Genomic DNA, 72,089 nt, shown 5'->3' with positions numbered 1-72,089 from the left:
CTACTAAGTTGTATTCTTTAGATTTTCTGTAAACTAAACCAACATTAGTAGTACCTTTCAGATACCTTAGAATCCTCTTAACAGCAGTTAAATGAGATTCTCTAGGATCCGATTGGAATCTAGCACACAAACAAACACTGAACAGAATGTCAGGTCTAGAAGCAGTCAGATATAGAAGAGATCCAATCATACCTCTGTATAGCTTCTGATCTACCTTCTTACTTACCTCATCCTTACCTAGGATGCATGTTGGATGCATAGGAGTTTTGGCTTCTTTGCAGTCTAGAAGATTGAACTTCTTCAGAAGTTCCTTCACATACTTGGTTTGGTGAACATACGTTCCTTCTGATGTTTGATTTATTTGTATTCCAAGGAAATACTTGAGTTCTCCCATCATGCTCATTTCAAACTCAGCCTGCATAGACTTAGCAAACTCCTTTCCAAGTGTAGCATTAGATGTTCCAAAAATAATATCATCTACATATATTTGACAAATTAAAATATCCTTTTCAAAGGTTTTACAAAAGAGAGTGGTGTCCACTTTTCCTCTAGTGAAACCATTATCTAGAAGGAAAGAACTTAAGCGTTCATACCAAGCTCTGGGAGCCTGTTTCAATCCATACAATGATTTCTTAAGTTTAAAAACATGATTGGGAGACATAGAGTCTTCAAAACCAGGAGGTTGATGGACATAAACTTCTTCATCTATATAACCATTTAAGAAGGCACTCTTAACATCCATCTGATAGAGAATGATGTTATGTTGAGTGGCAAAAGAAATTAATAGACGAATAGACTCTAACCTGGCCACTGGTGCAAAGGTTTCTGTGTAGTCAATCCCTTCTTGCTGACTATAACCCTGAGCCACCAGTCTGGCTTTGTTCCTTACCACTTCACCTTTCTCACTAAGCTTGTTTCTGAAGACCCATTTTGTACCGATTATATTGAATCCATCTGGTCTAGGAACAAGATCCCAAACATCATTCCTTGTAAACTGATTTAGTTCTTCTTGCATAGCAATTATCCAGTCTGGATCTTCTAGAGCATGATCAACAGAAGTTGGCTCGATCAAAGATACAAGACCTAATTGACAGTCTGCATTGTTCCTAAGGAATGCTCTTGTTCTGATTGGATCATCCTTCTTTCCAAGAATGACATCTTCTGAATGACCAGAGATGAGTCTGGATGATCTTCTGACAGATGGTTCTTCAGAAATACTTAGATCCTCCAGAGAAGCTGTTACTTGATCTTCAGATTCTTTGCTTCTGAGGAGCTCTGCTTCTGATGCGTTGCTTCTTGGCTCAACAACTTCTGATATGTCAATATCACAACCTGCAAAATTATCAACTTGCTTTGGTTTTTCAGAACCAAGCTTATCATCAAACCTGATATTGATTGATTCTTCTACAACCAATGTTTCAGTATTGTATACCCTGTAGCCTTTTGAGCGTTCAGAATATCCAAGAAGGAAACACTTTTGAGCTTTGGAATCAAACTTACCAAGATGATCTTTAGTGTTCAGAATAAAGCATACACATCCAAAAGGATGGAAATATGAAATGTTGGGCTTTCTATTCTTCCACAATTCATAGGGAGTCTTATTTAGAATAGGTCTGATAGAGATTCTATTCTGAATATAACATGCAGTGTTTATTGCTTCTGCCCAGAAATGCTTAGCCATATTGGTTTCATTGATCATGGTTCTGGCCATTTCTTGAAGAGTCCTATTCTTTCGTTCTACAACCCCATTTTGCTGTGGAGTTCTAGGACAAGAGAAATCATGGGCAATACCATTTTCTTTGAAGAATTCTTCAAAGGATTTGTTCTCAAATTCACCACCATGATCACTTCTGACCTTTATGATTTTACACTCTTTTTCAGATTGAATCTGAATGCAGAAGTCAAAGAACACTGAATGAGTCTCATCCTTGTGTTTTAAGAATTTTACCCATGTCCAGCGGCTATAATCATCTACGATGACTAATCCATATTTCTTTCCTCTGACAGATGCTGTTTTGACTGGTCCAAACAGATCAATGTGCAAGAGTTCTAATGGCCTTGAGGTAGAAACAACATTCTTAGACTTGAATGCAGGTTTGGAGAACTTGCCTTTCTGACATGCTTCACAAAGAGCATCTGATTGGAATTTCAGATTAGGGAGTCCTCTGACAAGATTCAGTTTGTTAATTTGAGAGATCTTTCTCAAACTAGCATGACCTAATCTCCTGTGCCAGACCCACTGCTCTTCAGAAACAGACATAAGACAAGTCACCTTCTGACTCATAAGATCTTGCAGATCTGTCTTATAAATGTTGTTCTTCCTCTTGCCTGTAAATAGGATTGAGCCATCCTTCTGATTTACAGCCTTGCAAGACTCTTGATTAAAGATTATATCATAACCATTGTCACTTAATTGACTGATAGATAAAAGGTTATGTGTTAATCCTTCTACAAGAAGTACATTAGAGATGGAAGGAGAGTTACCAGATTTTATAGTTCTAGAGCCAATTATCTTGCCCTTCTGATCTCCTCCGAACTTGACTTCTCCTCCAGACTTAAGCACCAGGTCTTGGAACATAGACCTTCTTCCTGTCATGTGTCGTGAGCATCCAGAGTCCAGGTACCATGACATGTTGTGCTTTGTCCTTCTTGCAGCCAAGGATATCTGCAATAGGAATAATCTTATCCTTAGGTACCCACATCTTTTTGGGTCCTTTCTTGTTAGATTTTCTCAAGTTCTGATTGAACTTGGGTTTAACATTGTAAGCAATAGGAGGAACAGCATGATAATTCTTAATGTGAGTTTCATGATATTTCCTAGGTTGTGTCACATGCTTCTTAGTGTGTGTACTGTGAAAACTTTGTGCATGTGAAGTGTGCCTAATATCATGTGAGTGGCCATACTTGAACTGATCATACAATGGCTTGTATGTAATTTTCATTTCATCAACAGGTTCAAGTTTGTATGGGGTTTCACCCTCATAACCAATGCCAACTCTTTTGTTTCCAGACACAGCATATATCATAGAAGCTAGCTGACTTCTGCCAATACTTCTAGATAGGAACTTCCTGAAACTTAAATCATATTCTTTCAGAATATGGTTCAGACTGGGAGTGGATTTTTCTGAATCCGAAGGAGATCCAACATTATTGGATAATTTTAAAAGTTTTTCCTTTAATTCAGAATTCTCCAACTCAAGCTTCTTTGTTTCAAATTCAAATTGCTTTTTCAGCTTTTTGTATTTGAGACTGATCTGAGACTTGAGTTCCAGAAGTTCAGTTAGACCGGAAACTAACTCATCTCTAGTAAGTTCAGAAAATACCTCTTCAGAATCTGATTCTGATGTAGATTCTGATCCGTCATCTTCTGTCGCCATCAGCGCACAGTTGGCCTGCTCATCTTCTGAATCATCTTCTGACTCATCCCAGGTTGCCATAAGACCTTTCTTCTTATGAAACTTTTTCTTGGGACTTTCCTTCTGAAGATTTGGACATTCATTCTTGTAGTGTCCAGGCTCATTGCATTCATAGCACATGACCTTCTTCTTGTCAAATCTTCTTTCATCAGAAGATTCTCCACGTTCAAATTTCCTTGAACTTCTGAAGCCTCTGAACTTCCTTTGCTTGGTCTTCCAGAGTTGATTTAGCCTTCTGGAAATCATGGACAGTTCATCTTCTTCTTCAGATTCTGATTCTTCAGGATCTTCTTCTCTAGCCTGAAAAGCGTTAGTGCATTTCTTGATATTAGATTTTAATGCAATAGACTTACCTTTCTTTTGAGGCTCATTTGCGTCCAGCTCAATCTCATGGCTTCTCAAGGCACTGATAAGCTCTTCCAGAGAAACTTCATTCAGATTCTTCGCAATCTTGAATGCAGTCACCATCGGACCCCATCTTCTGGGTAAGCTTCTGATAATCTTCTTTACATGATCAGCCTTGGTGTATCCTTTGTCAAGAACTCTCAATCCAGCAGTCAGAGTTTGAAATCTCGAAAACATCTTTTCAATGTCTTCATCATCCTCCATCTTGAAGGCTTCATACTTCTGGATTAAGGCAAGAGCTTTTGTCTCCTTGACTTGAGCATTTCCTTCATGAGTCATTTTCAAGGACTCATATATGTCATAGGCCGTTTCCCTGTTAGATATCTTCTCATACTCAGCATGAGAGATAGCATTCAGCAAAACAGTTCTACATTTATGATGATTCCTGAAAAGCTTCTTTTGGTCATCATTCATTTCTTGCCTTGACAGCTTCACGCCTCTGGCATTTACTGGATGTTTGTAACCATCCATCAGAAGATCCCATAGATCACCATCTAGACCCAGAAAGTAACTCTCCAGTTTATCTTTCCAGTATTCAAAGTTTTCACCATCAAATACCGGCGGTCTAGTATAACCATTGTTACCGTTGTATTGCTCAGCAGAGCCAGATGTAGATGCAGGTGTAGGTATAGTCCTTTCACTTTCATCAACCATCTTTTAAATGAAGCGTTTTTCTCTTCCTGAATCTTTTCTAAACACGGTTAAGTGCTTGCACCTTAGAACCGGCGCTCTGATGCCAATTGAAGGATAGAAAAACACTTAGAAAGGGGGGGATTGAATAAGTGTGACTTAAAATCTTGAGCGATAAAAATAAAATGCACAATTATTTTTATCCTGGTTCGCTGTTAACGAAGCTACTCCAGTCCACCCCCGCAGAGATGATTTACCTCAACTGAGGATTTAATCCACTAATCGCACGGATTACAATGGTTTTCCACTTAGCCGCAACTAAGTCTTCCAGAGTCTTCTGATCACAACCTGATCACTCCAGGAACAACTGCTTAGTTCACTCCTAAGACTTTTCTAGAGTCTACTGATCAACACGATCACTCTAGGCTTAGTTCACTCCTAAGACTTTCTGCTCAGCCAACTGCCAAGACTTCCTGCTCAGCCAACTGCCAAGACTTCCTGCTCAGCTAACTGCTAAGACTTCCTGCTCAGCTAACTGCTAAGACTTCCTAGAGTATACTGATCAACTGATCACTCTAGTTCCTTACAACTTAATGTAATCTATTCAAGAGTTTACAAATGCTTCTTAAAAGCGATAATCACAACTGTGATATTTCTCTTACAATTTAAGCTTAATCTCACTAAGATATTACAACAGCAATGTAGTGAGCTTTGATGAAGATGAAGATTCTGAGTTTTGATTTGAACAGAGTTTCAGCAAGTTAATTTGAATTGTATTGGTGCGAAAATCGTTAACCTTGCTTCTCATCAGAACTTCATATTTATAGGCGTTGAGAAGATGACCGTTGAATGCATTTAATGCTTTGCGTGTTCCGTACAGCTTTGCATTTAATGTTATACGCTTTTGTCAACTACCTCGAGCCTTGTTCACGCTGTGTCTACTGACGTAGCCTTTAGTAGCTTTAATGTTCCTTTTGTCAGTCAGCGTAGTCTGCCACGTGTACTTCCTTCTGATCTGATGTTTGTGAATACGACGTTTGAATATCATCAGAGTCAAACAGCTTGGTGCACAGCATCTTCTGATCTTCTGACCTTGAAGTGCTTCTGAGCGTGATACCATCTTCTGATCTTCAGTGCTTCTGATCTCATGTTCTTCTGATGCTTCCATAGACCCATGTTCTGATTCTGCTTCGACCATCTTCTGATGTCTTGCCAGACCATGTTCTGATGTTGCATGCTGAACCATTTGAGACACATCTTCTGAGCGCTGAATTATGCGTACTCTTTATATATATTTCCTGAAAGGGAAATTGCATTGGATTAGAGTACCATATTATCTTAAGCAAAATTCATATTATTGTTATCATCAAAACTAAGATAATTGATAAGAACAAATCTTGTTCTAACAGGAATTTCTTCTCAAAATTAGAACTCATAATTTTAAGAGCAAAGTTTTCATCCTTAAGAAAAAAATTCTTAATTCAAGATGGAGAATTTTTCCTTAAGCTTACTATGATCCTCGGAAATAGATTTATGGACATTTCTCAGTTCCTTGAATTTGATCTGAAGTTCCTGATGTTTTTCTAGAATCTCAAATAAAAAATAAGTTAAATCATAACGAGATATGTCAAAAAATACATCTTTTACATATGAGTCAGATTCTGATTCAGCCTTTGATTGGATCTTCTCATCAGATCCTCTAATGATGGCCATCAGCGTCACATTAGCTTGCTCTTCTTTAAAGTCATCTTCTGACAAGTCGGAATCATCTCAGGTTTCCATAAGCCTTTTCTTCCTGCCTTTGAAAGCTCTCTTCTTGGGCTTGTCCTTCTTGAGGTTATGACACTCATTCTTGTAGTGACTTGGCTCTTTGCACTCTGATAAGTGCCAAAATGTTGTTATTTTGTGTATGTAAATTGTAGCACTTATCGATACTTTTTATTAATATCGTTTTAATGATTCCCCGTTTTGTGTGTAAATATGTATACTTTATGTATTGTCACTTTTTTCGAGTAATGGTGTATCATTTGATAGTTTTAATGTCTTTTGTAGGTATTGTTGTGTATTTAGAGCATGAGCAATAAAGTGTCGAAGACACAGCTTCAAACGCGTGTTTTTGGATGAAAATAAATTCTGGTGTGAGCGCGTCGCACACACAGCGCGCGTCGCGCGTCCTGGGAGCAAAAGAAAATTTTTTGGCACTCCAGAGGGTGTGTCGCCTGGTCTAGAGGATGCATCACGCGCTATGGCAGTTTGGTACATAAGTGAGAGGGCGCATTGCGCGCTCTGTGTTTTCACATTTTGTATAAATAGCTTAGAATAGATGTTTTTTCTCATCCCTTCTTGGACAAAGTTGAGCTCTGATCCATTCTTTGTAGTTTAGAGGTTCAAGCAACATCATTAGGTGGCTCGTCATGTCGATTGGTTGTGGGTTGTCTCTGATTGCTTCGACTATGTGAGAAGTTTCCGCTTGTTTTCCTTCTTCCCTGTGACCCATTCCAATGGTGGATGTTGTATGTATATTTTTCTCCTCTTGTATGCACATTTGTCGATCTTGGGATTGTATATATATTTTCTTTACAAATTATTATTGATGTTGTTCTTGATCTTTTTGCTTAAATGTGTCAGATTTGTGTTGTTGTAGAAATAGACATCATAAATCTTGATTATGGATGATATCTATTAGTTTCTAAACTCTATACATAGATTTAGAGCTGATAATCTTTATGGGTATCGGAGCTCAATGCCTCCGTGTTGTTTGTTTCGGTTGGGAAATCGCTGACGTAAGTGATATGGTTGTCTGCAACTTTGTGTTAGACATAACCTCTATTGTGGTACGTCTCGGGCGATGCTTGGTAATTTTGATGTGTATCGTAGGTGTAGTGCGATAAATCTTCATATTTAAGTATTTGACGGGTTGAATGAAATACGATTATAGAATGAATTCTCTTGAGCTGCAATAGATTGTTTATTTGCATTTTATTTACTTTTCCCGCACTTTACTTTCTGCACCCAAAACCAAACTTAGAAGGATTGAAACTATTGAACGGTAATTTTTCCCTCTCACTAATCCCTGTGGAGACGATACGATATAACCTATATCACCCGGTAATAATATACCTATTACTTTTTTGCTTACCGCTTCAACACACTCATAGCAAGTGACATCTGTGTTGCTACCCGACTTATTTAGTCTAGAAGTAGACTCGAAGAGACCACGTGTCCTTCTTGCTCCTCTAAACTTGTTGCCTTGCTTCCTCTTCCAGAGTTAGTTGACTTTTCTGGAAATAAGCGACAACTCTTCTTCTTCGTCATCAAAATCTTCTTCTTATTCTTCCTCTTCTTTAGCTTGAAGAGTTTTAGTCTTTTCATACTTTCTGGCACACTTTAGAGCAACTAATTTTCCTCTCTTTTAAGGTTCATCTTGTTCAAGCATTATTTCATGATTTCTCAAAGAACTAACAAGTTCCTCAAGAGAAGTGTTGTTCAAATATTTGGTAAGCTTGAGTGCAGTTACCATTGGCCATCATCTTGTTGGAAAGCTTATGATAATCTTCTTCACGTGATCTAAAGTCAAATACCCTTTGTTTAGAACCTTTAGTCATGCAACAAGAGTCTAGAATCTTGAGAACATGTTCTTAATAGTTTCATCTTCTTCCATCTTGAAGGCTTCGTATTTTTGAAAACAAGTGCCTTGGTCTCCTTTACTTGAGTGTTACCCTCGTTAGTCATTCTCAAATAATCAAATATAGACTTAGAAGAGTCTCTATTTGATATATTTTCATACTCAGTATAAGAAATCTCATTCAAGAGAATGGTTCTAGCTTCATGACGATTCTTATACTCTTTCTTTTGTTGATTGTTCATACTTCTTCTTTCGATCTTGTTTCCACTAGCATCCACAGGATGTTTGTAGCCATCTACTACCATATCCCATAGATCAACATCGTGACCAAAAAGAAACTTTCTATTTTTTCCTTCCAGTAATCATATATTTCTCCATCAAAGATTGGAGGTTTGGCGTTATAATGATCTCTTTCATTGATAATTAGTGGCGGTGGTGGTGGAATGGCCATTGTGTTTCACAGAAAATTCTAGATCTTTATTTGACATGGTTAAGTGTTTGATAAATAATCAATACCAAAACCGGAGCTTTGATGTCAATTAAAGGTGCGAGAAACACAAGAAATAGGAGGTTTGAATTGGGTTTCAAGGTTTAAAATAATTTTTTTCCCAAGTCAAAAGCCTAGAACACATGAACAAAAATAAATGACACAATTATTTTTATCATGGTTCACTGTTAACGATGTTAATCCAGTCCATCCGCCAAGGTGATTTTTCCTTCTCAAACAATGACTTAATCCACTATAACCGAACTGATTACAAAACCACAACAAATACCAATTGTCAGTGTTGCAAACCACTAAGAGTACCCGTCAATGTCTTCTTGAGAAATTATGACTATACCCTAGTCTCTCAAGGAACTATCAACTTACAAGTTAAAATACAATGAATTGTGTTTACAAGGTTGTTTCTTGAAAGAAGATTACACAAGTTTAAATACAATCAAATAACATAACAGTGTTAGTGACAAGTATATGAACAAATGCTCACTTGCTGCAAGTTTATGAACAAAAGTTCATTTGCTTTTACAAAACTTTACAAAGAATATATTAGAGATAATTAAGCAGCGTTTTAGCATAAGTTTTGTAGAGATTCGTTCACAGGAATTCTTCTTATCTTCAATCTTTAAATTCTTCCTTTTATAGCCAAAAAAAGTTCGTTGGAGGGTAGAATAGGAATACTTAATTCTAGTTGCTTTGTCCACAACGCTCAGTGAGGGAGTGGTCGATAGCATAATATCTATCGTCCATGCGACACCCTATCAGGGTAGTGGAAACATATGTACCTCGTATAATTTCCTCATTCAAACCAATTTTGATGTTATCTTCTAATCTTTAGAGGATTTTGATAGTTTTGATGAAGCATGCTTAGAAGGGCCAAAACTTGAATCTTCAAATCCTAAGTCATCAGAGTCTTCATAACTTGTTCGTCAAGAACCTTGTCTTCAGAGTCTTCACCACTTGTTCTTCAGAATCTTTGTCTTCAAAATCTTTAGAACATGGACAACAGAGTCACTGAGCTAAAGAAGTCTTCAGAAGCTCTTTTCAGAAGAGTCACGATTAGAAGCTCTATCATTAAAGTTCATCAAAACTGTTGTTATAGAAGCATTTTGGAACTTGACTGGGTATTTGTAAACACTACTGGTTTCTTCCAAAGTCAGAGTGTGTTGAGTCTAGAACCTGATGACGTCACATGCCTTATCTTCAGAGTGAGAACCAGTTAGCAAAAGCTACACATTAGACAGAAATCGTTAGTGTACTAAATTATTCTCAAAGATATCATGTAATGTTATCATTAAAACATAAGACTAGATACATAACCAAATATTGTTCTTACAACACCTTTCCCATTCATCGTGCTATAGTTCAGCCTGTAGAGGAGATAATAAAGAAAGAGAGATTGGTTGGTTCTGAAGAAGTTTCTTGTGTTATGGAACACGAAACAATTGTCTTGAAAGGGCATCTCCGAGGTGGGAGGAATTGAGACATTGGAATGAAGGGTATTCTTATCCCTAAATGCAATTCAACAATGAATCCACTAGGACGGTTAGCAAAAAATCTAATAAGAAAAGGACGGACAAAAGTACCTTTATGGATGGACCACCCTAAAGAAGTTCAGAGATGAGGGACATAACTGGGAGAGGATGAATCTTGGAGGGAATGGACACATTAATCCTTCTTATGCACTTTAGCCTTTCTTCTCCATTCCTTTTTCTTCATGAGGAATGTACTTTGTCTTTTAGATTTTCGGGGGGGGGGGGGGGGTGGGGGGGTGGTGGTAGGGGGATCTTTATATCCCTTATAATCATCCTTCCTTACGTTGTACTTATCGTATTTGTCTAGTCTCTCCTTTTTAATCAAATCCTCAATCGCACCCTTTAGATGGAGGAACTTGTTAGTATTGTGTCTGTGCCTTTCTTGGAATATGTAGAATTTTAGCTTATCTGTCATAATTCTTTCATGGGGTTAAGATACTTTAGTACATCCTCCTTGAACTCGATATTTGTGCAACCTTGCAGCATTATTTCTCTTAATTTTTCAATGCAGTGTGTTCATAAATCATGCAAGTGCGAATGTGTATATTACTTGGGCATGACTCTGAGTCACCCTTATATATGGATGGAAATTAAAACCTCACAGGTTAATCTGATGTGTAATGCGGAGGTTCGTTGAATAAGCATCAACAATTGAGATGAATACAAGATCTTGATTCTATAATTTTATGCATTGTTTCTGTTTCGACTCTTGGTAACAAATTTATTAGTTTTTTTATTACATTAATTTTTATATTTTAAGTAGAATTGTTTATAATGTTATTGTATATCTGTCGCACGCTCGCGAAAAATGAACAGAGTCGCCACCAATATATTTATCCCATAAGGGAAAGGAATATCAGAAAACCTAACAAAGGAAAGAATAGGGTCTTGCGACCAGAGAATCAAGGTACGGGAGTCGGTTACGCAAGGGGAAGGTATTAGCACCCCTCGCGCCCATCGTACTCGATGGTATCCACCTATGTTTGTTTCTATCTAAAGGGTGTGTATTATGTCTATGTCTATATATGAATGAATGCAAAAGAAATACGGGGAAAAGAAGGAAATATTTACAAGTGTGCTCGTTCAAGCCCCGCGACTTGATGCCTACGTATCCTTTTCAGGAATCAGAGCGCCGTAGTTCGGCTCCATAGTTTTGTTTGTTTTTGTGTTTTTTAGTTGGGCGGCGTTAACGTTCGCGCTCTTGCACAAGGGGACAGCCTAGGATGCAATGGAGCGGAAATAACGGTGCCCTTAAGAAAGCGAGAGAAGAGAGAGAGAGTTTGAGCGTTTCGAGGAAATCCCTTAAGCAAGGGAAACTCGAGTTACTCTTCGGTTTGTGTTTTTTAAAGATTGGGAACTCACGCCTGAATGGAACCCTTAAGCAAGGGAGCCACAAGCACTCGAACATCCCTTAAGCAAGAGAAGTTACAAGCTTCCATTCCCTTTTTGTTGGTCAAAGTATTTATTAGTCATTTTTTTATGCGTTTTCTTGGTATTTTTTAATGGGAGTTTATTCAAGTATTTTTAGATGTTTTATGTTGTAAAAGAAAAAGAATGAGAAAGAGGGGGACTAGCCTAATTTCTAAGCCTAATGTTGATCATAGTTTCTACCTAAGGTTAAGGTTTAAAAGAAGCATGAAATTAAAGCACTAAGTAGAATATTGAAAATAGCATGAAAAAGAACAAGTCAAAATATAGCACAAAAGTGAATTAAAAGTACTATTATTTTTATGAGTTTTTATGTCAAAAATATGAGTCAAAATGTTTGTACCAAAGTCTAAAATGACTAGTGAAAATTAGTTTCCAATCAACTAAAAGAAAATGGTAAAAACTAATATTTTTATGCCCATTTTTATATGTCAAAAAATTATGGATTGAAGTCTAACAATTAGTAGAAAATTAGTTTAGTTACTAATAGGAAAATAGTAAAAACAAATTAAAACTAGAGTTAAAAAAGAAGGGGGTGCAAGCTGAATATGGATGGTGCAAAATGGAATTGGCGCAGGCCCAGCCCTTGGGGCGTTTTTATTATCATTCAGATTGCCAAAAAAGGGGATTTCGTGGGTCACAGGGGGGTGTATGGGCCGTGTTGGGGTATGATAAGAAGATTGGCCCAAGGTGTTTGTTTTCGTTTTGATCCATTTATTATATTCAGATTTTGTTAACAAAATTAATTGAAAAGAAATAGTAAAAAAACAAAAACAAGGCTAGGGTTGCTTCAATCCCAAATTCCTCTTCCAGACTCTCTCGTCTCACTCCCTTCTCTAAACCTACAACGGCGGCGGCGCCGGAGGAAACCGTTCCTCCTGGCAATCACCTCCACCGGATAACCTCTTTCCTTCTCTTACTCGGATCGAACCCAAAAGCCAGAGAAAACCAAATACGAAACCTAACATTTTCAATCGCGAATTAATGATGTACAACGAGAAATGAGGCGCACGACCTCAGGGGAAACATCTACGGAATCCTACTTTACACAACCATGGCGAGAACAAGCTAAGAACAGAGATAGAGGCCAAGGACTCAGGGAACTCACTTGTGGTGCTGAACGAAGTGGAGATCGCAAAATAAGCGTGCGTGACTGAGAGGAGATATAGGACCAGGTAACTTCGAATCCTTGTTTGCTGCTTCTTCTTCTTTGTTTTCTACTTTCTTCTTTTTCTTTGTGATTTCTATGCTGTGAGTGATCGAGAGCTGAGAGATGATGATTGTTGTTGCCGTTGTTGACGTGAGAGTGAGAGTGGAGAGGGGCTGAGCACAAGCTTGCCAAAGCTCTAGTGATGAGCTTTAACAGCCTTATGAATGTGCGTATGGTGGTGGTGAGGGTGGTGGTGAGAGCGTTTGAACTGAGGTTTCACAATCTTTCCTTCAAAGTCTACAAGCGAGACAATGGAGAGGACTGATAGTGCTTATGTGTCAGCTTATGGGTGGGTGGAGTTGGTTTTATAGGACAATGATTGGGTAATCATTAGGGATTTTCAGATGTGGGACTTTGCTTGGAATTGCAATGCCTTTTTTCTGATTTTTGAATGTGGGACTAACATGTTTGCAGCTTTTTTGATTTCTCGGATGTGGGACTTGGAAATATGTTGGTAATTGTTTCTTCCTGATTTTCTGTGTTTGGACTGATATGAACTTTGGCTCTGCAGGTTTCTTGTGTTTGATGCAGGGTGTTTTGGTTACGTGAGCCGACACTTGAAGCGTGTGGTAGAAACCTTTGCACTCAGTCTCACTCTCGGTATTGATTTAGCTCTGAATTTTGAATTCACCTTTGTAGAAATAGGCTGCTTTGTGCTTTATTTTTCTGAATTTGGCTTGGACTGGTTATGTTTGAATGTATGTGATGAATTGTTGTATGGTAGTTCTGAAATGCGAAGGCATGGTGGGCTGACTCATGTATGTGTATGTGATTGTTTTGAATTGTTAGCTGCAGTGAATGTAAACTTATTTGGTTTTATTTTGGTATTGAATGTGTATGGGGATTAGTCAATAGAGTTAGTTTGTAGCTGATTTTAGAAGGTAGCAAGAAACTGTTAGGAGGGTTATGTTGGTTAACAGTCAGTTGTGGCTGTTAGTATGGGATTAGGAGGAGATTAGAAGTTGGCTGTGAGTTGGTTAAAAGGGATGAACTGCATTTGGATTGGGTTGAAAACTGTCGGGAAGAGTTTAGTTAGGGGCTGAGGTATTAATTTCGCATTGTACAGGCTGCTGTTGTTTTTTGTTTTGATTGATTATTGACTTGGTTTGAACGGGACTGGTTTTTATAAATGTGTTTGGTTATTGTATGTGCAGGCTGATTGATAACAAACTTCTTCTTGTAGACATTGACTTGCTCGAAATCAAGCTACACTTTTCCTTAAGAAATCTTCCCGAAGCAAAGGCTGCTCTCACAGCCGCAAGAACTGCTGCAAATGCTATTTATATTCCACCAGCTCAACAAAGTGCCATAGATTTGCAGAGTGGAATTCTTCATGCTGAAGAGAAGGATTACAAAATTGCATATAGTTATTTCTTTGAAGCTTTTGAGTCTTTCAATGCTCTTGAAGATCCCAAAGCTGTCTTTAGCCTGCAATACATGTTGCTGTGTAAGATCATGGTTAGTCAAGCTGATGATGTGGCTGGAATCATATCTTCTAAAGTAGGCCTACGATATGTTGGGCCTGACTTGGATGCAATGAAAGCTGTTACAGATGCTCATTCCAGAAGATCCTGAAATTATTTGAAACTGCTTTAAGAGACTTCAAGGCGCAGTTGGAGGGAGGTCCAAATGTTCATAGGCACTTGTCATCCTTGTATGACACCCTTTTTGTACAGGATTTGTAAAGAATGATAGTATTTCTTTTTGTAACTTCTCTTTCCATTTTTGTGATGGATATTTGTACTTGTAGAATTCTGACTTGGTTTTTGTATAATTGTTGGATGCATTTTTTTTAAAAAAGGAAATTTTGAACATGACCACACTTGAATAGCGCTTGAACCATGAATGCTCGAATAGTCCTTGAATCGTGGGTGAGTTTTCCTTTAGAACTTTAATCTCTTTTGCAAACCAAAGACTCATGAAATGAGTGGAACTTGATTTAATGGTGAATACTTGCGAGCGCATTATGATGAACTCAAATCTTGTAACTTTAAGCATCAAGGAATCTCATACAAAGGCTTGAGAACTTCGTTTCACCTTGATTACCAGTTAAATCCGCCTCAAGTATAATGAACAAATTCCAATAACTCACATCTTCAACGACACCCCTTTTTTATTCAATTCATCAATCCAAACCAAACTCATATATTATTAGCACAAATAATGCCCCAAGTACAATGCAATCCTCTTGCGCCATGGTTCAATGATCTTAGAGTCAAACCACAATTCCTCTGGTCACCCATAGGGAAACAAACCCTTAAACCCTGATTTCACACTTCGCTGCTGGAGACATCCGAAGAATTAGACTCTAATTTCAATACAAGCCTCAATCTCAATATGATGCCCTTGGCTTTTAAAATCCTTAATCCCAGTGTCAGGTTATTGATTAATGAATGAATGCATTATGTGTTAGATGCCCTAAATGGAGGTATGCAGATGACATGAGAATTATAAGCCAGTTAGAAGATAAGGGTAGGACAAATTTGGGGTATGACAATATCTAAGAGCAATTTAAGATGGGTGTTGTTCACTACACCTAATGTAGTAAATCACATACCCTATAGAAACCCCAAAATGCCATTTGAGTACTTTAGATTTCAAAATTCAGACGCACCCATTCTACAACAAATTCACTTTATGAACGGGGACCCCATATTTGACAAAATTTTCTCCGGATTCCAATCTCTGGATTAACATTTCATGCGTATTTTCTGTGTTTACTTGAAATTACGATTTTGATTTCAATCTCTGGAATAAACCCATGACAATATTTTATACCCTTTGATAGTAAGTTAGATGGAATTTGACTTTTTTTAATTAAATTTTATTATAAGTCATTTATAAATCAATATCACACTAAATTATACGCATTTTTCATTCAATAATTAGATAAAAATAGAGTAACTACTACATATATATGAAGGTCATAAATGTCAAATACAAAATGTCAAATGTCATCACCAATCCAAGTACAAACCATACTACAAAATGCCAAAATACAATAAATAAAACCTCACTATTGTGCATATTTGACGCTTATGTTCCTCCTTTGCTAAGATGGCCACATGAAGAGTGTCTTCCTCAAATTCGACCCTAGCTATGGCATCTCTCCCAATACCCACAATGTGGTAGCATATCAGTAACATATCAGCAACATGGTCCGCCCTTGCATTCTCCTCCTCTAAGATCTCCTGATGAGTTGGCCACGGGGGATCTCCCTCTACTTCTATTGTGGGACTTACTCAGGTAGATATAGCTACATAAGTCAAGACTTATATGCCATCCATGTAGAATACAATGCTATCTCCTCCAAGGGTCGTGTCTCACGATGATCAGCGTACGATATCCAATTATATCATCTGGCACGATGTGCTCACGAGCAACTTGGAACAGATTGATCGCCTGATTCCCTCTAAGTAGGATGATTGAGTACACATGTGGCAAAACCTCATAGTAGTCATCTACATATGCCCAACCATATAGACATGAAAAATATGAGTGGAATCATGGATGAAAATGGTTCTAATGTCATATTAGTAACATAATAATGTAGTATATGTATTATGATGTTAATACCAGTAAAGGTGCAAAAACATTATCGTAAATAGACAGTTGTTTCCAATAAACTGTTGAGTCTTCCATATACTATCCTTAGATTATTTGGAGTAGAGGTACACAAAATAAGAAACCCCTAGTTATACTCTTGAAGTTTGTCCAAGTCAATGAAATATTTGAGGTAGTTAACGTCGACATAGGTCATACTTATGTCCATAAATTGAACGTTCCAACCAAAACCAATGGGTATGACCTCAATGCACATGATTTGTGGTATGCAACCTTTGCATCATCACTATCACCATCCACATTTGTAACTAGGTGGTGCCCAAACATAAGGGGACTTCTAGGGTAGCAACGTACACGTGAATTCAGAAAGACAAGGTTAGAGACACATGAACCTGTGAAGATGATCCCTCAGCGATAAAAGAAGTGTGTTGGGACATTTTACCATGTCTCAATCTTTCTTTGTTGTTCGGCATTTTTTCCACAATCAAATAAGTACATCAGAGAGATGTCATAACATAAAAACATAAATAAGTCAAACCAAAAATCAAATAACATGTTATTTCGGATTCTAATCTTCGGACTGCATCGAGACAGAAATACAAACCAGATATAGAGCATGCAAACCATAAGCTCTTGTGCCCAAAAAATCAATGCAAGGAAGTTCAAGACAAACACTAATGACATATCTATTGCACTTAAGCCTAAATTATCAGACCTATAAACTATTTAGCTAATGCATGCATGTGATATAAAAAAAAAAGAGCAACTGACCAATGCAATTGAGAAGAACTTCATATATGTGCAATATAGTGGAGTAAATACGTGATAAGCTTCAATGCAATGGATAAAAACTCTAAGAAGACTTGAAAAATGATGTGACAAGTTCTGTAAACACAAATGAGGACTTAGCTCTTTGTTTCTCTATTTTTTCTCTTTTACATAAATGAAAATTGGAAGGGAGAGGGAAAGGCGCAAGTTTAAATTATGGCCCCGATGTTGGCCATGGATGTAATGTGTTAGACGTGTCCGGTGTTTAATCTCCGTAAGTAACTATACGGACTCCAATGTCCATAATTTTTTTTTTAAATTTTGGCTCTAGCGTGTTTCAGAAATGGTTTAATGTGTATTATGTGCGTCACAATTTTAAAATCCCTTTTGAGGATTATTTTTTAAATTTTGTCAGCGGATGTATTGAACGTCCCTCTTTAAAATCATAAATCATTTTTAATTTATAGAGTATGTTTTTAAAATAATTATAAGAACGTTGTTTTGCTTAAAGACTTTCAAATAGGAAGTTTTAATGCTTCCCACCTATTGGGAATCTATTATCTCACCTCTACTACACTTATTTTACTCTCATGTTGATTCTTAAGCGCCCAACGTTTTATGCCGTACAATATTGCATGTCTTACCACAGTCCGATAAATTTTTCTCTTCAGCTTAAGCGGTACCTTTGTGTCACATAGAACCCTGAAGTCCTCCTCCATTTCACCACTAAGCTTGAATTTGATGGTTTACATCCCTTTTATACTATAACTTTACTCTTAATACTTTTATTCCACCACCACGATTCTTTATCCTTAAGTCTAAAATATCTTGATTCTCTCATCATCTCTTTAGTCATTTTTCTAATCTCTTAGGTCATCTTATTCGACGTATCATTTGCACTTTCTTGTGGTTGTCCAAACTCTCCCTCCAAAATTTTGTGTTGGAAACTTTTTTATTTTTCTCTCTTCAAATGTCATCACCGGATTTGTGGCGCTCTCATGTGACTTTTTTTTCAATATTAAATAAAAATAATATTATTAATCAATTCATAGCCTCGGTCATCTAAAATACTAGAACAAAGAAAATGTAAAGTGAACTATAATATAAATGTACAAATTTCCAAAACAGAACTTGCGGAAACATAACAAAACTAGTCAACACATATGAACCTTTAAACAATTGCTCAACCACAATTTCGAAGCAACTAAATTTCTGGAGGAAGTAAATGAAAGAATCAAAACCCTGCCATCAATAACAACAAAAACTCATGGGATAATTTTTAGGTGGAAAAAGTTGAGGATACAAAATTGACTAGCCAAGAAAATGGAATAGGGGGCATGATTTAGACGTCTAAATCATGATTCAAAATGTGAGAAATTGATTGAGCCACAATCGACGTTGAAGTTTACCCATGACATAGTTTTTTAATACTTTTTTATAAACTCCTTTGACGTTTGTATAACTTTTCGATAGAGCCACATATCGTTTGATCCAATATTTGTATAACTAATTCTCCTTATATATGGGAATGAAAATTATGAATGAAATTAGAACCAACACATTTCGCAGGATGTTTTGAGTATAGATTTATCTTTTTTGTTCTAACTATGTCGTTTACTTTATGCTTCAGTGTGTAATGCTCCTTTGAGAGATGCTACTTTTGTTAATGGTTTTTGCCAATACCACCTTTGATATTCATCAATGTCTATGAACATAATCGTCATCGTTTTATGTTATTTTATAAATACTAGAAGGAGAACATGATAATCGTTGCTGTAACCACAATTCCAACTACAGCTCCTGCAGATATGATTCCAGCTGCAGAATCTGCTTGATTATTAACAAGAGTTTTAAATATCAGATCATAATAACATGGAACAAGATAAGATTAGGAGCGTTTAAAGTATAACTCACCAGATGATTCCACTGATATAGCTGATATAAGAGGACCGTATACTGATTTATTTGGGAGAGACTGTGTACCTTTTCCAGCCCAATACAAACGGATCTCCAAAGTATTACTAGTAACAACAACATCGTTGAACTGTTTTATGATTTTCTTACCAACTCCTCCTGCTTCTTTGGCAATATTGAAGTCCTTTTGCACTGCATTTCCCTGCAACATATCAATCACACCATTTATGCTTTGTGATATGATTACAATATACAAATATTTTAACTGTCATAATTTCTTTTTTACGAAACACTAAGTGACAATTGAAAGAAAAGTGGTAAACCATGTACCTGAAGGTATATATCAAATATACGCCTTCCATTACTTCCGTAAGTTTGATCGCCTGGGATCATTATTTCAGCAAAATGTAGATTTACCGTGTAGCTTCCATTTGCCAGGCAAAATCCATAATAAGTCAAAGAAATAGGAGAAACACGTGCATTGGTGTACAATTCAGCATCTTCCATTGTAAGTTTAGAGATGTTTTGTGAGGAATAAGTTTCTCCAAGATCACCACTTTCAATGAATATACCAGTGGTGCTAAATGCCCAGTTTCCTGTTGGACTGGCATGAAATCTAGCTGGTCCAGGTGAATCTGAATCACCGTCATAACTTTTTCCATTGACTCTTGTTTGATTTCCACCACAATTTATATAGAGTGAGTTTGAGGCTGGGTTGAATATTAGAACAAACTCATTAGACAAGTACTTTAAGAATATTAGAACATGCTTTTGCTAATAATTTTGGTTCACTTTGGTCCCCTCTCCTCTTGTATCAGTTTTTAAAAGAAAGGAAAAAATGAAAAACATTAGTTGGATCTTAGTTGTCGTAAATTCACCATAAAGAAACTTACGTTTGGGACATTGAAAGCTCAAACATGAAGTTGTTCCTCTGAGAAAATTATGGAAGAAATAGAATACGTTAGCATGATTAGTAAAATAGGATAAGATTCATCACATCATAAGAGGGAAATGGAAAGGCTGTGTATATACATGCATGTTTTAGTATTTATAATACCAAACTTACGTGCCATTTCGTGCCCATGAGGTCGAAAACAAGTTCCTGAGATATATAGAGAAGGTGGTGTCTTAGGAAGATTTTAAAGTTTGCAAACAAATGCACACAAGTGCAAGGATTCTTACACATTTTCATCTTGACATATCTGACTCCCTTGGCTGATGCTGAAGTTATTGTATGAAAGATCTCTATATATATAAGTCATAAAATTTGATTCAGAGTATGATAATAATGTGAAAGTCAGAAACAATCATATGTGTCGGTGTCGGACACTACATGTTCAGACACTGGACACACCTTTGTTTAGAGGAGACTATACTTAAGTACAAGTAGTATTAGAAAGATAACTCACACGCTGACATTCTTTTTCCAAGCCGGCACTGATCCGGTCAGAAGGTTTCCAGTTAAAAATCTGTCATAAAAGAATATCGATATTAATAATTATTATACAAAGCTTAATATTTACCCCCAAAACAAATTTCCCTAAGAAAATATGATGAATTTCATACATATATTTCACACTGTTCATGTCAGCATAGGTCCTCGGAATTGTTCCACTTAAGTTGTTAAAGCTAAGGTCTCTGAAAGAGATATCATGTTGAAAAGGAGTTAAAAAAGACAGAAAAATTGTCTTAGAAAAATATTCCTATAACATAATATAGCAAGCAAGCATTACAAGATTTTTAATGATTTCATAGTCTTAAGATTTTCAGGTAGAGTTCCACTGATGTTGCAATTCCTCAGAATCCTGTGAAACAATAAGATAGACAAAGATATATCATGAGTGTCTTTCTTGCTGCTGTGTTTCTTATCTATTTCTGAAAGAGGCAGAGGAATCAACTCACAGGTTGTTTAACAGTGTCAGATTACTAAGTTGAGGCAAAGGTGCATATTCAGATCCATTCAGATCACTGATTCTCCTGAATATCATATTGAAATTAGAGCTAAGCAAATAAACATAATTAAAATGAAAGTTAAATTGCAACCCTTGCTTTATCATACATACAACTTACAAATCTGTTAAGTTTCTCAAACGTGAAATTCCAGAAGGAATAGGCCCACTTAATCCACTTCCTTGAATCAGTCTTTCAAAAGTAAAGTAAACATTGATCATTCTTTTAAAAAGCCAAGCAATACAAAAACATCTAAGATTGAGGAAAATATTATAATAAAATTAAGTGCGTACATCTTATTAATACTTGTCCAGTTCTGAATATAATTGGGTATCTTTCCAGAGAATTGGTTGTCCTCAATTCGGCTGCATTGAGAGAGGATATGATAATTTGAAGTGTTGTGAAAAAGAATTTAGTAATCAATAAACACCCACTACAAAAATTTGAAGCTTACAATTCTGTCAATGTAGTGAGCTTGGCGAATGTCACAGGTAGTTCTCCAGTAAAATTGTTAGAGGAAAGTCGCCTGTAAGTAAGGGTAAAACAAAACAGTAAATTATGATTCAATGCAATGGTAATCAAAGTGGATTTTAAACATTGAGCTTTCATATTTCAGGGGGAACATCAATTAAGGGAATATAAATGAAATGCTTACAATGTTCGAATTTGGGTTAGATGCCCAAGTCCAGGAGGAAGATTTCCAGAAAATTGATTGTTGTATAACTCCCTATCCATTTCAAGTTAATGTTAAGGTCTACTAAACTCTTTGAGTTGAACACATACATGTTTATGTACTTATAAATGGCTTTTTTCCCTGATAAGTTGGGTAATGAGAAACTCACAATTCTTGGAGATGAGATATGTTAGCAATCTCCACTGGTATTGAACCGGTTAATCGATTTGAGAGGAGACCCCTATATGATGATCATGAAACATATTTTTATTAGCTTATTGTTGCACGTAGTTACTACAAGAAAATGAATGTGAAGTCCTATAAGGAATGTAAAATAAGACCATTTGTTGAGATCTCCTAATATATCAAACAATCAATGAAGAGACAAATCGTACATTTTACGAATATTCGTCAAGGAGCCCCATTCTTTAGGAATTGTACCATTCAAGTTATTGCGAGCAAGGTCACTGCAATAGGGGGAGAGAAAGAGTTTGTCATGAAAAATAATAAATAGATACAAGTGACTGAAAATATAAAACAAGTACAATATTGTTATTTTGAATGTGAAGGAACTTTAGGAATTACATACATCATTTGGAGGTGACGCAACCTCTTCAGTTCCGGTGAGAGAGTACCTTGGAGATTTTGCCCTTTTAAACTTCTGTGAGTTCATTTTTCCATAAAAAAGTTAAACATAAATAATAAGCAAAACAAAGTAAAAATTCTAATGTATTTCTTTGCTCATAGGTTTGAGAGGAAAAGTTGCAGCACGCGGCTGAATAACATGATGAAAGTAATTGTGACGCGGAGCCAAAACCACCATTGCACAAAACCAGCTCCAGACTCAAACTATAATAGCAGACCCGAAGAATACAAGCAGCTCTAAACCAATTCCCAAAGGACACATTATAGTCCCTGGTAATACCATTTTAACAGACAACAGTAACATTCATTCATATGATACCTGAACACTCGAGAGGAATCGAAACCCACCGACTAATGGAATGCCTATAACCACTTTGATTTGTTTTAAGCCAATTCCAATACAGAATTTTAGATTGATTAATGATAGCCTCCTTTGAAATTTCTTTGCTTTGAAAAATGCTGACGTTTCTTGCTTTCTATAAATGACCAAATGCATGCAAACTAAAGTGTACAGAATTTCAATTCCATGACTCTCCCACCGTGAATTAAACTAGAAAAGGAATAAAGATGTCGGCTTCCACAGTTTTTAAAGACCACAGACAACCCCAACCACTTTGTTATTTTATGACGCAACTTTTGAAAATACTGGACATTCAAAAAATACACAACTCACAGACTCAGCATGAATGCACCCAACTATACATAATATGTCATTACTTCCAATGATCCCACGATGCAGCAAATGATCCAGTAAATACCTTGGCCTTGAGTGGAACTAGTTTATGTCAAACTTAAATGTTGAAAGCATCCTCTCCCTCATTACGCGCCATCATCAATCAACTTCTCATTACACCAATCTCATTGAGTACACCTCCAAAACTATCCTCCTTCCACACAACTCTATCACTAACTCCTACTCTGACCCCAACGGGCTCGATTTCTACCATTAATTGAGAAGACAAATCCTCTTTCCACTGAAACATAGTCAACCTCCATCTAAACTCTCACTCCCACCTACTATCAACGACCTCTCTCGAATCTATTATCTTTACTCATAAATAAATAAAAAAGTTTAACAAACCTCATTTTAAGCTCGACTCCACCCACTAAACAATCATCCCAAAAACAAGACTCTCCCCCATCCCCAATATGATGAGCCATTGACTAAAAGCACCAACCTACAAGTTTTTTCTTGTCTAATCCATCAACCTCTCTTGCATGGTAGTAACTAGTAAGTAACCCATCTCACTCACGTATGTATACACACATAAACGATGTCAATTCCTAAATCTGTATCAATATGAATACCTGACTACCACTGTAAACAAAATTAAAGATTAAAAACGAAATAGATAGCAAAAGGACTTACATCCAAATAACATGGCAGAAGTTATCACCGCCAATAGAGCAATCACAGGTGACATTATTCTCAAAAACATGGGGTATAGGAGGCGTAACCCAATTAGGTTTGTTGCTGCAGGGATCGATATCAAAGTTCCAATCCTTCTTATCAAGTGATTTACCTATATCTTCAAGAGCTTTCTCTATATATACAATTCAGAGAGCTTAAATATACATAATTTCTAAATAAGCAAAAAAATACATGATAAAAGGGAACAAGGATACTATGAATACAAATCATACTTTCATCAGGGTGGATGGTAGTAGCAGCAAAAGCTGTAAGAGATATGAACCAAATGAATGTGAGTGAAAGTAAGAAAAATTGAGAGAAAGTGTTCATGTTAATGTTAACAAGGAAAAAGTGAAGTTGAGATATGTGAATAATTCATGAACTTCAGAAACTAAGATAAGAGTGAATACAATATGATAAAGTAAAATCCTCGAAAGACAAAAACAAATTGAAGTCAACGATCTCATATAACAGTAATAGATAGGTGGTATGGCCCAGCCACGCATTATAACAAACATGTAAACAGCATAATTTTCAAAAACATACAAATTGAAGCGTTTTGCGTGGTTCAACCGGTGGGACCGGTCCAAATATCCTATGAAACCGGGTAGAACCAGCGGTTCGGTGGTTTATAGAGGTTCGGCCATGTTGAAGTGTTTGTTGTTTCATGGTTCGTCATTGGAGCTTTCATTGCTCCGATTTGTTCTCTTCTAGTGCTAAATACAAAAATGAGAACTCAAAGTTGCAGTTGCAATCGATTCGTGTTTGATTTTCTTTTTCAAAAACAATGTTTTTGGTTTTTTCTTTTTTTAAGTTATGAATAGATAGGTTGTTCGTGCGAAAAAATTGAACCAAACTGTCCTAAAAATTCATTAAAATTGAACTAGAATTTATTTAAAACTAAATTGAACCAAAATTATTAACCTACAGTATAAGAAAGTAAGTTCACTGCATCTATCATATAAGAAAATACATTGTTCTTGAAATATCAAATATGCCCTTCTTGCCAATGATCCTATCCACGTGGCTAGCCTATTCTTTCAGCTTTCAAAAACCAACTTTTCTATTCCTGCTTTTTTATTTTTATTCTTTTTTATTCTCTCTTTTGGCAGCTTTTTCTCTTCCTTCCTTTTTAGAAAAAACATTTATATTTTAATTGTCTCCTTTCCCATCAGCTATGTATGTAGGCACTCTTTTTTTTACTTTGCTTGCAATTATGGTTTTGCTTCTTTCCATACAAACCATTCTTTGTAAAACTAGTAACAAACCCGTGCGTTCGCACGGGTTCTTATACGGGACGCATATTTGTTTCAGCTGTATATTTTTTAATAGAAAAAAATGTATATTAAAAGTAATTAACATTTTGTGGAAAAAAATAAGAATATTTAACATTAAATTGTGTCTAAAAAAATCATGAACAAAATTGAAAGCACCAAAATTAAATTGTGTCTAAATAGCCTTTTGTAACTTCAAGTTCGCGTTAATAATCAATATTGTGATAAGTAACTTCATGTTCCCGTTATTATTCACTATTTTGATCAGTAACTTCATGTTCCCGTTAATAATCAATATTTTAATCAGTTACTTCAGGTACCCGTTAATATTCAATATTGTGATCAGTAACTTCATGTTCCCGTTAATATGCATTATTTTGATCAGTAACTTCATGTTCCCGTTAATATTTAATATTGTAAACAGTAATTTCAGGTTCCCGTTAATATTCAATATTGTGATCAGTAACTTCATGTTTCCGTTAATATTCACTATTTTGATCAGTAACTTCATGTTTCCCTTAATATTCAATATTTTAATTAGTAACTTCAGGTTCCCGTTAATATTCAATATTGTGATAAGTAACTTCATGTTCCCGTTAATATTTACTATTTTGATCTGTAACTTCATGTTCCCATTAATATTCAATATTTTAATCAGTAACTTCAGGTTCCCGTTAATATTCAATATGGTGATCAGTAACTTCATGTTCCCGTTAATATTCACTATTTTGATCAGTAACTTCATGTTCCCGTTAATATTCAATATTTTAATCACTAACTCCAGGTTCCCGTTAATATTCAATATTGTGATCAGTAACTTCATGTTCTCGTTAATATTCAATGTTTTAATTAGTAACTTCAGGTTTCCGTTAATATTCAATATTGTGATTAGTAACTTCATGTTCCCGTTAGTATTCAATTTTTTGATCCCGTTAGTATTCAATTTTTTTATCAGTAATTTCAGGTTCCCGTTAATATTCAATATTGTGATCAGTAACTTCATGTTCTCGTTAATATTCAATGTTTTAATTAGTAACTTCAGGTTTCCGTTAATATTCAATATTGTGATTAGTAACTTCATGTTCCCGTTAGTATTCAATTTTTTGATCCCGTTAGTATTCAATTTTTTTATCAGTAATTTCATGTTCCCGTTAATATTCAATATTTTAATCAGTAACTTCAGGTTCCCGTTAATAATTAATATTGTGATCAGTAATTTCATGTTCCCGTTAATATTCAATATTTTGTTCAGTAATTTCATGTTCCCGTTAATATTCAATATTTTAATCTGTAACTTCAGGTTCCCGTTAATATTCACTAATTTGATCAGTAATTTCATGTTCCTGTTAATATTCAATATTTTAATCAGTAAATTCAGCTTCCCGTTAATATTCAATCATTTGATCAGTAATTTCATGTTCCCGTTAATATTCAATATTTTAATTAATAACTTCAGGTTCCCGTTAATTTCAAATTATTTTGATCAATAACTTCATGTTCCCGTTAATATTCAATATTTTGATTTATAACTTCAATATTTTGAATAGTATAATATTAATGTTGTTAATTTATATAAATACTAGTAATATACCCGTGCGTCCGCACGGGTAAAAATTATTAATAGTGTAAAATTATACTGCAAATTTAGAGTTATATTTATGTATGTTTATCTGCTTGAATCTAATTGGTTGTGTTTCATGACACTTCATAAAACCCTTCTTTGTAAAACTGCAATTATATCTATTTAGAAATTTTATTTTAAAAATAAAAATAGTTAAAATTATATGGACATAATATTTTTTTTCTAGAAGATAGAGAGATTTTAGAAATAAATACAAAATGAAAAGATACCAATAATAAATTATTTGTATTAAAGATACTATTTAATTTCTTAAAAATTAACTTCAAATATATGTACATTCAGATGATTTTTTTAAAAAATGAAAAATAATTTAAAGATGTTTTTATCTTAAGTTAAAACACCGTTTTTTTAAAATAACTATATGGTATATGGTAGTATTATGCTCTACTAATATTATGTATTTAGAGAATCAATTAAAAATAGATAAAATTTAAATACTTGAGTACATGAGCACATGGTATTATCTACTATGTTTTATTATACTGGTTCCATAATACTATGCTCCTTCAATTATAATGGTTCTATGGGTATGACAATACTATGCTCATTCAACAATTTTTTTTTTATATTAAAGTTGAAAATAAAAAAAACTGAAACTCTTAAGAATATATTTTTGAACTAAATTTACCTAATTGCTTAATTATTATTTTTATAATTAGTCTTAAAAATATTTTTTCATATTTATTCAATTAAACACTTAAATATAATTAATTATTATAAAGTTTGAATTTATAGTAAGCTATAAATATTATTTTGCTTCATCTATATTTAAAAGTTTTATGTGTTTACTATTCATGTTCCTATAGCCTACTGCTTATTTTTTATATAGTTATGATATAAGTGCAAGTGTAGTACAAATATATGTACTATATTTATAAATTGCTCAGTCGTATCAACTTAAATAGGGTAATACGAAGTTATAGCATTGGTAATAGTTATATACTATTGACAAAATAATCATGTACTAATTATTTTTAATTTTTTATTAAATTGTATTTATTTTAATTAAAAGTAGGTAAATTAAACTTTTGTAGATATTTTAGATTTCATTGATAAGATAAAACGTTCTAACAAAATAATCTGAAGAAATTAAAATTGGAAATTAAATCCCTTTATTTTTTATTTTTCTATCCATAAATATTCTTCTTTTTATTTGTAAAAAAAAAAAGAATTTCAAGATAGAGAAAGGATGAGGAATAAAATAAACATATAAAAACAAACTTATATATATATATATATATATATATATATATATATATATATATATATATATATATATATATATATATATATATATATATATATATATATATATATATATATATATATATATATATATATATATATATATATATATATATATATATATATATATATATATAGATTTTTATATTGTAACAACTTAAGAGAACAAATATTTGCTTTAAAGTTTATCCATAAAATTAATTCACGTAATCCGATGACCTTATTTTATGATTGAATATTGATTTTCTGTAAACTATTACTAGCATGAAACTTGAGAAAAAAAATTAAAATTACATGTAAAATAAAGTTTAAAGTTAAACAATTTTTAGATTTATGATGATTAATATTTTAGAACATTTTAATATTGTCTCATTCAACCATTGAAGTGTTTGAAGGACAACACTCTTAATGTGATTTAATATGTTTTAATTATTAGTATTATTATTATCATTATTAATATATTCCTATTTAAATAATTTATAATAAATAAAATTTAATAAGGACGGAAAGATATTAAACTATTAATAATTATATTTATGTTTTTATTTGACACACAAACTAAGACAATCTAAAATTTAATAATTAATTTTTCTATTAATATGATGAAGCAGATTTGAAAGTATCACATAAAGACAACATTAAATTTTATTTATATAATTTTTTTATTTAGTTTAATTTAAAAACATAAAATTTTACTGTTGAGCCAATTTTTCTATAAACAATATCAAAAGAAAAATAATTTTAATATAGGTAAAAAATGTATAACACTTTAATTTGATTTTATATTAATATATTATTTACTTAATATATGAGATTGGTAGTAAGTGATTTTAAGGTCAATAATTTTTGTCGCAGAATAAACTTAGCCAACAAACATTCTTATTTAAATAAATAACTTTATACCTGATCATATTTAATTAATATTTTCTTACAATTTTATATTTTAAAAAGAAAATAATATATAAGAAAATTTACGCTTCTAAAATAAAATTAATAATATTTTTTAAGTTAGTTTTATGTATAAAATGTGATAAAAAAATAAGATTGTGTTTTACTAAACCTTTTGTACACGGGAATATGAAGTTATTGATCGGAATATTGATTATTAACGGAACATGAAGTTACTGATCAAAATATTGATTATTAACGGGAAATAAAGTTACTGATCAAAATATTTTTTAAGGTACACGGGGACATGAAGTTATTGACCAAACTAATATTTGTACACGGGAACATGAAATTATTGATCAAAATATTAATTATTAACGGGACATGAAGTTACTGATTAAAATATTAATTATTAACGGGACATGAAGTTACTGATCAAAATATTTGTTAAGGTACACAGGGACACGAAGTTATTGATCAAACTAATATTTGTAGACGGGAACATGAAGTTATTGATCAACATATTGATTATTAACGGGACATGAAGTTATTAATCAAAATATTTTTTATTAATTATATATTTAATTATTATTTTTTCATGGATAACCAAATATTTTTTTATTAAAAAATATACATCTGAAATAAATACGCGTCCCGTATCAGAACCCGTGCGAACGCACGGGTTTGTTACTAGTTGGAAAATATGGATTTATCCCTCTGCTTTCATGTTGTGCCAAGTGGACATCTTAATTGCAAAGTTTCCCACGTCTGCATTTTTCTAAACCTTTTAAATTTAACTTTCTCCTACCCACACTCTTTTTGTGAGTCACTTCATTTCTCTAATTCTCTCTCTTGCACAACATTTTACTTCTTCTTCCTCTTCTTTTTCTTTTTCTTTTTCTTCTTATTGAAACCAAATCGAAACAACTGCTGATCTGCGACATCAATTTATGATTTCAAAAATAAACCCAGATCTTCCTCTTCTTCTTTCTTTTACAAATCTTTGTTTATTTTGTATGTTTTTATTAACTAACTCAATTTTTTGATTTTTCTGTTTTTCAGTTGCTATTCATCACTCATCACTAAGGTTCTCTTCTTTATATTTTTCATTTTCTTTATTATTTAATTTTCAATCTTTAATTTTTCTGAAACTTAAAATTAAAGAGTATAAAAAGATTTACATTAGAAATGAGTGAGTTGATGGATCTGATTCTGATATGTATATTTTTTTTTTCAGATCTGGAAATTAAAGAGGACTAAAACATGCTAGAAATAATGAAGATGAAGAGACGGGTAAATTTCATCAACAGAAACAAAGTTATTAATGTTAGTTTTTTTTCTCATGATGTTGACCTTACACTTACTTGACCTTCATTTTCTCTAATCAAGTTAGCCGATTCTACTCAAATAAATTGTAGACCAGAATGCAAAAACAAGTAACTAAATGATGCACTCTATGATAGAGAAACAATATTTGATTTTGAATTTACTGTCCAATACCATTTTCATGAAGACATGTTATTGTACTTTCTAAGTTTCTTTACAATATTTTAGATAACTCTCCAATAAATCATTCAAAAGTATATATTTATTTCAATAAAATATGTTTTGATTTAATGATAATGCTTAAATAAATTTATAAAATATTTTGTGAATATAAAAGTGTGATTATAATTTTTTATGGTGAATTCTTATTTACCCAACTCAAAAAGTTGGGTAAGGTTACCTTCAATGTAAAATGTATAGAAAACATCAAACAATTACTATATATAATAAATAATTAAATACATAAAAATTAAATGGTGTCATCTGATTGGTGGAAGGTACACTACCCATCTTTTTGTGATGGGTAGAAAAGTTGTCCCCTTTTTTTATAAAACATGATTAAATTTTTAGAATCTCTTCACTTGGGATAAAAGTTTTTACTTGAAAAAAAAATCATATACATGATTCTGATATTAAATATGATTTATTTTCCCCTTGCTTTCTATTTAAACTTATTTATTTATTTTAATATTTTATTAATAGTTTTTTATTTATTTCACTTGGTATAAATTTATTTATTGACATAAATTTTGTAAAGTCATCTGCCTGATAGAAGTTTTGCAGGAGTGCACTGGTAAGCCAAACTTTTGTAAAAGGTACAATGGTTTGTCAGCATTGATCATCGATATAAGTGTTGCAAAAGTGCTTGTAAAGCTAAATTTTTGTCTTTCCTCATACATTACAGTAGGAGGTAGATTTTTCTAAAACAAATGTCTATTCATTCATATTATACAGACTTTTCTAAAGCAAATGTCTATTCATTCATACAGTAACTAGTAACAAACCCGTGCGTTCGCACGAGTTCTGGTACGGGACGCGCATTTGTTTCAGATTTATATTTTTTAATAGAAAAAAATTAAATTAAAAGTAATTAACATTTTGTGGAAAAAAATAAGAACAATTAACATTAAATTGTGTATAAAAAAATACGGAACAAAATTGAAATCACCAAAATTAAATTGTGTCTAAATAGCCTTTTGTAACTTCACGTTCCCGTTAATAATCAATATTTTGATCAGTAACTTCATGTTCCCGTTAATATTTAATATTTTGCTCAGTAACTTCGTTCCCGTTAATTTCAAAATATTTTGATCAGTAACTTCATGTTTCCGTTAATATTCAATATTTTGATCAATAACTTCGTGTTCATATTAATATTAAATATTTTAGTTAGTAACTTCAAGTTCACGTTAATATTCAATATTGTGATCAATAACTTCATGTTCCCGTTAATATTCAATATTGTGATCAGTAACTTCATGTTCCCGTTAATATTCAATATTTGAATCACTAACTTCTGGTTCCCGTTAATATTTAATATTCTGATCAGTAACTTCATGTTCCCGTTAATATTCACTATTTTGATCAGTAACTTCATGTTCCCTTAATATTCAATATTTTAATCAGCAACTTTAGGTTCCCGTTAATATTCAATACTGTGATCAGTAACTTCATGTTCCCGTTAATATTCAATATTTTGATCAGTAACTTCAAGTTTCCGTTAATATTCAATATTGTGATCAGTAACTTCATGTCCCTGTTAATAAAAAATATTTTAATCAGTAACTTCAGATTCCCGTTAATATTCAATATTGTGATAAGTAACTTCATGTTCCCGTTAATATTCAATATTATGATAAGTAACTTCATGTTCCCGTTAATATTCAATATTGTGATAAGTAACTTCATGTTCTTGTTAATAAAAGATATTTTAATCAGTAACTTCAGGTTTCCGTTAATATTCAATATTGTTCAGTTAGACGAATTTGGATACATAATTTATTTTAAATAAAAATGTTAAAAAAAAGAAAAAAGTTAGATAATTAATTGATTATTTTTTATATAAAAATATTTAGATCAATAATAGATTTTCTCCCGTATACCATTTTTGGATTAAAAATATTTAATCATAAATACCATTTCTCGTATATAAAAATATTTAGATCAATAATAGATTTTTTTTGTCCGTATACAAACTTCATTTTTGTTTATGTATCATTTACAAAAATATTTGGATCAATAGTAAATTTCGTATATAAAAATATTTAGATCATTAATAAATTTTTTTCCGTATACCATTTTTGAATAAAAAATATTTGGGTCATAAATACCATTTTTCGTAAATAATAGATTTATTTTCATATACAAATATTATTTTTGTTTAAGTATCATTTACAAAATTATTTGGATCAATATTAAATTTTCGTATATTAAAATATTTAGATCAATAATATATTTTTTTCCTTATACAATTTTTGGATCAAAAATATTTGATCATAAATATCATTTCTCGTATATAAAAATATTTAGATGAATAATAGATTTTTTCCCCGTATACAGGCCTCATTTTTGTTTAGGTATCATTTACAAAAATATTTGAATCAATAGTAAATCTCGTATATAAAAATATTTAGGTCAATAGTAAATTATTTTCCCGTTTACCATTATGGAATAAAAATATTTGGATCATAAATACCATTTTTCGTAAATAATAGATTTTTTCCATATACAAATATTATTTTTGTTTATGTGTCATTTACAAAAATATTTGGATCAATATCAAATTTTCGTATATAAAAATATTTAGAAAATAATAGATTTTTTGGCCTATTCCATTTTTGGATAAAAATATTTGGATCATAAATAACATTTTTGTAAATAAAAATATTTAGATCAATAATATATTTTTTTTTCCCGTATACAAACTTCATTTTTGTTTAGGTATCATTTACAAAAATATTTGGATCAATACTAAATTTGGTATATAAAAATATTTAGATCAATAGTAGATTTTTTTCCTGTATATCATTTTTAAATAAAAAATATTTAGATCATAAATACCAATTTTCGTAAGTAATAGATTTTTTCCGTATACAAATATTATTTTTATTTAGGTATCATTTACAAAATTATTTGGATCAATATTAAATTTTCGTATATAAAAATATTTAGATCAATAATAGATTTTTTGAATAAATTTTTCCTGTATATCATTTTTGACTAAAAAATATTTCGATCATGAATATCATTTTTCGTATATAAAAATATATATCAATAATAAAATATTTTATGTGGAAGAAAGAAGTGAGAAAGTGATGAAAGATAAAAAAAAAATAGAGAATGTAGAGAGATTTGATAAGTTTAATAAAATATAAGAGTTGTATTATTTTAATAATAAAATTAAGAACTTTTTGGTGCAAAGACCAAGAAACCACAATTTTAATGTGGTGGCAAAAAACTAAATAAGGGTGTTTTGGACTTTTCCACAACCATTAATTTTCTTATATTATAGATAGATTATATTTTTAAGTTGTAAGTTTAATTTGTACAACTATGCCAAATACTACTTTGCTTAGTACAATCCTACTATTTCAACTTAGTTACCCGTGCCAACTTTTTGCAACTTTTTAGTTACCTCCAACATTTTTTATTTGTACGATACAACTATCAATGTGTGCTAATTGTTATTTAATTTTTATGTCAAAAAGGAAATAACAACAACAATTTAATGTTATTATTACCATTTATGTTTTTTATTTGATAATTAGTGATTATGTTGAATTATGAAAAAATAATCACGTGAACTTGAATTTTTTAATAAAGTATAAATTTTATTTTGTTTTAACCAAATAGATAAATTTTAAAAATATTTTATATAGAATTTTTGGTTTTAAATATTAAAGAATTTTGTTCATCAGCAATTTTATATTATTGATGAAGAGTGGTGTTATATGAAATTATATCTTGTAATTAAGTTTTTTTTATATCTCTCATTTAGTCTTAATTTATAATATTTTCAAGAATGTACTTTTCTATTTAATTTTATTAAGAATATAGTTTTTTTTAGTTAGGATATGTTTGGTTCAAATGAGGGGGGGGAAGGAGAGGAATTTTAACTCTAGACACAAAATAAATTATGTGTCTATGATCCTATCCACGTGGCTAGGCTATTCTTTCAGTTTCCAAAAATCAACTTTTCCATTCCTGCTTTCTTATTCTTATTCTCCCGTTTTGCAGTATCCAACCATAACTCTTTTTCTTTTCTTTCCTTTTTTGAAAAAAACAATTATATTTTATTTGCCTCATTTTCTATCAGCTATGTAGGCAGTAGACTAACTCTTTTTCTACTTTACTTGCAATTATAGTTTTGCTTCTTTCCATACAAACTACTTCTTTGTAAAACTACATCATTTCTCTCTTCAACATCCTTCCTCAAATTAAACCCTTCTTTGCAAAACTGCAATTATAACTATTTAGAAATTTTATTTTAAAAATAAAAATAGTTAAAACTAGATGGACACAATATTTTTTTTTAGAAGATAGAGATATTTTAGAAATAAAAACAAAATGAAAAGATACTTATAAATAATAAGTTATTTGCATTAAATGTACTATTTAATTTCTTAAAAATTAACTTCAAATATATGTAATGATTTTTTTTAAATGAAAAATAATTTAAAGATGTTTTTATCCTAAGTTAAAACACCATTTTTTAATATAACTATATGGTAGTAATATGCTCTACTATGTATTTAGACAATCAATTAAAAATAGATAAAAGTTAAACACTTGAGTACATGAACATGAGAACATGCTATTATCTACTATATTATTTTCTTTTTAAAATTTAAAATTGTAAAAAATATTTATTAAAAATGATCTATTATAAAATGATTTATTTAAATAAAAATGTTTGTTGGCTAAGTTTATTCTGCCACAAATATTATTGGCCTTAAAATCACTTAATACCAAACTCATATATTAAGTAAATAATATATTGATATAAAATCATATTAAAGTGTTATTAGTTTTTTACCTATATTAAAATTATTTTTATTTTCATACCATTTATAAAAAAATTGGCTCAATAGTAAAATTATATGTTTTTAAATTAAACTAAATAAAAAATTATATAAAAAAAATTTAATGTTGTCTTTATGTAATTTTTTATTTATATAATTTTTTATTTAGTTTAATTTAAAAACATATAATTTTACTATTGAGCCAATTTTTTTATAAACGGTGTGAAAATAAAAATAATTTTAATATAGGTAAAAAATTAATAACACTTTAATTTGATTTTATATCAATATATTATTTACTTAATATATGAGTTTGGTATTAAGTGATTTTAAGGCCAATAATATTTGTGGCAGAATAAACTTAGCCAACAAACATTTTCATTTAAATAAATCATTTTATAATAGATCATTTTTAATAAATATTTTTTACCATTTTAAATTTTAAAAAGAAAATAATATATAAGAAAATTTAAGCTTCTAAAATGAAATTAATAATATTTTTTAAGTTAGTTTTAGTATATAAAATTGATGCAAAAATAAGATTGTGTTTTACTAAATCTTTTGTATACGTGAACATGAAGTTATTGATCAAAATAATAATTATTAACGGGTCATGAAGTTATTGATCAAAATATTGATTATTAACGGGACATGAAGTTACTGATCAAAATATTTTTTAAGGTACACGGGAACATGAAGTTATTGATCAAACTAATATTTGTACACGGGAACATGAAGTTATTGATCAAAATATTGATTATTAACGGGACATGAAATTAGTGATCAAAATATTAATTATTAACGGGACATGAAGTTACTGATCAAAATATTTTTTAAGGTGCACGGGGACATGAAGTTATTGATCAAACTAATATTTATACACGGAAACATGAAGTTATTGATTAAAATATTGATTATTAACGGGACATGAAGTTACTGATCAAAATATTTTTTAATTAATTATACATTCAATTTTTATTTTTTCACGGATAAACAGATATTTTTCTATTAAAAAATATACATGTGAAACAAATGCGCATCCCGTACCAGAACCCGTGCGAACGCACGGGTTTGTTACTAGTTAGGTAATACGTTTTGAAATTTCCAATCCTACCTAATTGTTAGAAGTTAATTTTTCTTAGATCGGACCACTTAATAAATATAGTTTTAATTAATCTAAAATTTTAATATTTTGTTGTAGTATTTTTTTATTTCCAATTTTGATTCACTTATTTATAATTTGTTTGACTAACTAAATATAACGCAACGGAGAGGAATTGAATGAAGTGGAATGGAGCTGAATGGAATAGAATAAAGATTCCACTACATTGTTTGATTATTTTATTTAAAATTTCTCAATCGATCACATACACCCTAAATTTAGATGGAATAAAGGGTCTGTTTATTTCAACTTTAAAAAAATAGATTTTTTCTTTGTATTTTTTAAAATAGATTTTATAAAATCGTTTTTCAAAATATTAGAACTTTTTTTATTTTTCATTTTTTCTAAAATGAAACACTGATTTTGACATCCTATAACATAAATATACATTATTGAAGACCAAAACTTAGTCAAAATCACAATTTAAAAAAAAAAATTGTATTTCAAAAATGATTTTTATGAAAATCTATTTGAAATAGCTTCAAAATTAAGTGATTTTTTGAAATGTCGATATCCAATTTTTTTTCTCCATAAATAGATGAAATACCTAAAATCACATTTTAAGAATAACTATTCAAACAAAATTTTTCATTTGAAACTTGTAAAAAAAAATTTAACAAAATTATACAACATTATAAAAATCATTTTTAAAAAAAAAATCAAAACAAACGGCAAGCGAATGGGTTTTGCCCCTAGACCGCTGGGCGAACGAAACCGCGGGGAAGTCGCCCCTAGGCCACCAGGCGAATGAAGCAGCAAAATCCCTGAATCACTCAATTCGCCAAGCGAGCTCCATGCGACCTGGAAGCGAGCAGAGCGCTCCTAGGGCTCCAAGCGAGCTTGAGGGGAGCAATGTGTGCCATTTTCTTAAAAGTGTCGTAACTTGAGTTTCTAGACTGCGTTTGACGCGTCGTTCGAAGCGTTTGGGAGCTAACACGATGAAGTATACCATTGGGAAACAAAATGAATCATATGTTGTATTTTTTCCAATGATTGTACTATGATGAAGTGATGTGATTATACCTTGATATAATATGATGTATATTTCCTGTGATGAAATGAAGTAGTATTGATAATAATTTTGTGCATAATGTGAAGTATGTGACGAATATTATGATGGTTATATGAATGGTGGTGCGTTTTGACTAGCTTTGGTCACATTTATTTTATTGATGTGCATCATGCACTCATAGCATATATAAGGACGTTTGTTTAGTGATGTTTGCAGGATGATTGGTCTAGCGATGACCTCAATCCCATAGTGTGGATTAAGTGCAATTTTGTGAAGTGATTTGGTTCCAAGCCAGAATCGATCCTATTGGCGGAGATCTTTGGAGAAAAAAAGACAAAATTCATCAAAGAAGTTTTGGTACCACATGCATGAGTCTTATGTTATTGCATTGCATTCTTTATGACATTGCACAATGATTGATTAAGTGATGCTTGTGATGATTTGTGAATTAATGATGTCTTGGTGATGTTTGTTGAGTGATGACATGATGATGTTGTAAAGGAATCACAAATGTGAAAGTGTGAATATAGATGTGAAGTTTGATGATATATATGTAATATGTGATATTTGTTGTGTAACTACTATATTTATTCCTTACACTTTTTTATAATGATTGAGATTTCTCACCCTTTCTGCTTGGAAATGTTGCCTCGATGTGTGGGTAACTTGCAAGTAATAAGGAATAGACGTAGAAGCTCGATGATAGCTTTATGGAGTTTTTTAGTGCTTTACTTTTTAATAAATAGGGTCTTGATCTGATATGTAACATGAGGGTATTTGGGATCGCTTGAATTGAACGATGAGTTATTTGTTGACATGGTGTTTTAAGATGTTTTTATTCGTTGAAGTTGTTTTAAGAATAATTTATAAATCATGAATGAGTGGTGGTATATTATTTAAAATGTTTTGATAAAGATGTTTTGAGACAATAATCTCACTGCGATGTTTGAAGTTTCATGATGATATTATCAAAGAGATAAATGTTTTAATTTTTGTGAACCCATGTTAGGGAGCAGAATGTTTTTACTATGATAATTTTATGAAGATGTGACACCCTTGATGGTCATTTGTGCTCATTTGTTTATTATAATATTAGTGCACAATCGCGGGGCTTTAGAAGGGTGTTACATTAGTGGTATCAGAACATGTTTGTCCGTCCGACCAGGTTTTCTTATGAAGTACATGTCATGTCGGTCGATTAGTGTGAATGCACTGTCGATACGTGGTTTTCAGACGATTCACTTTCCTATGTGTTGAATGGCTGGAAGAAACGATTCTGTGATTGCTGCTGTGTTGCAAGAAATTGCTCAGGCTATGCAAAATCAGCCTAATGTTAGGGGAAACAACGAGTCTTGTAACTTGGGAATGTTTCAGAGGGAAATTCCGCCTACCTTCAGGGGTAAGTATGATCTTGATGAAGCGTAGACTAGGCTTAAGGAGATCGAAATAATCTTTCGTGTGTTGGAATTCTCTGAGGCTCAAAAGGTATGGTACGGTACACATTTGTTGGCAGAAGAGGTTGATGGCTGGTGGATTAGCACCCGTCAGAGAATAAACATTACAAGTGAAGTTATTACTTAGGTCGTGTTCGATAGAGAATTAGATTGAGATTGAGTTCCTTGAGCTAAAACAAGGGAACTTGACTGTCACTGAGTATGCTAATAAGTTTGTGGAACTTGTGAAGTTCTACCTGCATTATAGTGCGGAGACTGCTGAATTTTTGAAATGCATCAAGTTTGAGAACAGGCTACGCCCTGAGAATCAAATGGGAAATTGGATATCAATAGATTCGTAGGTTTGCAGAGTTGGTGAACACCTGTAGGATTTATAAAGAAGATAGCAAAGCTCATTCGGCTCATTACAAGAGTTTGAATGAGAAAAGGGGAAAACAACATCAGGATCGTAGGAAGCCTTACGATGCTCCAGTTGATAAAGGGAAACATAAGGTTTCCGATGGGAAGAAGACAAGTGGGGGAGAAGCTCCCGCTCCTGTCAGGTGATATAGTTGTGGTGAACAAGGTCACCGTTTCAAAGAATGTAAGAATAAGGCTATGAGATGTTATAAATGTGGCAAGACAAGTCATTGTGCTCCTGAATGCAAGGACGATGGTCCGACTTGTTTTAATTATGGTGAATAGGGTCATATCAGTACCCAGTGTCAGAAGCCAAAGAAGGATGTTGTTGCCATTAAAACTAACGATCGAGTTTTTGCTTTGTGTGGAACGGAAAATTCCAAGAATGACAACTTGATTCGAGGTACTTGTTTTATTAACGATATTGAATTGGTCGATATTATTGATACTGGTGCTACTCATTCATTTATTTCACATGAATGTGCTACTTACTTTGGGTTGAAGTTGTCTGAAATGAATGGTAGTATTGTAATAGATACTCATACTAGTGGTTCTGTTACTACCACTTATGATTGCTTGAAATGTCCTTTGACTATCTTTCGTAAGATTGTTTTGCAATGGATTTGGTCTGTTTACCCTTGCACCAAATTTATGTTATCCTTGGGATGAACATGTTGGAATTCAACTATGTTCATATTAACTATTATGATAAAACTGTGAGGTTTACGGAGTTTGGTGATGGTAGAGAGTCAATGTTTTTACTGCTAAGCAGTTAAGAGGACTCGTAGAAGATGAAGCTCAGATGTTTTCAATGTTTGCGACACTATGTGTTGATCGTGAAGCTGCTAGTGCTAAGTTACCGTTGTATGTGAATTTCCAAGGGTGTTTCCCGATGACATCAACGATTTACCTCCAGAGCGTGAGGTAGAATTTTCTATAGAGTAGGTATGTAATACAAGTCTAGTGTCGATGGCTCCTTATATGACGTCAACTTCAGAGTTGGGTGAATTAAAGAAACAATTAGAAGAATTGCTTAAGAAGAAGTTTGTTCGACCAAGTTTTTCCCTGTAGGATGCTCCTGTGTTGTTGGTTAAGAAGAAGATGGTAGTATGAGGTTGTGTGTAGACTATAAACAACTTAATAAAGTAACTATTAAGAATAAGTATTCACTCCCAAGGATTGATGATTTGATAGATTAGTTGGTGGGAGCTAGTGTTTTTAGCAAGATTGATATGAGGTCGGGTTATCATCAGATTCATGTTAAACCAGATGATATCCTGAAGACAATTTTTAGCACAAGGTATGGTCATTATGAGTACACTTTGATGTCGTTTGGTGTGTCGAATGGCCCAGGTGTTTTCATGGAGTATATGAATCGAACTTTCCATTCGTACTTAAATAAGTTTGTTGTGACTTTTATTGATGATATTCTGATTTATTCAAAACCGGAAGAAGAACATGTCGAACATTTGAGAATTGTATTGTAGGTATTTGAATGGAAAAAGTTATATGAAAAATTGTCGAAGTGTGAGTTCTAGTCAAAGGAGGTGAGTTTCCTTGGCTATGTGATTTCTAGTGGTAGAATTATTCTGGATCCTTCTACGATTGATGTTGTGTTACAATGGGAGACTCTGAAGTCGACCATTGAGGTACGAAGTTTCCTTGGTTTAGCGTGTTATTATCATAAGTTTATTGAGGGCTTTTCTAAGTTGGACTTGCCGTTGACTCAGTTGACTTGAAAAAGGTCAAGCTTATGTGTGGGATGTCGTGTGTGAAGAAAGTTTTATGGAATTGAAAAAGAAATTGACGACCGCTCCAGTATTGATTTTGCGTAATCCGAGTGAGTATTTTGTGGTGTATTGTGATGCGTCTAAAATGATACTCGTTGGTGTACTAATGCAAAATGGACAGGTTGTTGCATATGGGAAGGAACTAAAAGAGGTCAGTTCACTATAACCCATGCTTATGACATATGTGCAGGTACATACATTGATGATAACCTGGAACCTTGGCAGGAAATCTGGAAGTTGAGCATGTATGAGAGAATTCACAGTTTTATATGGATGATGCATCATGAAGGACTCAAAACCAATAAATATATCAGTCATCTTAATATTAGAGATCTTTTTTGTGAAGACTGTATTGGAGAAGAAGAGACAATTCTTCATGCTATGAGGGACTACCGGCAAGCAAAACTAGTGTGGTTATAACTGCTTCCAGCAAACAAAATAAATTCTTTCTTTGATGTGAATATGCCTGATTGAATTAAACTTAATTTGAAAAAACATGCCATTTTTTGAGAACTGGCAAGCTATTTGGGCCACCACTTGCCGTAAATTATGGTTCTGGAGAAATTAGTGGAGATTCGTGCCAAATTAAGTTGCTCCGCGAAACCTGAGTGAAGACATTTTATAGTTAGTTAAGATATACAACCAAAGTATTGCTCTGCGGAGAAAGGTAAGCAACACATGTAATATCACGAATGGAACATCTTGGGCTAAGCCTGAGAAGGAGTGGATCTGCATCAATATTGATGATGTAGTAGATAGAAACAATGAAGCAAAATGTGGTGGACTGTTGAGAAATAGTGAGGGTCACTGGCTGAGAGGTTTCTCCAAACATGTGGGAAAGTGCAATGTTCTAACTGCGAAGCTTTGAATTGTCAGTGAAGGCTTACAATTGGCCCAAGTAAAAGGTTACACTCAAGTAGAAATCCAGGTGGATAACCATGAAGTTGTAAATATTATCAGGGGTGAGAAGACTAAGTTAAAAGATATTAGCTTAATTTGCAAAATCAACACGACCGTGGCTTCTTTTTGGGAGATCAAAGTGATGCAAATTTATAGGGAGGCTAACAAGAGTGAGGATATGTTGGCTAAATATAGTTCGAGGCTCCATGGAGGATGGAAGATTGATTTCTGCGAGTGTTCATATTTTTTAGTTAGTGCGTTAATATCTGGTGCGAGTGGTATTGTTTGATTAGTCTCTTTTCTGTTCTGGGCTTTTTGCACTCCTTAAGCACAAAAAAACTACTAGAAGTTTATACATTTCCATCATATATAATCTAATTGATTTGTGGATCTAACAAGTGGAATTATACATAGTTCAAGTTCAACTGATTTAGCTAACAGATTTAGTTTTTTAATTTTATATTTAGCCCACTTGATTCATGAACCAAGTTTAATGATTTAGTTGTCGAATTGAGTTTCAACTATGTCCGAGTTGAAATAGACACTACAGGAGCTCCTACCATATGACGATAAATCCAAAATTGTGAAGATTGAGTACTGCTAGCCATCCGTTGACAAAGAAGGGAAAATTGAGTTCAATAACTATGAGCTAAGACGGACGTTGATTTAAAGGATATGTGAAAAACTTTTTTACATTTAGAATCAAAAATTTCGATCAAGATAAATACGACTACTTCGGGGTCGGTCGATGATATTATTAAGATATTGCAACGTCCAGTGGCGGAGCCAGAAATTTTATGCAGCCTGGGCAAAAACTTAACACCATTGATTATTCATCTGTTTTAATTTTCACACCCTATTTTTACTAATTTTGCCCTTAATTATCCCCTGATTTTGTATAAAAATCGACTATTAAATTGGGGGGAGTACAAAGAAAATAAGGATTAAGCCCGGGCGCCTGCCCAGGCTGGCTGGGCCTTGGCTCCGCCCCTGGCAACGTCCACCTGAATATTAAATAGAATGTTTGATCTATGTTAAAAAAATTATTTATTACTGATTTTATGATATATTGATAATTTTATTTTGTCAACAAACTATTTCTTAATTTTATATTTCTGCTATTGCCACGTAACACTACGGAAATCCATCTCCTAATTTTTACAAAAATTATCTCCAGAATAAAAACTCATTAATATGCATTTTGGTCCATTTAGACATGAGAGATGAATCTCCTAAACTTAATGACATTATTATATTTTTACATTTTTACGCGGTGCCAAATACAAATACAAGTAACGGTGCATTAAATATATATATTTTAAATTAGGACTGATTCCATTCCAAGGACATAGAAAGGGAAAAGGTGCTCATGACGCGCGCGCGCCAGAAGCTTAGGGCGGATAGAGGCGGAGCATGGTGGTTGTTGAGTCCTGGCAGCGGAGTTTCGGTTCCCTATGAATGGCAGCTATTAGTTCGTTCGTAAATTGCATCCTAGAACGAAGCTGAGTAGATAGAAGGATTTTCGCATCAAAATAAAGAATTATTACCTCTAAGATTACAGGTACAATAAACATCATTTCGAAGATAGTAAATACTTTGAAAAATAATTGCTTATGATGTTTATTTGTTGTAGAAATTAATTGCTTCTTACTATGACGTTTATCTGTTTGTTATAATTCCTAGCTGGGTCATACAACTGTAGTTCATGCATAATAGTCTAAAGCTTGACTTCTATATGCATTTTATGAGTCTTCTTCTCAATCTTTCGATCTTTCTTTTTGGGAGGTTAGGGTTGGAAATGAGTCAAGTCGAGTCGAACTCCTCTCAATTGAACTCAACTCGTTAAGAATTAGTTTAGCGTTAAAACTCCTACTCGAGTACAATCCAAACTTTTTTTTAGCTGAAACTAGACTCATTTTAAGTTAACAAACTTAACTGTCCGTTTTTGAAAGTCTAATTTTTAATATTTTTTTAAAAGGAAAATATAGAAATAAAATAAGATTAATAAGATCAAATTTAATTTAGTCTAAAAAATCTACAACTTTAAAAACTACACAATGTTCAAAATGTTCAAGCTGGTACATTTAAAATTCTAATTCAAAAACTACTTAATTGGAGTTTAGGTTTTTCTCAAAAATCCACAATTTTGTCTAAATCTTTAAGAACCTTATAAATTTAATGAAAGTATAATAAAAAACTATTAGAAATTTATACGTTCCCATCATATATAATCGAGTTGATTCGCGAACCTAATGAGTCGAATTATACATAGTTCAAGCTCAACTCATTTAATTAATGAACTTAATTTTTTGCTCATATTTAGCTCATTTAGTTCATGAACCAAGTTCAATGATTTAGTTATCGAATCGAGTTTCGAACTATGTTCAAGTTGCTTTGGTTCATTGCTAGTCCTATCGGAGGTTAACTTCCTTGCTATTTTTTTGACAAAATGGAAATTACTCACTTACAATGTGTTTTGGTGTGTACGAGGGCGTCCGGAGAATAACTTTTGTATTATTCCAAAGGCATTTCAGGTTTCCTAAACCCCCTATATTTGTAACAACCTTTTTCTTTTTGACAGTTTGTTACAAACCTGAAAAAGGGAAATATGAAGATACAGAGCTCACAATGGAAGAAAAGCGCGTGCGGGAAGTATTCGGCAGTGAACGACGGAGCTTGGTGATGGTGGAGTGTTAGTCCATGTAGGTTGCAGCGAACAATTTGCACAGTAAAATAAACCACGATTACTTCTACAATTACAGGTATCATTAACATTACTTTAGACACACTTACTGTTTTTGAAAAATAATTGCTTATTATGACGTTTATCTGTTTGTTATAATTCCTAGCTGGGGCATACATTTATAGTACATGCAGAATAGTCTAAAGCTTGACTTCTATATGCATTGGCCGAGTCAGTAGCTTAGTCTTTGAAACTAATGAAATTAAGACGTTTATCTGTTTGTAATAGTTACTCACTAGAGCAAACATCTATAGTACATACATACATTATAATGTAAAGCTTGACTTGTATATACATTTTCTGAGTCTTCTTCTCAATCTTTTCTATGTCACTTTCCTCCCCATAAATATATGTCTGGCAATCATCCATGTGAATTAAGCATCATCCAACCATATACTTGACTTCAATTACTTTGATTTGTGAGGACATTTAAAGCTTGACTTGTATATGCTTTTCATGAGTCATTACCTAGTCTCTGAAATTAATGAAATTTTAAGAAGTTTATCTCTTTGTATTAATCCTGGGCGGGGCATACATCTATAATACATGCATAATAGTCTAAAGCTTGACTTATATATGCTTTTGTTTTGGTTACATGACTTATATATGCTTTAAATTTACATCCGATTACATTTTAAGTAAAATTTAATGGTAATATAAAAATTGACCCTGTTCATATATATTTTCCAAAAACCCATTTCATCTCTCATTCTAAAATCTTCACCTCATCTCCCATAGATGTTTGATCAAGATGATTGAATAATTAAAGATTGAATTACAAGGTCTCCCATAGTGAATTTATGTGTTTTCAAGAATGTTTTAAAGCAAATTTTTCGTTTTCTTTCAAGCATCTGCGAATCCTAGGTGAACTCATGTTTCATTTAAAGTTTTAATTTTAGACTTCACGTGAACTGAAGTCACGTATGCGTACATATTAGAGTTTCCGTAGGTTACGCGATCCAAATTTACAAAAACTAAGTTTGTGCAAGCTTATGTGAATTGAGTTTGTGTAAGTTTTAATTGATATGAGTTTACGTTTACCCCTAAGATGAAAAACCCAAAAAACTAAAGTTTGCAGAAAAAATAAACACTAAATCAAACACATAAGAAGTATAGAATCACAAAACAAGTATAGAATCACAAAAGAAAAAGAAGTATAGAATCACATAAAAATATATAGAGAAAAGCACGTGGTATGAATTTAATCGGTTCTTCATTTTAATTTTCCTGTTTATATGATGGTTTTAAATTGCGGTTGTGGCTATTGTGGTTGTTGCGATGCGGATTGCGGTCGTTGCGACATGAATTTATATTTATGAACAAAAAGTATTATATTTTATTATTTATGTTAGATTTCACATATCTTCTATTTCCTCTCTAAATTTTCATATATATCTTATTAACAATTCGCCATCATTTTGAATATCGCTAGTCCTTTCAAAACATACCTTAAATCTATGATATAAATAGAAAGGAAGGTAGACCAAATAATTTTTGCGGTCTGATGCGGCTAGTGCGGTGTTATGATGCGGTCTTTGTTGTGATTTGCAATCACACCGCAATTGCGGCCTGATGCGGATGCTGATACTACCGTAACTGTAATATTGCGGCCGCATCACGTGATGCGGTCCGCAATTTAAAACCATGGTTCATACGTGAGCATTGGATGCAATAAATCATAGCCTTGAACTTTTGATCTTGGAGAAATTCAACATAAGCTTAGAAATGGTTTTACATCAAACAAAAAATGTGTTGGCAATATGGAATTTAATTTCAAATTAAGGGTATTTAATCATTTTTGGGTGTAATCTGTCTTTTAAGGGGCATGACTGGAAAATATCTTTTAAAATTAATAGGCGCTATTATCTTAGTCTCTAAAATTAAGGAAATTTTAAGTGTATACTTTAATTTTAAATTTCTTATTCACATACGTTCCTAGACAGTTTTAGGATTAGATTAAATACTTTAAAAGGATTAATATGCATAATTGGAGAGTTTCAATTTGAGATACTATTTTAGCATATTAATGTATTTATAAATCTCAAATTATTTAAATTCTATGTTGAAAAATGAAATGGTGTATTAAACGTTGTTCACATGCTACCTACTATTTACACTCGTGTTTCATATTTACAAAATCGTTAATGTTTAGCAAGTTAATACTCCTTACAAATATTTGTCGAAATATTAAGAGTGTGCTCATCTCAATGTCTCGGGTTAAATCCTGTTATATGCTAACAATTCTTCTGTTGGGCCAATCCATATAGACTTTGCTTACAGATTTTTATCGAAATATAAAATATTACACAATTATTTTTCAAAACAAACACATAAAATTATGTAATTTGTAAAATTTTAAATAGATTCCTTAAAAATTGGCACATGCCTGTGGCATGCATGGTACGGAGTCTACAGACTAGTATTAATAGTTTTAGCGAAAGGATTAATGAGGCCCTACATTTTTATTGACAAAATTGGTGATTTATGCTGATGATAAATGTGTTTACAATACATGCATTAAGCACTTTCCTCGACTCTTTCATTACATATACACTATATATTCAGACTCTTTAGCTCTAAATTATTGATATATTTGAACTTCTCTCTTCCTTGTTAACATGAAGATGAGCACTACCTCTCCACTTTTCTCCCTTTTAATCATTGCCATTTTGTTCTTATCTCTAACAGCTTTTGGGGCTAATACTCTTCACCCGGACGAAAGTATGATATATATTTATACAATAGCTCCCAAATAATAAACAAATTTCTTTGGTTTCACTTTTCCAGTCTTTTTATCTAAAGTTTCTTGTTAGTTTACGGTCATGTTTAGATAAACAACTTTTACAGCTTATAGCACAAATGCTTATTTATGTAAGTGCTTATTTATAAGCTTACATAAATTATTTATATATAGCAAACGATATTTGTATATGCTATAAGCTGTTTTTTTATATATTTCGAAAAACTTGTGAAATCAAGTTGAAAAAAGCAAATACAAATGTCACAGGCTCTTTTCATAAATTCACCCGAACAGTATCTCAAAACTTACGTTAATAGATAAGCTCAGATAGGCTAATCCAAACAGGTCCTATATATCATGTATGTTTTGCTCATAATTTCTGTAGATATTTGATGATATATCTGTAGTTGAGGATTTTTCAGTACTTAGCTGATAGCTTTTGAATTTGTATATTTAGAGAAAGCTCTTGAAGATATAGCTAAATCACTTGGTAAGAAGGATTGGAACTTCGACATAGATCCATGCAGCAACAAACCTAACTGGTTTACGCCTCCCATAACTCCCAAAACCAAAGTTGTAGAAAATAATGTCACCTGTGACTGCTCTGTTCCTGGTGACAACTTCTGCCATGTTATTGCAATGTAAGTCTCTTTTTAGTGGAACTGACCCTTTTCTATCTCCACTTTTAATTAATTTAATTTGAATTTTTGTTTCTTCATTTACGGTTGTACTGAAATATTAAGGTAGGAATGGACATTGTACATGTGTATATACACTGAGTTAGATCGGTTTACACCATGTAGAAAGCTTAACCGGTATACTTAATAGTTATACCCTTCCATTCAATAGAAATTTATCATTATTATACATCTATAAAATTGCTATCCCTAATGTTCAAACTAAGATTTAGAAATAAAATCAATATTGTCAAAGACATGTATTTTTATTAAAATCATGTTGACAAATTGTAAAATCAATTTTAAAACTTTCTACACTAGAAGAGGTTATTGCAGTTTTTTTCTCTAAAATCTACCGGCTAAGAAATATATTAGAGTTCACTACTTTATTTTGCTCATTGTTTATGTTTTACTTTTTTTATGGTAAAATGTACGTTTAGAACTTTGAAAGGCCAAAATCTCCCCGGCACTCTCCCGCCAGGACTGACCAGGTTGCGTTACCTTCAAATTATGTATGTAATTCCCAAACTTTCCCTCACATCCAAATTAACAATATTATTGAACTTTTTTTATATCTTCAATCACATGTATCTATAAACTATTTTGCGTGACAAACCTTTTCTCTTCCTCTATTACAGTAACCTCTCTCGCAACTACTTGAATGGTACAATTCCGAGACAATGGGGCTCCATGATGAATATCAGTAAAATGTATGATTTGTCTCTTATTTGCAGTTCTGATATTCACTCATTGACTGTTTGATATATTATACAATGTTGATCTTGACATATGGGTCTCATTTTTACATTCTTTGTAAGATTTTGTACCTCAATAAGCTAATGATGACATGTTTCTTAATTATCTCAGTGCTCTTCCCGGAAACCGATTAACGGGTTCAATACCAGCTGAGATTTCAAACATATCTACTCTCCAAATTTTGTGAGTTTCTCATTACCCACCTTATCATGGAAAATAAGCCATTTATAAGTACGCAAACATGTATGTGTTCAATTTAGATAGTTTAAGTAGAACTTAACTTTAACTTGAAATGGATAGGGAATTACATAACAATCAATTGTCTGGAAAGCTTCCTCCTGAGCTTGGGCATCTAACCCAAATTCAAACGCTGTAAGCACTTTATTTATTTCCCCTTAATTGATGTTCCCCCTGAAATATGTAAGCTCAATGTTTAAAATCCACTTTGATTTACATTGCTTACAATCATAACATACTGTTTTGTTTTACAATTATATATAGGCGACTTTCCTCTAACTTTTTTACTGGAGAGCTACCTATGACATTCGTCAAGCTCACTTCATTACAAGAATTGTAAGATTCAAATTTTTATACCGGTGTATACTGATTACTAAGTTATTTTTTATAATACTTCAAATTATCATACGCTTTCTCAATGCAGCCGAATTGAGGACAATCAATTCTCTGGAAAGATACCTGATTATATTCAGAACTGGACAAGTATTAATAAGCTGTATGCAAATTCTTTTTTATTTTTAATTTTTTCCTCAACTTTAGTTGTTTTTGTATCGCTTGACTTTTTAAAAGAATCATCAATGGTTACTTTACTTTGACAGAATGATTCAAGGAAGTGGATTAAGTGGGCCTATTCCTTCTGGAATTTCACTTTTGAGAAAATTAACAGACTTGTATGTATGATATTTCATATTCTATATACTATATACTGATAAAGTAAGGATTGAAATTCAACTTTTATTTTAATTATATTTACTTAGCTTTGATTTAAATGTGATATTCAGGAGAATTAGTGATTTGGATGGATCTGAAGTACCTTTGCCACAACTTAATAGTATGACAAATTTAAATACTCTGTAAGTTGTTTCCTGTGCCTCTTTCAAAAATAGAACATAAAAAAAGCTGCAAGAGAGGCACTCATACTATATCGTTGTCTATCTTATTGTTTCACAGGGTTCTAAGGAACTGCAACATCAGTGGAGAACTGCCTGATTATCTTGGGACTATGACATTATTAAAACACTTGTAATTGCTTACTTGCTGCATTTTGTTTTACTATAGCTAACCATTATAATTTCTTTTGTTAAGTTTAGCTTATTATGTAAACTTTGGTATATTTTTGCAATTATTGTTTTGATAGATATAATATTTAGAATAATGCTAGCAACACACTCTCTCACACACATTTTTTAACACACTTTCTTTTATTGGTTTAAAATTAACATGGGTCCTACCTAACTTATATTGGACCCATATAAATTTTAACCAATAAAAAAAGTGTGCTATAGAGTATGTTGGTCGCTCTTTAACTCATTCTTTATATGATATATGATATCTCTTTCAGGGACCTCAGCTTTAACAAGTTAAGTGGAAAAATTTCAAGTACCTATACTACCATGAAAAGTTCAAATTTCATGTATGAATTTCATCATAGTTTCTTAGCATAATTCTTTTGGGGGTATATTTTTAGTCACGTGTCTGTTGGTTTCTTTACACCTACAACTCTATTTTCAACTTTTAATCTGAAGTAGTAGGATAGCTAAATATTCTACTTAGATCCATGAAATTGAACTCAACCTAAATACTTGAATAAAAATGTCAACCTTATGGAGCTCAAAAAGTGCAGACCAAGTTTCCATTGTTAAATGTAAAAGATGAGTCATGTTGGAATTTAATTAATTATATGGTTGCAATATGTTATGTGCCAACAATAATTTTGCTAATTAAATGCCAAATGTTATTGCACCATTCTGTAGCTATTTTTCTGGTATCAAAAGGATCACACACCCTTTCTATTTTAAAAGGCAAAAATCCAAGAGAAAGAAGGTGACCATATATGAAGTGTGATGATGAGAGTCAGTGTCTAAGAATTAAAACACATTTCTTTACAGAAGGGTCCTTCAACTAGATCAATTCAACCCTTCATATAGAAAAATAGATAAATGGATGTGATTAAAGATGACTGCTTGTATCCTTTAATATTCGGTATAGCTCATTAAATATTAAGCTTTGTATATTAATATCTTGATAATCTTTTATGGTAGATTTTTAACTGGAAATCTTCTCACTGGCCCCGTGCATCGTTGGAGACAATATGTTGACACGTGAGTTATCTTTCTAATACTACTTGTATGATTCCTTCGATTGAACAATGTTCCTCATTTATGAGGCAGAAAATACTGAACATATCATCATTTTTTTTGGGTACTTTCAAAGTAGACTTTTCTTTTGCTTTTCGCTTGCTTTCATGCATTTTCCCCTTCTTTTTATTCAATAATTATTGTTTTAGCCTTATAGTTTTTATTTGGTTCACATAAGTGCATGACCACCAAGCACCAACTATGCTGCAATGATTATTTATTTATCACCAAATTAAAGCTTCTAAATAATGTTATGCAAATAATATCTAAAGCATTAAAGCTTTTTTTCAGAAGTACTACAATTTAAACCTTTATTGTTGTTCTCTTGATAAATTCCAGTGTGTTAAGTCAATGATCATGAGTTTAGTTTTCCTCACTGTATAAGTTCATAAATCCTTCATCCCACTTCTCTCGGATGTGTATGATGTATCTTCCTAAAGCTTCATGGTTGTCTTGCTCTAATTTAATGTTCAAGCTGATTTCGTATAACCTTTGTTTCATGTCTTTGATTTACTTAATATTACATCTTCAATATGTCATTCTCAAGTTTCAATTCAGAGATAAAAATCATTCTTCACATTTGTATTTTGTTGTCGTTTTTAACGGAACGGTTTTCTCTTCCCTTCAATTGAAAATAAAGTCTTCTTTAATGGAACAATTGATGAGGAGGTTATTTCTCACCTACTTCTCGGGAAGGAAATCGTTTTGATACTTTTATGTTCTTGTAGTAGTATTATGCAGTTGTTTAAAATATTAAAAACATTTATGTTGAAGGTTTCTTTGTAGTCACCAAATGTTTCAAGTCTCTAACGGTTGTATTATTATCATATTTTGATTCAAATTTTATGACTTGTATGTAGAGATCTTTCATACAATAACTTCAGCATCAGCCAAGTGAATCAAAGATGTCACAATGACAAATTGTAAGAATCCTTGCATTTGTGTGCTTTTGTTTGCGAGCCTTAGAACCTTCCTGAGACACTATCTTCTTTAATATATCTCAGGAACTTGTTTTCTACCTCATGGGCACACAATGACATGTAAGTTTGGTATTATAAGTTCTAAAACATGCGCGTGGTGCCCACACACACATATATAACCTTTCCATTTCCCTCTTACTATGTGATGAATCTTATTTTACTAATCATGCTAACTTATTTTGTTGCTTCCATCATTATCTCAGAGCAACAGTTTCGTGTTTGAGATTTGAATGTCCCAAACGTGAGTTTTTTCTTCATGGTGACTTTCCTATAGACAGCTAAATATCTCCCTATGTTTGTATTTCTTTTTTTTAATAAAAGACAGCCATGGTTATTTTTTAATTTGGACATAGAAATAAAATATCCAAGTATATTAAAATTTATGATTTCCTCCTTTCATCTTTGTTTGCTTTGGGAAATATCCAAGTATATAAAAATAAATTTCAAGGGGCATATTTTTCTTTATTTGATTTTCTTGGTTTCCTTAATATTTTGTTGCTTACATGATCTCTTCAATCCAGCCTCCCACTCCCTTTATATAAATTGTGGTGGAAAGCATGCAACAGTCAACAAAACAAGTTATGACGAAGATTCAGACTTACCTGGACCAGCTAGATTCCATGTCAGTTCAAAAAGAAATTGGGCATTTAGCACCACTGGTGAATTCTTAGAAAGTAATGAACTTCCGTTAAATTATTCCCCTCAAAATATAGCTAAACTTACTATGGTGGATGCTGAATTGTACATGAATGCACGTGTTTCTCCTATTTCTTTGACATATTATGGGTTTTGCCTGGCAAATGGAAGCTACACGGTAAATCTACATTTTGCTGAAATAATGTTCACAGAAGATCAAACTTATGCTAGTCTTGGAAGGCGTGTATTTGATATCTACCTCCAGGTACATGGTTTAACAATTAAAATACTTATAAATTGTAATCATACTGAAACACTAAGAAGGCTGTGATTGAAATGTTGCAGGGGAAGGCAGTGCAAAAGGACTTCAATATTGCCAAAGAAGCAGGAGGAGTTGGTAAGAAAATCATAAAACAGTTCAATGATGTTGTTGTTTCTAGTAATACTTTGGAGATCCGTTTATATTGGGCTGGAAAAGGAACACAGTCTCTGCCAAATAAATCAATATATGGTCCTCTTATATCGGCTATATCAGTGGAATCTGGTAAGTTATACTTTTTACATTCCTAATTTTATGAAGTGATCTCTTTGTTATGATCTAATATTTAAAATGTCTTGTTTAATACCAATCAGATTCTCCACCTGGAAGAATATCTGTAAGAGCTTTGGTTGGAATTGTGGTTGCAGCAACAATTATTATCATTCTTGTATTCGGTATACTTTGGTGGAAAGGATGTTTTGTAAAGAAAAACTCATTGGCAAGAGGTGACAATTACAAATGAATTTCTTTTGTTGCCATCATCATCAAACATTTTATTAACACATGAGTAATTAAAGCGGTAAAAAAAACTTGCGCATGTTGAGTAACTGAGTAAAGTTTTGACATGCATTTTTATCAGTATATCATGTTATGGAACTTGAGACTAGTTTTATCTTGATAAAAGGGAAGTTGCAAGCTTTCAAGAAATGGATTGTCAATGCAGAATGTCCATGTTTAATTTTCTTAGTGTAAGAGACCTTTGATCTTTCTTTTACTTCAATTAACAGAACTGAAGAGTTTAGACCTACCAACGGGTTTATTTACCTTAAGGCAAATCAAAGCAGCAACAAACAACTTTGATAATTCCAATAAGATTGGAGCAGGAGGATTTGGTCCTGTCTACAAGGTATTTTGCATAATATAACAAATCATCTTTAGTGTCATGCTTTTATTATGATTGTACATGTATATTTCACTACAACAAAAAATTTCAACTTCTAACAACATGGCATTCCTCAAAATCCAGGGATGTTTATCCAACGGGACACTGATTGCAGTCAAGCAACTTTCTTCTAAATCAAGGCAGGGAAATCGTGAGTTTTTAAATGAGATAGGCATGATTTCTGCATTGCAACACCCTTATCTTGTTAAACTCTATGGTTGTTGTGTGGAGGGAGATCAGTTGTTGCTGATATATGAATACTTGGAAAACAATAGCCTTGCTCGTGCTTTATTTGGTAATTTTCATTATGGCCGGTCTAAGTCAGTTTTTATTTGTATGATATTCCACGTTTTCTGATATAACATGTGACTATGTGGTCTTGTTATGTGATATTTGTTAAATTCACGAGTATAGGTCCAGAGGAAGAACAAATAAAATTAGACTGGTCTATACGGCAGAAGATTTGTGTTGGTATTGCTAGAGGTTTGACATACCTACATGAAGAGTCAAGACTGAAGGTTGTTCACAGGGACATCAAGGCTACTAATGTGTTGCTTGACAAGGATCTCGACCCTAAGATATCTGATTTTGGTTTGGCCAAACTTGATGAGGAGGATAATACTCACATTAGCACTAGAATTGCTGGGACATAGTGAGTAACTATAATTCTCGTGTTCTCTGAGTTTATTAAAAAGTACTCCAAAATGTTATCAAATTTAATTCAATTGATAATTTTTATGATATAATAGTTTGACATCATGTTGTATACTGGTATTAAGTTGTTGAAATGATATGTTTCAATTATGCAGTGGATATATGGCTCCTGAATATGCATTGCATGGTTATTTGACCGACAAAGCAGATGTTTATAGTTTTGGAGTTGTTGCCTTGGAAATCGTTAGTGGAAGGAGCAACACCCTTTATCGGACAAAGGAGGAAGCATTCTATCTTCTTGATTGGGTAAGCTTATGATGTTCACCCTCAGTCATGTAAATTTTTATTATCCCTAGTAATATCTACTTACACTTTGTTTTGTGTCTTATATATGTTGTTGTTCATGTCTAATATAATAATAATTATACTCTAAAAGCGAATAAAATCACGTACTCCCTGTTCTTATCCCTTTCCTTGGCCTGACCAACAAGAAGACAATAACTTTACAAATATTGTAACGAATAAGATACAAAATACTAATTTTGAAAGAGAAATTTCTTTGTTGAATATTACTTTTCACTAGAAGGAAAATGAAGTCATTACTTTTGATGAGTAATTGACTACTTGTACAAAACATTTCATAGTTACTGTCAATTTCTAAAATCATGAAGCATTCAAGTGACTTACAAGTGAAGTGACATCATTTTTGGGTTTAGTTATTTTACATAAATATGATCAATTTTGAACTTTGAAGAGTTTTCAGAATTTGAATTACCTAATGTAAAGAATTGTTATTTTTGACACAGACGTTAACAAAGTAAAGAATTTGAATTATTGTTAGTAAAAATATCTTTTCTTTCTTGTAAATGACTTGGGTTTCAGAAAACTATTCTATTCTTTGCTTCAACAGGCACATATGTTGAAAGAGAGAGGCGACCTAATGGAGCTAGTAGACAGAAGATTAGGTTCAGATTTCAACAAAAAGGAAGCTATGGTGATGATCAATGTGGCTCTCCTATGCACGAATGTCACTTCAAACCTTAGGCCCTCCATGTCGTCGGTGGTAAGTATGCTTGAAGGAAGGATTGTGGTTCCAGAGTTTGTTTCAGATTCAAGTGAAGTAATGGATGAAAAGAAGATGGAAGCAATGAGGCAGTATTACTATCATACGGAAGAAAATAAGATAAGCAAGTCACCATCACAAATTCAGAGTTTATTAAATGATGGGTCATGGACTGCTACTTCTTCATCAGGTGTAGACCTTTATTCTGTCCACCCTGATTCTTCCTATTGGGAGAAAAGAAATTAAGACTGTTTGTATATAAGCAAGTAATTGCAATTGCTACCTTGATCTCCAACCACTGTGTCTTGTGATGAAACTGTGATCCATATCTTCAAAACTGAGTACTACTTCCGCCCATATTTATAAGCTGTTTGAAATTTTTTACATATATTAAAAGTGGTAATGTAATTCATTAACATTTATATTGTGTGTAAACTTATTTCTAAATTTCTATTTGTCTATAAAGATGTTTAATATTGATGTTTGGGTTTCAATAGTGTGTACTTCATAGTGGGGTTCTAGAGTTTTAGGTCCCTAGAACCTTCTATTGGAAGACATGTGTCTCGTAGGTCAAATGTTGAGAGGTCATTGGTCCTTCTTGCTCCGAGGAATGTTTTGGGCCTTTCTCTCTTTGGAGCTTTGAAATGGGGTCGTCGGCCTAGATGGGAATAATAGCCCTCTTGAGCCAGGTCAACATTGTCGAAGCATGGCTTACAGTCAAGGTTGTTTCTCAATATGCGTGTCAAACTTCACCTCGTGGACTATTGGCGAGTATATAATTTTTCTAACCGGCCTTAGCCTTTCTCAGCTTTTTCATATTCTTTTCATTCTGACATGTTAGAATGTGATGAAACTTTATGGGTTATGTCGCCTTGCCTTCTTGCCACACAATACATATGGTTTATAGCGTGATGGCATGTGAATAGGTGTGGTATGATTGTTTCCTAGAAATATTTTAGTAATCCTTGTTGACATGATACCAATTTAGTAGTAGATGCACAGGCTCATGGATCTATGATTCTGGCTTGTTAGATTTTTTTCCTTTCTTCTTATCTTCCTCGTCTAAAGTGTATAATCAAAAAGAAAGGAAAAACACGTAATAGAATAGTGGATAACATAATAAGAGAACAAAATGAAACAAGTTCCCTCGTTCTGGGGATGATTGTTACCCATATCCCTCTTCCCTCTATAAATGGTTGACTAGGGGGAAGGTTTTGATTTGGGGTGATCCGTGATGTAACAGATTTCTTGCTTGAGATTCAGTACAACTCCTTTCAATCTAATCTCTTTTATACAATCCCCTAAGACCATTGAGGTCTTTACTAAATTCCTTTAAAACTTTAAATTCGGATATATCATAGTCTAGCCTCATACTAATAATGCTCATCGGATCATATGTAAAATTGGGGTAACATTGATGAGGTCGTCTGTGAATCATTGTTTCCCCGCTATTAGAGACATGCACATTTTCACAAAATGGAACTGGGCATATTATTTGGTGAATTGGGCCTTTATGACACAAAAAGAGAGCATGTTCGTAGAATTAAAGAGTTTGTTTGTAGTTTCGATAAGATAACAAAGAAAAAGATTAATATATAGACACACAGTTTTTGCTGACGCCTTTCATTTGGAAGGAGACTCTTGAAATTTTGGACGTGTTCTGTGATCCTTTCAGAGTGTGAGGTCTCTAATTATTCTTGTTGATTGATTACTTTCTTTTTACTAGAAACATGGATAATGACCATAAGTATAAATAGGTATAGGGCCAACAAAAAGATCAAAAGCCCAATTATTGGTCTTGGAATTTCCACCTTCATTATAGCTCGCCCCTAGTCGCCTAAATTACAGTATTTGACTTGTCTTCATTGCAGCCTCCAACATTTTCATTGTGCTGGGTTTGAAGGGTGGATTTAATATCACATTATTTAGTGATATGACATGCGTAGTATTTATAAATGGTGACAATTATCACCTTACAAGTCAATTTATAGGATTGAGTTAGACCCAACTCACATTCTAAGATGGTATCAAAGTCTATCATATATCACTTGTTGGGCTTCCCACGTCTTCCATATTTTTTCCTAATTGAGGCATGAACGTGAGAGGGTGTGTTGGAATTTCCACCTTCATTGTGGTCCGCTTTTAGTCGCCTAAATTGCAGCATTTGACTTGCCTTCATTCTGTCTTAACACCTTCATTGTATTGGGTTTGAATGGATGAATTTAGTCTCACATTACTTAGAGATAAGACATGTAATGCATTTATAAATGAGAGGGATCCTCGCCTTACAAGTCGATTTTATAGGGATAAGTTAGGCTCAATCGACACATTCTAAGAATTGGTCAAATTCATCCCTTGTGGAAGGTGGTCTAGGTCAAGGCACTCTTCCAATTGGTAATACTAGTAGACATTCTATAAATGTTGCGACCCTAACTTAAATGGTGGTTGATTTTGTGTGTGCTTTTGTAACTGTTTTTCCTATTCCTACACCATCCCTTTCTCCTTTTCGTGGTGTTTATCTAAAGAGGAAAAACGTGTCCTTTAGATCTTTTGGAGGTTGCGTAGAAGAAGGAAAATCGTTGCCTGTTTTAGCCCAACCTTTCCCTTCATATCTAGAGACGCTTTGTGCCCTGATCCTTAATGTGGATAGGTACTCGCTATTTAAGATGATGCCTAAGGCTTGCAAGAAAGTCTCTCCAAATGTATGTCTTATATGTCAAAAATGATAACTCTAACAAGCTCAAAGTTTATTGCGAACCATGAGTTTAAGATTGAGGAGAAACTTCAGTCTAAGGTCAAGTTCTTGGAAGGATTTGAAGATGGCCCAAGGTTTTACTAAACCCATTTGTCTTTCTTCTAAGAAAGAGTAGAACAATATGAGAGAGGCTTTGAAAAAGGAAAAGACAAAATATTTGAAATTAGTGAAATATGGGAGTTAGCGAGGAAGAAGCTTAAGGAGACGGAAAGGAAATTTTGGTTCCTTAGTGTGGATAAAGAATGCCTTAAGGAACAAGAAAGAACCCATGGAAGACAAAAACTCATGAAAATTGAGGATATTATCGTCACAGCTAATACACATGTCGTACTGAAGGACACAATAAACTCATAACACACAAAGCCTGAGGGATAAACCAGGTTCTCATACCAACTATGTGACACCCTAAAAACCAATTTTTTTATAAAACATAATTTTTTAGAGTATTCATTTCACATAATAAAACAGGGCATCACATTAACTCAAATAAAGTCGCACATCTCATATATGACTATTCCTCAATCTCAACCTGGGGATATCTAGCACATGATTCATATCATGGAAATGTAGAAACATAGGGGTGATAATACATTCTGTAACTTATAGGGTATAATAACAACAAATGATAGCATAAATAACAACATACAACATTACTTAGTCATACAACATGACACAACCATACAACATTACACATTCATACAATATTATACAGGATTACACGACATTATGCGGTATATAATGAATGCTTATGCAATACACTGTATCCTCTTCTCTATATGCAAGCAGTACTAGTCACTAAACTCATGACTTATTCTGGAAGGACATGCAGGCTAGGCTACCTTATGTACCATAACACTCTTCTTGAGTTCTATAGTTTAAGAGGACAAGTGAGATATGTTATGTACTACAACGCTCTACCTATACTTCCATGGACTCTCAACAGTCTAGGAGTACATGTGAGCTACGTCCACACTACAACACTCTTGCTAAACTCAAATCTAGGAGGATATTTGAGCTAAATCCGTACTACAACACTCTCACTAGATGTCCGTAGACACTCAACTATTTAGGAGTACATATGCACTACATTCGTACTACAACACTTTTTCTATTTACAACCTACTCCCACTCTAGCATGATACTTGATAAATCAAACATATAAAAATTCCTCCCGGACCTCTTTTCCCTCTTGAAAACACATTTCCTTGATTACCATATTAGGGTCTTCACGAGATTTTACCACACTCTTACTTTAATTGTCGTATTTGGGTTTCATAATGGTTTTATCAATCTTTCAACTTGATTTCCACATTAGGGCTTTGCAATGATTTTAACTAGTATCACATAGTCAACAAGGTTCATCATTCAATAAGTGTTATCACATGCAATAAAAGAATTGCATGGAAAATTCGATTTTTTAACATAAATATGCCATACAAGCATAATTTTAATTCACAATTGGATAGAGCTTTGAGCTAAATTTCCAACGCACCCGACAATGTCTCAATTGGAGTAACAAAACTCATTTTATGGTGGTTTCAGGGTGCGTAACCGGTTACACAAAACACGTAACCGGTTACACACCGGTTCTGCCTCAAATTGTGACCAGTTTTGAGGGTGGTAACCAATTATAGACAGAGTGTAACCAGTTACACCCTTTTCAGAACCAAAAATCACTAAAATCCCCATCATTTTTCCAACCATAACCCCATAGAATCATGCCTTAATATAAGATAAACCTGGAAACATTTCAAAGTAGCACATGCAAGTATAGTTTCACACACATTCATGACAATAATGAAAGTTTATAGAATCAAATATGCAAGTTTCAATAATTCAACCTAATTCCCCTCATGCAATAATCCTAGGTTATAATCCTAGTTAAAGCCTAAGAACCCCACCTTAGGTTTAAACCTGAACTGAAGAGGAAATTAGATGATGATGAGAGAGATTCATAGCCTAAAGTTTACGAATAATTATCTCGTGGGGAAATTCACATAAGAATTAGGATGAATATGCGATTCAAGGGAAACCCCGTTATCCTACACACTAAAAGTTCAATGTTATAAAATAATCTCCACCTTACCTTGTTATTGTAGAAATTCCTCTGCAAAGCTTTCAACAATGGCAATAACTCTTCCTTTCATAATATATACTGCGATCTCCTTGATGAATTGGTTTATTTGGAGAACAAGAGAGTGGCTAGGTTTTTTCTCCTTTTTCTCAGAAAAACCTGTGATTCTCTATTTGATTCTCTTATTTTATCTTTTTCCTTTTCTCTTCTCTATTTCCCTCTTCTCTCTCCTTGAAAGCTTATTTTTATTTCTTTATTTCACTCCTTTTTCTCTCTATTTCTTTATTCTCTATTTCTCTCCTTTGTCTTCTCTCTATTGATTCTAAATTATGAAATTACTCCCAGAAAATCATAATAATAATAATAAAATTATAAAAATACAAAAAAGTTGAAATAATAATAATTCTAATATTTTAGGGGTGTTACATCTCGCCTTCTTCAGGTTAAACTAGGATGGACAGCTAGGACAATACTTCTTTGAGTTTTATCAAAGTAGTCTCGCACTTTGGGGACCACTCAAACGTGACCTCTTTCCTTAGTAATTTATAAAATGGTAAAGCATAGTGTGCAGATTTGAAGATGATTTATGACAACTGTATTAATGTCTGTTCAACTGTTTAATTCCCTTTTTTTGTTCTTAAGGATGTCATGTTAATCATGATCTAACATTTGTCTTTATGAACTTGAGTTCCCTTCTTAGTGAGGTAGTATCCCAAAAATTTGGCTATTTTAACTTCTAATGTACATTAGTTCAGATTAAAACACATGTTTTGCTTCCTAAGTTCCTTGAAGACGACCTCTAAAATGGGTCTTGTGATCCTCTTCCTCTTTTGATTTAACAATAATATCGTCTATATATACTTCAAAGGAATGTTAATGGTATTAACAAAATGGCTATTGACTAAAATTAACATAATAAAAAAGTGCAGATAATGTGAATACAACTTTTATGTTTTCGAACTAGTAGCACGAGTGGAACAATTTTTTCGGTTATGTCTGACCTAACGGCACAAATCACCCTTTTTTATAGCTTATCAAGGGAGTCCATTTCAGTTGCGATACACTTGCTTTTGGGACGACCCTTTTTATTCCTTTGCATTTGCTCGTTGTGCCAAACTTTGTCTCCTTCGCACGCAGGGCAATAATCCAGTTTTGCTACCATTGGAAAGTTATTGTTGTATACGTTGAGCAAAGTCTCTGCCTTATAAATGGGAGATAGAATTAGTAATGCATCTTAATGAGCATATGTATATTCTGCAATGACATGAGAGCAAGGCATATGAAAGGCTTGAAACCTTCCACAATCACACCAACGAGATGGTAACATAGCCCTAAACTCTTGTCTTGGCAACCCCTCGTTATGGCCAATTGTCTCTTTGGAAATGAAGTTGTGGTTATGTCGGTCGAATCTTGTCACATGATTAGTGTGTGCTTTGGTACTTTCTGCCTTGATAAATTTCAAGCTGCTTTCACTCCATATTTTCTCGATTGTAACACCGCATTCCACATTTCACCTCTTTTTGCAAACAATGAAGCCATCGTAAAATATGTTGATTGGAAGTGGTTACTGGGAGGTTTTGTATGCCTTTGAAGACACCATTCATTGATTCAATAAGATTTGTTGTCATGTGGTCTCATTGTTGTCCATTGTCGTATGACCTCGCCCATTTCTCCACTGGAATATTATCAATCCACCTACCTGTCTCATGATTTGGCAATTTGATGTCTATGCGATAGTGTCGGAATAAAGGGTGTGTTAATGCATACCCCGCGTTCATAACTTATTTCCGAAGAGCTCTGTCTTTGATCTCCCGCATGAATTTTTTTACGATATGTCTAACGCAGTAGACATACGTTGAAAGGGGTCATGTCAACCATTAGCAGGATTATTTTATGCACTCTTAATGGAAGCATGTTTGTCGGAGATCAAGCATAGACCAGGTTGCGAAGCCACCTGTCTTCGGTGATTCTTGAGAAAGAAATTCCAACCACCACCAGTCTCTCCCTCGACAAGAGCAAATGCAATTGGAAAAATGTCATTGTTGCCATCTTGTGCAACCGCCATGAGTAGCATGCCTTTGTATTTACCGAACAACCATGTTCCATCTATCTGAATAATAGGTTTGCAGGATGCAAATCATGTGATGTGATGGGTCTATAACATATAACCTAAATATAGTACTGCAAGTTGTAGCAATCTGCCCTAAAAATTTAGCTTTTAGAGTCGCCACCTATTCTGAAGGGCGAATAGGAAACCCTACGCAGTTTAGAGATCGGGGTAAGTTATTATAATCAGGTTGAGGGAAGGTGTTAGGCACCCTCAACCTTTTCCTATTGGATTTGAATCTAAGGTAAAGGTTTATGGCTAAAATATTGAGGTTTAATAGCTAAAGAATTGAATAGGGGAAAATTGAGATTTTAGGGAGGGGGACTCGCCTTGGTTATCCAAGTGCCTACGTATCTCCTTAGGGAGAATCAGAGTCAACGTAGTTCGGGCACAAGGATGTACGCCTTAGAATTAGAATTTGTGGTTTGAAATTGTTTGAAGGCTTTTTGAGTTGCCTGATTGAAAAAGATGAAAATCCGTAATTTGATTTGAAGTGTTTTGAATGTTTTAGATTTGGGCGTACAACCCTGATTTGATATGTCACCGTTAGATGCGATGACCAATAGATTTGGTCAGTATAGCTAACGGATTATGGGGCATTGCTGGTTACTCAGATCGATAGATTGATCGTCGCGGGCAGCAAATTCGATGTGTTTTAGATTTTGTATATTTTTATGTTTTATTCTTTTATCTCTCGTCTAATGCGACTAATAGCTTTAGTCGGGTCGAGAAGAGAATTAAATAAAGAATTAATTAAATTATTATTAATAAATTAAAATAATCAAAATTATTTCTCGCCTACTGCGACTAATAGGTATAGTCGATTCGGGGAGAAAATTAATATTAAGTTTAATGTTTTGCCAAACGGTAATGGGATCGGGCAAACCCTAATATTTTGGTTACACACTCCTACGGTTTTTGTGATTTAATATTAATTAAAATTAATTAATTAAGTCGAATAATCGACATAATCGAATAATCGGGGGAAAATGTTATACTCCTAACCCTAATCCTAATTAAAGTAAATAAATTAAATCAAATATACTTATTTATTATTTAAATCTAAATAGTCAAACAAAATAAATAATTATATTAAATAAAACCTGGGTAGTGATTTGGTGTGTGTGCCATATGATGATCCATGGTAGTCTTGCTGCATCCAGGGCGTTGGATCTTGCTTAGTGATGTTCCAATGGTTGAGTGGAGAGGGTGCATCATGCAACTCCTTGAGGCTCCGCGCACAGGAACCGGAATTTGAATTTGGTGTGTGTGCCATATGATGATCCATGGTAGTCTTGCTGCATCCAGGGCGTTGGATCTTGCTTAGTGATGATCCAATGGTTGAGTGGAGAGGGTGCATCATGCAACTCCTTGAGGTTGCGCGCACAGGAACCGGAATTTGAATAATTCAGAAAAAATAGTGTGGAGGCCAAGAATCGACCCCATGCTCTCATAGTCCCACCAACATCCTCCTTGCCAATGAAGCAATGCATGGTTAGTTAACATATATTGGACACGAAGTTACTATAAACGAAACTCAAATTCTGAATAATAGAAACAGGCGCGCGTATGGTCTTCTTCTCCGTTAGCGTTTTTTCTGGAAAATACAAGGGATTTGGCTACGGTTCTTTTCCATGGACATATGCATCCATCATTCAAACCTGCAAATTAGTGTAAAAAAATACCAAACAATAATCCAGTTCAACTATATGTGATGTCCCGAACTCAATGATACAGGTCCCGTGGTCCAATTTTTCTTAGAATCCAAAGCCCCAATTTGAAGCTTTCAAACCCCAGCAATGGTGTATCTCTGTTTCTACACCTAAACTCCAATCAAATTGTACAGGCACATCGGAAACACCATAACTAACATAAACAAACAATCAAACTGAGTTTACAGTGACTAAATCAATAAGAACGAATTTAAAATAAAAACGCAGCAAATTTCGAACGTGGAACGTGATTCGTGATGATCTACGGCCAGGGCATGATTGGGATTGCTTCAGAATACTCCCCGGAATATCGTTTGATCCTCAAAACGACCTGAACACGTCTGCAATCATAGAACCGAAATTGATTGGTTCTTGAATTTTCTTGACTCCTTTTTTTCACGATTTTCAGGGCTGCTCCCTGCTATGGGGTTTTTTTTGTTTCGGCCTCTTCTCCAGCGGCCCCTCTTCTCTTTTTGAGTGTGTATCAGAAGTTGTACGTGAAAATAGGATTGGAAGTCCTAGCTATCTTTTTTTCGGTGTCCCCCTTTTTAATGAATAATTTCAGAATATATATGGACTCATTAGGGTTTCTTTGATGGGCTTGGACATCTTTTATTTGGAGAGTCAAAAACCTTGATAAAGAATATGTTATTTTCTTCTTAGTCTTGGAAAATCTATCCCCATGAACATGCATCGCTAATTTGGACATTCTTTGGATGTCTCTTGGGCCCTTGGATGATGGAAAGTGGACCCGTACAATTTATCTCATTGTTTTGTGATTTTATTCGATTTATTCCGTATTTAAATGAATAAAAATTCATAAATCAAATAAATGGCACAAAAAATATGAGAACAAATTTAAGGGCTTTTATTGAACTCATGATCATGTATTGAATCTCAAATTTAGGCCCATTAGTCAAAATAGGTGATTTTGCTCAAGTTGACTTCTTTTTTTTTTAGTTAAAAAACCCTGATCTGAACCTTTAAATAGGAGAGAGTGACTTGAGTTTAAACATTGAGCCTTGAACCCTTGAAGATGAAATAAGACGGGCAAATTTTGGGGTATGACAGCTGCCCCTGTTCAATCTTCTTAGACCTGAAGAGTCAGATAGGCACGTCTGCCTATCATGATCTAAAGGTAGAAGATGATTGAACACTGAAATGCCCTGAAATTTGCGTGTGTCAGGAAAAAGTTCTGTGGGGGATGGGCTTAAAGATGCCACCCAAGATAAATACCCTCCTTCAGAATGTGAAGCAGATGCTTTCTGGAAGGAACCGTGTGCTTTGATTATAGCATGGCCTGAAGAGGCAACCTGAATTTTATGCAATGTTATGATGCATGCGATGTATGATGCAGTGAGCTTCCCAAAATAAATGAGAGCAATGTATGTATATGCAATATGTATGAATAAAGTATGTTAGTTGAATGATGCATGACTACTAGCTATGTTAGTTGAAGTATGTTAGTAAACTTGGAAAAGAAGGATAAAACCTTTGCTTGTTATTGATGATGTTTTTGGAGAATATCACTGCCGAGGGACTAACGTGATAAACCCAATTGAGGAAACCCTTTGTAGTCTTGAAGAAGATCACTGCCGAGGGACTAACGTGATAAAATTCATTGAAGAACCCCTTTGTAAAACCTTTTGATCACTGCCGAGGGACTAACGTGATGGGTAAACGTAACTATCAATAGCGACGACTCGCAGTTTGTTGTGTAGAAGATAGTTAACTTGCTATAGCGCTAACAAGCTTTCGTAGTTTGTGAACCCCACTTACTATAGTTCTAGTAAGTTTCCGTAGTTTGTAAACCCCAAAAAGATCACTTGCCATAGCTCTAGCAAGTTCACCTGCACCATTTAGGATTATTTGTTATGCTTATAGCAACCTCACCTGCACCGTTTGGGATCATTTGCCATGCTTGTAGCAAACTCACTCGTACCATTTAGGATCATTTGCCGTGCTTGTAGCAAACTCACCTGCCCCATTTAGGATCATTTGTCGTGCTTGTAGCAAACTCACCCGCACCATTTAGGATCATTTGCCGTGCTTGTAGCAAACTCACCTGCCCCATTTAGGATCATTTGCCGTGCTTGTAGCAAACTCACCTGCACCATTTAGGATCATTTGCCGTGCTTGTAGCAAACTCACATGCCCCATTTAGGATCATTTGCCGTGCTTGTAGCAAATTCACCCGCACCATTTAGGATCGTTTGTCGTGCTTGTAGCAAACTCACCCGCACCATTAAGGATCATTTGCCGTGCTTGTAGCAAATTCACCTGCCCCATTTAGGATCGTTTGCCGTGCTTATAGCAAACTTACCCGCACCATTTAGGATCGTTTGCCGTTCTTGTAGCAAACTCACCTGCACCATTTAGGATCGTTTGCCGTGCTTGTAGCAAACTCACCCGCACCATTTAGGATCATTTGCCGTGCTTGTAGCAAGTTCACCTGCACCATTTAGGATCATTTGTCGTGCTTGTAGCAAACTTACCCGCACCATTTAGGATCGTTTGCCGTGCTTGTAGCAAACTCACCTGCACCATTTAGGATCATTTGCCGTGCTTGTAGCAAACTCACCTGCCCCATTTAGGATCATTTGCCCTGGTTCGGACAAATTTCTCCTACACCATTTGGATCACTTGCCCTGGTTCGGACAAGTTCACCTGCACCATTAGGATTACTTGTCCTAGTTCGGACGAGTTCACCTGCACCAAAGGAATTACCTGCCATGGTTCTGACAAGCGTACCTGTATAAGAAGAGATCATTTGCTATAGTTCTAGCAAACTTACCTGTATGAAAGAGATTCACCTGTTTGGAGACTCACGACTCAAGGGTCGGAGAACACACCTGTCACAACACGAGGGTTGGATACTCACGACACGTGGGTCGGAAAATACACCTATCATAACACGAGGGATGGAAATCTCACGACACGTGGGTCGGAAAATACACCAATCACAACGCGAGGGTTGGAAACTAGGCTTTTGTAGTATTTGAATGCACTAGATGATATGCATATGCTAATGCGTATGTATGTATGCTGATGCTGATGTCAATCCTGCGATTTTATCTCCTTATTGAACCTGTTTAGACCATATTTGCACCTACACCACGGCTATGCTTATACCGGCTTGGTAATAGGGATAATGCTTATGCACATGCGTATACATAGATTGAACAACAAGGTTGCTATCATCGGTAAGGTTACCGGGATACATCAATCAGGTGATCGGGTGAATATCTCCGTGAGGTTGCTATTATCAGTAAGGTTACTGGCATCGGTAAGGTTACCGGAAAGCATCAATCAAGTGATTGGAAATAAACCAACAGTAAGGTTACTGTCATCGGTAAGGTTACCGGAAAGCATCAATCAGGTGATTGGGAAAAATATCTCAGTAAGGTTACTGGCATCGGTAAGGTTACTGGGAAGCATCAATCAGGTGATTGGAAATACACCAACAGTAGGGCTACTGTCATCGGTAAGGTTACCGGGAAGCAGGTGGATAGTATAGCTTAGCACCAGAGTTTTTGATGTATGGGATAATGCTTATGCTCATGCATATGTTGATTGATGTAATGAGTGGAACGAAGTAATGTCTTCTATAAGACTACCTGAAAAGGTTTCCAGAATAGATACGAACATTTGTCTTAAAGAAGACTACCTAAAAAGGTATGGTGTAATGCATCAACCAATGTATGTAATGCATGATTTGTATGTATTTGTATGATGCTCCAATGATAGGTTATTAATAACCAAAGCGTATATAGTTTGCTGGAGTTGTGGGTTTAATTGATGGGGTGTGATGCTAGCGCGATTCCCCGATACCTGTTTTTGAATATCGTAGTTAGGAGAAAGATTGGTTCGAGGTTGTAAAGTGTGAGAACTCCTTTTCCTTTTGCCGTGCGTCTTGCCCCAGTTTGGGCTTTTGAATTACTCCACACCTTTGAATTTTCGAAGTCCTCCATGTCTTTCACTTTTTTTGCAATTTGTACCTTTAACCTTTTTTGAGGATCACTACACCTTTAACCTTTGGAGGTTCTCCACACCTTTAACCTCTCGAGGTTTTCCACACCTTTAACCTTCCGGGATCCTCCACACCTTTAACCTTTGAATGATTCACCTTATGTAATTCTCCACACCTTCACCTTTTTTGGAACTCACCACCTCTTTCGAGATTCTCCATGCCTTTAATCTTTCGGGGCTCTCCACACCTTTAACCTTTGAATTGTTCACGTCATGGGTTTGATATCCAAGGCCCCGATGTTTAGCGGGAAAAGATTCCTATGATCTCCAAGCCATGAAGGAAGTGCCCCGAGAAATAACCTGGTCATATGCTTCTCCATTTAGATTGGAGGGTGTGCCCTTGATCTCCAGGATATGGAGGACTATCCATAGTGTTCTATCCTTTGTATTTAAATTCTTCCCATGTTTGACATGCCCCTGTTTGTTATTGCTTTGAGATGTGCCCCAGGTAGATTGAACCTTAGGAAGAATGCCCCCCAGTTAATAGAATTTTTGCTTGTATGCCCCTGCGATCCTCGAGTTTTTGCCCCTGTTAAGGGGAACCCCCTAGATGTGATTCCCCCCATTCCAGAGTCTTTATTAGAAAGATCGCCTTTGATTAAACAAATTTCGAGGTCTCCTCGATGCTAAGTGTATACTTGTAGATGACGTTGTACCCTTTGAGAAGTAACTCCAATGCGATGTGTATGCATGTTTTGAAATCGAAGTCCGTTATGAATTAGGACCGGATGATTAGAAATGAATGCTTGAAGAAGCGTAGTGATTAGAAGTAGTTTTAACAAACTTTTAGGAGTCAGTATAACAAAATCCTGCTTAATATGCTTTCGTAGTTAACCTTGCCTCAATTAGGACTTTTGAATGCTGTAACTTGGCCTGGTTCATGTTTTAAGAAACAATGGATATAAGGCTCAAAATTTATTTAACCCACCTCTTTCTCCTTGATGTTCTCCAGATCCTAAAAATTCGCCTAATCCAATGGATGTGCTTTGTATGTAAGAGATCGTTTTGGTTTCGATGTTGAGTAAAAGCCTCAGTAGAAATCCAAGCACCAATGAAAAGTTTTGTAAAGATCCAAGCAAAGCTTTAATGGTTTAGCAGTCACAAGATTATCCTTTGTATTTCGCCTTTGTTTTCATCCCTTATTTTTGCATGAACCAATTCCTTTGAATTTGATCCATCGGGATGCCCTAAATTTTGCCTAAGCCTTTTTTGTTTTCTTTCATGGAATTTTCCATTTTGACTTAGCGGGCTTTTTTCTTTTGAAGGCTCCTTTTGAGATTGATCCTTGGATATCGAATGTTGTGACTGCCATGACTTTGATTTGCAAGCTTCGTCTTTGGTACGTCCTCGATCTTGAATGATATATTGAGGAAGAAGGTGTTGTGAATGTTACCTCCATTGCTTCCTCAATCTTGGATGAACGCGAGGAAGAAGATATGCTTGAGACTTTGCTTGCTTATGCTTGAACCTTTGCTTGCCTTGCTTAAATTGACCGATTCTCTTGACAACCAAAATACACCATTGAATTAATTGAAATCTACCCTGCCCCTGGTTAAAATCAAGTTTTATTTGAAAAGTAGAAACAAAACTCCAACTCATGGCTCGAGGGGGTGACGAGGGATTAACATCCTTATATCTCCACTGTTTGGGAATTGAAACAATGCTTGTACATCCTCGGCTCGGTTTTATCTTGAAAGCATATGTCTAGCTGGACTCAGTTATTTGTATTCTTCATTCTCCCTTAAGTTTGTTAATCACCATAGATTTGAAATTGAGAACAGAATGAAAGTGTGCAAGTGAATCGATTCCAAAACCTGTATAGTCATCCCATTAGAATTTCTAATCCGAAGGTACAACTTTTATCCTGAGTGACCCTTAGCGATCGTAAGGGTTGAAATTCTGAGCATGGTAAACACCTATTGATCCTAGGGACAATCTCTTTGTAAATCCGTTTGACCTTGTTTTACTCCTTAGTTAATGAACTTGTAGAAGTGAGGGTAATCTCGAATTTTCCTTGGACACGTCAAACCTGTCGGGAATAAATTGTAAGCGGTGGGTTTTCGTCGTATCGGAACTTCATGAGTTTCCTTTGACTGAACCTCTTTCGCTTTTCTTAAAGATAGCATCACCTATGACCCTTTTGTCCCTTGGTGGGGAGTTAACATATGTCGCCTTTACTTCATTGTGGTTATGCGTCTTTGTTCAGGGTATTGCCCCAGTTGGACTAATCCTTGCCTCCAGGTTATCGTAGAGCATCCTTGTAAGTTTGATATGTTCTAAGATGAACCCCTTTATGACTAGATACATCTTGAGTGTATCTATGAGAGAACTCTTTGTTGAACTAATCTTTGCTCAATGATAACCTTTGTTATATTTATAATCCTGCTATGACAAGGCATGGACATGCGGCTGGCACGGTGACAGACATCCCTTTTTTTAAGGCCCATTCCCAATGATTTATCCTCCTTTCTCCATAGTCTACGATCCTTTTTCTTTGCGAGTCTCGGGAAATCGGCCAGCACGGAAAGTGTGGATGTGGGCGAAGATGCGAATGTAAATGTATGAATGCATGAAAATGCAAATGCATGCGTATGCGAGAGACTCCTTGTATTATAGATGTTACGACACGCCAATGAAAATCCCTTAGATTAGGGGGTAGGCAGAAGGTAGCGGCTGGTGACCGTTCAAGACAGTCACCAAGTCTCATGGCCATCGAGAGGCCAATCAACGTGTACCAATGAAGTTGTCTTTAGTGGGAAGGTTCTCTATGCGGAACACAACCTATATAAGGATGATATCGGATGAAGTGAAATCCCTACAGGCTAGGGATGAAAGATGCATAGATGGAAATCCAAACCCTACAAGTTAGAGGGTGCGTGGAAACAAGCATGGAGTGACCGTTCAGGACAGTTACTAGATCTCATAGCCATCGAGAGGCCAATCGAACGCATGCTAATGAAGTTCTCCTTCGGGGAAGTATGTGTCTCTATGAAAACACATCGATGTAAAATAAAATCCCTATAGGCTAGGGAGTACGTAGAAGTAAGCACGGGGTGACCGTTCAAGACAGTCACTGAATCGCATGGCCGTCGAGAGGCCAATCAATGTGCACTAATAAAGGTGTCCTTCGTGGGAAGGACGCAATTCTAGAAATGGAATCCCTACAGGCTAGGGAGTGCGTAGATGTAAGCACGGAGTGACCGTTCAAGACAGTCACTGAATCGCATGGCCGTCGAGAGGCCAATCAATGTGCACTAATAAAGGTGTCCTTCGTGGGAAGGACGCAATTCTAGAAATGGAATCCCTACAGGCTAGGGAGTGCGTAGATGTAAGCACGGGGTGACTGTTCATGACAGTCATTGAATCGCATGGCCATCGAGAGGCCAATTGACGTGCGTAAACGAAGATGTCCTTCACGGGAAGGACACGTAGTTGTAAGAATACAAAGATTTTAAAGAGAAGCTCCCTACAGGTTAGGGATGCGTAGACGTAGGCACAGAGTGACCGTTCAAGACAGTCACTAGATCGCATGGCCATCGAGAGGCCAATTGACGTGCGTAAACGAAGATGTCCTTCGTGGGAAGGACACGTAGTTGTAAGAATACAAGGATATAAAAGGAAACTCCCTACAGGTTAGGGAGTGCGTAGATGCAGGCGCGGGGTGACTGTTCATGACAGTCACTAAGTCTCATGGCCATCGCGAGGCCAATCAACGCGCATATATGAAAGTGACCTTTGTAGGAAGGACGTGGTCTTAGAAATAGAGTCCCTGGAGGCCAGGGAACGCGTAGGAACACCTG

At 34.0% G+C, this 72,089-nt stretch overlaps 2 protein-coding genes and 1 pseudogene across 3 annotated transcripts; 2 read left to right on the top strand and 1 right to left on the bottom strand.

Annotated features, from left to right (window-relative positions):
* The first annotated feature begins 12,999 nt into the window (after positions 1 to 12,999).
* LOC131627726 (26S proteasome non-ATPase regulatory subunit 11 homolog) lies at positions 13,000 to 14,544 on the top strand (annotated as a pseudogene).
* A 3,363-nt stretch (positions 14,545 to 17,907) lies between these two features.
* On the bottom strand, positions 17,908 to 24,132 carry LOC131627721 (probable leucine-rich repeat receptor-like serine/threonine-protein kinase At3g14840). The gene is made up of 19 exons (XM_058898579.1): positions 23,907 to 24,132; positions 23,632 to 23,806; positions 22,207 to 22,278; positions 22,013 to 22,084; positions 21,787 to 21,858; positions 21,600 to 21,671; positions 21,399 to 21,470; positions 21,238 to 21,309; positions 21,065 to 21,136; positions 20,897 to 20,971; positions 20,728 to 20,799; positions 20,561 to 20,632; positions 20,404 to 20,463; positions 20,177 to 20,239; positions 20,061 to 20,096; positions 19,888 to 19,925; positions 19,325 to 19,704; positions 18,995 to 19,196; positions 17,908 to 18,907 (listed from the first exon to the last, which is right to left on the bottom strand). The coding sequence occupies exons 1-19, from the start codon at positions 24,001 to 24,003 to the stop codon at positions 18,828 to 18,830; spliced, it is 1,854 nt and encodes a 617-aa protein (XP_058754562.1). The 5' UTR covers positions 24,004 to 24,132; the 3' UTR covers positions 17,908 to 18,827.
* A 22,407-nt stretch (positions 24,133 to 46,539) lies between these two features.
* On the top strand, positions 46,540 to 57,130 carry LOC131627719 (probable leucine-rich repeat receptor-like serine/threonine-protein kinase At3g14840). Of its 2 annotated transcripts, XM_058898576.1 has the most exons (24): positions 46,543 to 47,250; positions 47,727 to 47,910; positions 48,387 to 48,458; positions 48,585 to 48,656; positions 48,814 to 48,885; positions 49,003 to 49,074; positions 49,204 to 49,275; positions 49,364 to 49,435; positions 49,539 to 49,610; positions 49,722 to 49,793; positions 49,891 to 49,962; positions 50,282 to 50,353; positions 50,982 to 51,041; positions 51,938 to 52,000; positions 52,082 to 52,117; positions 52,261 to 52,298; positions 52,579 to 52,958; positions 53,039 to 53,237; positions 53,327 to 53,458; positions 53,741 to 53,859; positions 53,980 to 54,190; positions 54,310 to 54,547; positions 54,705 to 54,855; positions 55,460 to 57,129. In XM_058898576.1, exons 1-24 carry the CDS (start codon positions 47,148 to 47,150, stop codon positions 55,856 to 55,858), a joined length of 3,033 nt encoding a protein of 1,010 aa, XP_058754559.1. In that variant the 5' UTR covers positions 46,543 to 47,147; the 3' UTR covers positions 55,859 to 57,129. The 2 variants fall into 2 exon arrangements, with proteins under 2 accessions (XP_058754560.1, XP_058754559.1); XM_058898577.1 differs by lacking the exon at positions 50,282 to 50,353 and having other exon boundaries at positions 46,540 to 47,250; positions 55,460 to 57,130.
* The last annotated feature ends 14,959 nt before the right edge of the window (positions 57,131 to 72,089 follow it).

The sequence above is a fragment of the Vicia villosa genome, unplaced genomic scaffold (genome assembly GCF_029867415.1).
Source record: "Vicia villosa cultivar HV-30 ecotype Madison, WI unplaced genomic scaffold, Vvil1.0 ctg.000397F_1_1, whole genome shotgun sequence".
NCBI lineage: Eukaryota > Viridiplantae > Streptophyta > Magnoliopsida > Fabales > Fabaceae > Vicia > Vicia villosa.
The sequence above is the reverse complement of the archived record's forward strand: the minus strand, read 5'-3'. Positions and strand labels throughout refer to the sequence as shown.

Coding starts and splice junctions, on each gene's coding strand:
- LOC131627721 (XM_058898579.1), bottom strand. CDS start 24,003: ATGAACACTTTCTCTCAATTTTTCTTACTTTCACTCACATTCATTTGG. Junction 21,859..22,012: donor TTGACGAATATTCGTAAAAT/GTACGATTTGTC, acceptor ATCATCATATAG/GGGTCTCCTCTCAAATCGAT. Junction 20,240..20,403: donor TGGAAAAAGAATGTCAGCGT/GTGAGTTATCTT, acceptor TTATATATATAG/AGATCTTTCATACAATAACT.
- LOC131627719 (XM_058898576.1), top strand. CDS start 47,148: ATGAAGATGAGCACTACCTCTCCACTTTTCTCCCTTTTAATCATTGCC. Junction 47,911..48,386: donor TTCTGCCATGTTATTGCAAT/GTAAGTCTCTTT, acceptor ATGTACGTTTAG/AACTTTGAAAGGCCAAAATC. Junction 52,299..52,578: donor GAGATTTGAATGTCCCAAAC/GTGAGTTTTTTC, acceptor TCTTCAATCCAG/CCTCCCACTCCCTTTATATA.